Source organism: Triticum urartu, chromosome 3A, assembly GCF_056163025.1.
Source record: "Triticum urartu cultivar PI428250 chromosome 3A, HENAU_Tu73, whole genome shotgun sequence".
In the NCBI taxonomy this organism is placed as follows: Eukaryota; Viridiplantae; Streptophyta; class Magnoliopsida; order Poales; family Poaceae; genus Triticum; species Triticum urartu.
In genome coordinates, this window is record NC_141875.1 from 740,150,223 (window position 1) to 740,222,311 (window position 72,089).

The 72,089-nt window shown below is 45.4% G+C and overlaps 3 protein-coding genes across 3 annotated transcripts; 1 reads left to right on the top strand and 2 right to left on the bottom strand.

Moving 5' to 3' along the window:
• Positions 1-11,389: 11,389 nt before the first annotated feature.
• On the bottom strand, positions 11,390-11,878 carry LOC147982529 (uncharacterized). Its single transcript, XM_087545712.1, has 2 exons — positions 11,740-11,878; positions 11,390-11,647 (listed from the first exon to the last, which is right to left on the bottom strand). The coding sequence occupies exons 1-2, from the start codon at positions 11,807-11,809 to the stop codon at positions 11,484-11,486; spliced, it is 234 nt and encodes a 77-aa protein (XP_087401838.1). The 5' UTR covers positions 11,810-11,878; the 3' UTR covers positions 11,390-11,483.
• A 24,202-nt stretch (positions 11,879-36,080) lies between these two features.
• LOC147982530 (putative defensin-like protein 134) lies at positions 36,081-36,544 on the bottom strand. Its single transcript, XM_087545714.1, has 2 exons — positions 36,406-36,544; positions 36,081-36,344 (listed from the first exon to the last, which is right to left on the bottom strand). Exons 1-2 carry the CDS (start codon positions 36,473-36,475, stop codon positions 36,181-36,183), a joined length of 234 nt encoding a protein of 77 aa, XP_087401840.1. The 5' UTR covers positions 36,476-36,544; the 3' UTR covers positions 36,081-36,180.
• A 4,632-nt stretch (positions 36,545-41,176) lies between these two features.
• Positions 41,177-41,830, top strand: LOC147982531 (metallothionein-like protein 2C). Its single transcript, XM_087514446.1, has 2 exons — positions 41,177-41,431; positions 41,531-41,830. The coding sequence occupies exons 1-2, from the start codon at positions 41,295-41,297 to the stop codon at positions 41,628-41,630; spliced, it is 237 nt and encodes a 78-aa protein (XP_087370572.1). The 5' UTR covers positions 41,177-41,294; the 3' UTR covers positions 41,631-41,830.
• The last annotated feature ends 30,259 nt before the right edge of the window (positions 41,831-72,089 follow it).

A 72,089-nucleotide genomic window follows, 5' to 3' on the forward strand; every position in this document is an offset into this window, starting at 1 on the left:
TTGGTGGTCGACCCAGTTGTTGAAGGCACTCGACTGACCAAAGTCTTGATGGATGGTGGCAGTGGTTTGAACATACTGTATGCTAAGACGTTGAAAGGGATGTGCATTCCGATGTCCAGACTCAGTACCAGCAACATGAGTTTCCATGGAGTCATTCCTGGGAAGAAGGCTGAGTCACTCGGTCAAATTGCGCTTGATGTGGTTTTCGGTGATTCCAAGAATTACCGCAAAGAAAAGTTGACGTTCGAAGTTGTGGATTTCCAGAGTGCTTATCACGCTATTTTGGGCAGGCCAGCTTACGCACGCTTCATGGCTCGACCATGTTATGTGTATCTCAAATTGAAGATGCCTGGTCCCAAAGGTGTGATCACTGTTACGGGCAATCGGAAGAAAGCAGAAGGGTGTTTTCAGAAAGGCTCAAAGATCGCTGATGCTCAGATGGCAGTGGTGGGGCTGTAGGAGTACCAGAAGACTGCAGACCCGAGTGATTTGTTGCGAGCCAAGAAGCCCGCTACAGAATCAGCTTTTCAGTCGTCTGGTGAAATGAAGCCGGTTCACATTCACCCGACCGATCCCAGTGCTGCTCTGACTCATATCTCAACAACACTCGACTCCAAATAGGAAGAAGCGCTCATCCAGTTCCTCCATGAGAACTGGGACATCTTCGCATGGAAGCCTTCTGACATGACGGGTGTTCCCAGGGGGCTGGCTGAGCACCGCCTACGAGTCGACTCGAAAGTGAAACCCGTCAAAGAACATCTCCGATGGTCCGCCGTCCAGAAGAGAAAGGCTATTGGTGAGGAGGTGGCTCGGCTCATAGCAGCGGAGTTCATCCAAGAGATTTACCACTCCGAGTGGCTCGCCAACGTTGTTATGGTCCCCAAGAAGGACAAGTCACTTCGCATGTGCATTGACTTTAAACATATCAATCGGGCCTACCCGAAAGATCATTTTCCTCTCCCCCGCATCGACCAGATAGTCGACTCGACTGCGGGATGTGAGCGACTGTCTTTTTTAGACGCCTATTCCGAGTACCATCAGATCCGTCTGTATGGACCTGACGAGATCAAATCAGCTTTCATCACTCCATTCGGGTGCTTCTGTTACGTTACCATGCCATTCGGCCTCAAGAATGCCGGAGCCACATTCATGAGGATGATTCAGAAGTGTTTGCTCACTCAAATCAGTCGGAATGTGGAAGCATACATGGATGATATTGTGTTCAAGTCATGGAAGGGTTCCGACCTGCTGACTGACCTTGCTGAAACCTTTGCCAACCTCAGGAGGTATGATATCAAGCTTAATCCATCAAAGTACACATTCGGAGTTCCTGGCGGAGAGTTACTCTGTTTTCTTGTTTTCGAACGGGGAATCGACGCCAATCCAGAAAAAGTCGGTACTATACTCCGGATGAAATGTTCCGTGCGAGTGCACGACGTCCAGAAGCTTACTGGTTGCTTGGCCGCTTTAAGTCGATTCATCTCTCGTCTCGGTGAAAAGGCATTGCCTCTTTACCGATTGATGAAGAAGTCAGACAAGTTCGAGTGGACTCCTGAAGCTGATGCAGCGTTTGCAGAGCTCAAAGCTCTGCTCTCCACCTAGCCGGTGCTTGCTGCTCCAATCAGCAAAGAGGCTTTGCTGCTTTACATCACAGCCACAGGACAAGTCGTCAGTACGGTACTTACGGTCGAGCGGGAAGAAGAAGGAAAAGCCTTCAAAGTTCAGCGCCCAGTATATTATGTTTCTGAAGTTTTGACCCCGTCGAAGCAATGATATCCTCATTATCAGAAGCTTGTATATGGGATTTATATGACCACAAAGAAGGTTGCTCACTACTTCTCTGATCATTCCATTACGGTCGTCAGCGACGCTCCATTGTCAGAGATCCTGCACAATAGAGATGCAACTGGTCGAGTGGCAAAATGGGCGATTGAACTCCTTCCTCTAGATATCAAGTTTGAGGCAAAGAAAGCTATCAAGTTCCAAGCAATAGCAGATTTCGTCGCCGAGTGGATTGAACAACAACTGCCGACTCAGGTTAACTCGGAGCATTGGACCATGTTCTTCGACGGTTCCAAAATGCTGAATGGTTCCGGTGCCGGAGTAGTATTGGTCTCTCCCCGAGGAGATAAGCTCAGATATGTTCTTCAAATCCACTTTGATTCCTCCAATAACGAAGCAGAATACGAAGCACTTTTATATGGGTTGCGCATGGCCATTTCACTCGGCGTCCGTCGCCTCATGGTCTATGGCGACTCAGATTTGGTGTTTAATCAAGTGATGAAAGAGTGGGACGTCAGAAGTCCGGCCATGATTGGTTATTGCAATGCAGTGAGAAAGCTGGAGAAGAAATTCGAGGGGTTAGAACTTCATCACATACCCCGACTAAAAAATCAAGCAGCTGATGATTTGGCGAAAATTGGTTCCAAAAGAGAAGCCATTCCCAGCAATGTGTTTTTGGAACACATCCACACACCATCAGTTCAGGAGGATCCCTTCACTGAAGAAGCCCCGCAGCCAAAAACTGCCACGGATCCGATTGAAGTTGAAGTTCCAGCTGTGGTCGACCTGATCATGGAAGTTTTGGTCATCACTCCCGACTGGACGGTACTGTACATCGCGTACATCCTAAGGAAAGAACTCCCAGAGGACGAAGAAGAGGCTCGACAGATCGTCCGTCGATCCAAGGCCTTTACAGTCATAAAGGGACAGTTGTATAGAGAAAGCGCGACTGGAGTCAGTCAGAAGTGTATAACACCAGAAGAAGGTCAGATAATCCTTGATGATATCCACTCGGGGACCTGTGGTCATCATGCGTCCTCTCAGACCATTGTGGCTAAAGCATACCGAGCGGGATTCTACTGGCCAAGAGCGAATGAAATGGCGAAAGAGATAGTCGACAAATGTGAAGGATGTCAGCTTTACTCCAATATGTCGCACAAACCCGCGTCAGCCCTGAAAACCATTCCACTCGTCTGGCCCTTCGCTGTTTGGGGACCGGACATGGTTGGACCACTGAGAACGGGCAGGAGCGGCTTCAGTCATGTGCTAGTAGCAGTCAACAAGTTCACCAAATGGATTGAAGCTAAGCCTATCAAGAATCTTGATGCTTGCACTGCTATCAGTTTCATCAGAGAGTTGATATTCAGATATGGAGTTCTGCACGGCATCATCACTGACAATGGGTCAAACTTCGATTCCGACAAATTCAGAGCCTTTTGCGCCTCTCAAGGCACACGAGTCGACTATGCTTCAGTCGCTCACCCCCAGTCGAATGGAAAAGCGGAAAGAGCAATCGGCTTAATTCTCAAAGGACTGAAACCCCGACTGATGCGCTATCTCAAGCACGCCGCAGGTGCATGGGTCGACGAGCTTCCATTAGTTCTTTGGGGATTGAGGACAACCCCGAACCGATCGACTGGAAGAACCCCATTCTTTCTGGTCTACGGAGCCGAAGCAGTTTTGCCGAGTGACCTGCTTCACAACGCACCCCGAGTCGAGCTCTACTCTGAAGATGAAGCAGAACAAGCCCGGCAGGACGCAGTCGACCTCCTGGAAGAAGAAAGAGAAATGGCCATGATCCGATCGACCATCTATCAGCAAGACTTGCGTCGATTCCATGCCAGAAATGTGAAGAGTCGAGCCTTCCAAGAAGGAGACTTGGTCCTCCGAGTGGATCAACAGAAACCACACAAACTCGCTCCTACATGGGAAGGTCCCTTCATAGTCACCAGAGTCCTCCACAATGGAGCGTACCACCTTTATAATGTCGATCGCCAGATTGATGAGCCACGAGCCTGGAATGCGGAGCTGCTCCGCCCCTTTTATACTTGAATTCTCACTCGGATGAGATGTAATAAGAAAAACTTCTGAAGTTTATTTATCAAAGACAAGAGCGTTATAATTTTCCCAGTGATTGTTTTTGTTTGCATGAGAAATCCCCCACTGGGTGGCTTAGCTGCGAATCCGTTTCGCCTAAGTTTGTAAAAATAATTTCCTACCGAGTGGTGAGCCAGCCTCCCACTCGGGGGCTTAGCTGCGAACCCGTTTCGCCTAAGTGTTCGAAAATCCTACCGAGTGGTGAGCCAGCCTCCCACTCGAGGGCTTAGCTGTAGTCAAGTACTCACCTAAGTATTTGAAAATCCTACCGAGTGGTGAGTCAGCCTCCCACTCGGGGGCTTAGCTGCAGTCCAGTACTCGCCTAAGTATTTGAAAATCCTACCGAGTGGTGAGCCAGCCTCCCACTCTGGGGCTTAGCTGCAGTCCAGTACTCGCCTAAGTATTTGAAAATCCTACCGAGTGGTGAGCCAGCCTCCCACTCGGGGGCTTAGCTGCAGTCCAGTACTCGCCTAAGTATTTGAAAATCCTACCGAGTGGGGAGCCAGCCTCCCACTAGGGGGCTTAGCTGCAGTCCAGTACTCGCCTAAGCTTGAAAAATCCTACCGAGTGGAGAGCGACCCTCGCACTCGGGGGCTTAGCTGCAGTCCAGTACTCGCCTAAGTTTGAAAAATCCTACCGAGTGGAGAGCGACCCTCCCACTCGGGGGCTTAGCTGCAGTCCAGTACTCGCCTAAGTTTGAAAAATCCTACCGAGTGGAGAGCGACCCTCCCACTCGGGGGCTTAGCTGCAGTCCAGTACTCGCCTAAGTTTGAAAAATCCTACCGAGTGGAGAGTGACCCTCCCACTCGGGGGCTTAGCTGCAGTCCAGTACTCTCCTAAGTTTGAAAAATCCTACCGAGTGGAGAGCAACCCTCCCACTCGGGGGCTTAGCTGCAGTCCAGTACTCGCCTAAGTTTGAGAAATCCTACCGAGTGGAGAGCGACCCTCCCACTCGGGGGCTTAGCTGCAGTCCAGTACTCGCCTAAGTTTGAGAAATCCAACCGAGTGGAGAGCGACCCTCCCACTCGGGGGCTTAGCTACAGTCCAGTACTCGCCTATGTTTGAAAAATCCTACCGAGTGGAGAACGACCCTCCCACTCGGGGGCTTAGCTGCAGTCGAGTACTCGCCTAAGTTTGAGAAATCCTACCGAGTGGAGAGCGACCCTCCCACTCGGGGGCTTAGCTGCAGTCCAGTACTCGCCTAAGTTTGAAAAATCCTACCGAGTGGAGAGCGACCCTCCCACTCGGAGGCTTAGCTGCAGTCCAGTACTCGCCTAAGTACGAAACACTTCCCAATCCGCAAGGACGACGAGGTGCAGGTCGACTGTCACCTTCTCCTTCGGAGCTTCGCCACAAATACAACGTGCGCTCCATCCCAATCCGCAAGGACGATGAGGTGCAGGTCGACTGCCACCTTCTCCTTCAGAGCTTCGCCACAAAACAACGTGCGCTCCATCCCAATCCGCAAGGATGACGAGGTGCAGGTCGACTGCCACCTTCTTCGGAGCTTCGCCACAAACACAACGTGCGCTCCATCCCGACCTGCAAGGATGACGAGGTGCAGGTCGACTGCTACCTTCCCCTTCGGAGCTGCGCCACAAATACAAAAATTGTCTCGAGTGAAGAATGAGTTCCACTCGACGGAGAATTCGTGAAGATATTCAATGATAAACCAAGTTCAGATATATCCTAAAGGTTCCAGACCGCAGATCGAAGTGCTCGGGCATTCAGCCCGAAAGATTTTAACGGTTACAAAAACCACTCGGCATTCCGAGGTAAATTTAAGGTGGGGCATAAAAGTTTGTTCACTCCGCAGGAGGAGGACTGGCAGGCTCGACGAACTCGTCCAGGTCGACGCCGTCGGCGATCCGAGTGGCTGCAGCAATAAAAGTCTCCATAAAAGATCGGAAGTTATGCCTCTGGGTGTTGGCGACCTTGATTGCTGCCAGCTTATCTTGTCGCACCTCCTTGCAGTGGACACGAACCAAAGACAAAGCCACATCAGCACCACACCAGGCAGAAGATTTCTTCCATTCCTGCACTCGACCAGGGATCTCGTTAAGTCGAGTCATCAGAGACTCGCGATCATTCCGGAGCGTGGCCCCTGGCCAAAGTGCCGTGTCGATCCGTGACGTGGCGACCTTCAGTCGAGCCAAGTAGTCCACAACACCGTCGATGCGGGATTCCAGTCGGAGCAGATTCATGGCAGTTTCATCTTTCACGGGAGAGTTGATGGGGTCCAAACCTGGCTCAATCCGCCCAGTCTCCTCCTCAAAGTTCTGGCAAAACTCTGCATTCACGATCCAAGGATAAGTCAATTTTCGTATGCTGAGTCGACAAAAAGAACATCAGTCGGAACAAAATGTATACCTTCAAGCTTGATGAACAACTTCTTGGCAAGGCTCCTCAGATAACTCTCCAGATCGTCCCTCCTGCGAGCGATGCCTTCCATCTTCTCGTACAGGTTGACATTGTTTTTCTTCAAGCGCGTGCACTCCTTGTTGTCTTCGTTTAGGGCAGATTTCATCTTGGCGTTCTCTTCTTCCAATTGGCCGACTGAAGCCAGTTTCTGTTCAGCCAGAGCGGTTCTGTCGTCAGCTTTCTTTTGAGCAGCAGCCAAATCCTGATCCTTCTTCGCCAGAGCTTTGTTCAGTTTTTCTGCAAAGAAATGGTGCTTGATTCAGAAAGAGCAGAAGGGTACTCAATCCTAAGACAAACTAGTCGACAAGCTCGTCTTACCATTGGCGTCGTCCTTGGCATTTTGCAGCTTTGTCTTGGCCAATTCCAAGTCAATGTTTAGCTAGATCTGCTGTTTCTCCAAGTCAGCAAAGCGAGCTCCAAGATCGCAAGATTTCTGCAAACAGGGAGGGGAAGTTATTTTACAGCGAAAAACGACAAAGACAATCAATACTAAGACTACGGTCGACTGCCCGCAGTCCACCATAGTCTCAGGGACTACACCCAGTGGGTGCACTTTGCATGCCCCCACCGGTTCGGTTTACACTCGACACAGCCAGACCAGATCGAGCAAAACAATCAAAATACAAAGACTACAGTCGACTGCCAGCAGTCCACCGTAGTCCCGGGGACTACACCCAGTGGGGGCACTCAGCGTGCCCCCACTAGTCCAAAAATTCAATCGACGCACCCAGTGGGTGTACAGATGCAAAGATTTTCGGAAAGAGAGTCTCCAAATAGCATATCCTAAGAGAACAAGTGGTGACAAGCTAACCTGAACATTGCTTTGGAGAGCCGAGCTGGCGTCATAGGCGGCCAGACTGGCGTCCCGCACCATCTTCACCTTCTCCATCGTAATGCCTGCCTGGCGTATGGCTTCCTTGGCAGCATTCACTTCGTCCTCTGGGACATGATGGATCGCAAAAACTGAAGGTGGGTCGGCAGGAGCTTGAGCAGTCGACGAAGAAGGCAGGGCACTCGACAATGGTACGGCGAAGGTAACAGAACCCCGATTGGCATCACCAGCGTCCTGAACGACTGGTTCCGCCATCGGCGTCGACTGTGGCACCTTGCTTGGAGGAGCTTTCCTATTTTTCCTCGTCAAAGGCCTCTCAGGCTCCTCATCATTATCATCGGGGAGGTCAATAGTGTTAGGAGCTGTTCAAATATCAATCGCCAAAATCACATCACCCAATGGTACACATTGCAGTTGAGTCGACCAAATAAAGCCAGAATGACAGAAATCATACCCAGATTGGAAGTGACTGCATCCTCCATTACCTCATCCTCATCTCTGTAAGCTGAGGTCCCGGAAGTAGCAGCGCTGCCAGTTCCAAAGTTCGTCTGGTTAAATCAAGAAAAAATAAACAGCACGGAGCGTTGAGTGAATACAAAGGGGGACACTCACGCAGAAGCGACGGGGATGTCAATCTTAATCTTCGGCAACGCCTTCCGAGGCTTCTGCTCTGCAACTTTGAGATGCTTTGACACTTTTTCAGTTGGGGTTGGTGAAGATGTCCAAGGACGCTTTGAAGACTAACCAGTCTGAGCAATCGCCTTTTCACGGGCGCTCGGTCGTTCTTGGTCAAGCTTGGATCGCCTCTCCCTGCAAGGAGGCGACTCGACTTCTTCTTCGTCACTTGAGTCGTCGCTTTCTTCGTCCTCTTCTCCGTCAGAATGCCATTCGCCACTGTCGCCGCCGCTCGCCTCTCCTTCCAGATCTTGCTCTTGCTCTCCGTTGGGCACTGAGTACATTTTGATAAGGGCCTGAAAGAAAGCAGGAAGAATAAAGTCAGTCGACGCAGTATAGACAGCTGCGCAAGTGGATTCAGATTATAATCAAAGGCTTAGAATCGGACCTTTTCTGGTTCGTGGGACTGGTCGAATGGAGGAACTCTCCTGGCTCCCCTGGGGTTGTCCTTGTTTCTGGTGATGCCTGACAGCCACCCCTCCAGTGTGTCGTCATCAACCTCCTCCGGGTGAATCCGAGTGGTGTCGTCAAGACCCAAATACATCCACATCGGATGGTCTCGAGCTTGAAGAGGCTGGATGCACCGCTGAAGGAAAACCTCCAAGAGATCCATACCAGTGACCCCATCACGGATAAGCTGGACCACTCGTTCGACCAGCACCCTAACTTGCGCCTTCTCCTCTGGGAGCACCTTCAAAGAGGAGGGTTTCCTCACTCGGTCCATGGTAAAAGGAGGGAGGCCAGTCGACTGCCCTGGCGTCGGCTGGTCTTTGCAGTAAAACCAGGTCGACTGCCATCCGCGGACCGAGTCGGGAAGAATCATGGCCGGAAAGGAACTTTTCCCTCTCATCTGAACACCAAGACCCCCACACATCTGAATCACTTGTGTTCTCTCGTCACTCGGATTGGCCTTTTTCACCGTTTGAGAATGACAGGTGAAATGTGCTTGAAAAGACCCCAGTGAGGCCGACAACCCAAGAAATTCTCGCACAAAGACACGAAAGCAGCGAGATACACGATTGTGTTGGGAGTGAAGTGGTGGAGTTGTGCCCCAAAGAAATTCAGAAATCCCCGAAAGAAAGGGTGAGGAGGCAAGGAAAATCCACGGTCGACGTGGGTGGCAAGGAGAACGCGCTCACCCTCCCGAGGTTGCGGCTCGGATTCCTTCCCCGGAAGCCGCGCCGATCCATGGGGTATCAGTCCTCCGTCAGCTAGATCATCGAGGTCTTCTTGGCGGATCGCCGAGCGGATCCAGTCGCCCTGGATCCAGCCCTTCGGCAGGCCGGCTCGTGAGGAAGATCCACCCCGACTGGTCGCCTTCCCCTTCGCCTTTGTTTTCGCCTTCTTCGCCCGCTCCAGAGCCATCGTCTTCTCCTTCCCCATCGTCGCCGGCGAGATGCGTACGGAGCGGCGGCGCTGGGGCGAGAGCGAGTGCGACGAAGAAGCCTGAAGAGGAGAAGAGGAAATGAGAACGCACTGTTCAAGGAACCCCGGTCCGACGCCTTATATGAGGTCGCTTCCGAGTGGCTGACTGGTAGGCCCGGACGATCCTGTCAAATCCTGTAACAATCGCACGCGCGATACGTGGCGAAAAAGGTGGCGCGGGGATCGAGGCGGCTCCACCCTATCCCATCCGATTACTGCGGCCTCCCCCGTCCCACGCGCTTCCCAAAATTTGAATCCCATGAAACCTGTGAGCAGCAGAACAACTTGTCAGACGGAAGATCTCCTCCACACCGTCACTCGGAGCTTTTCGAGTAAAGAAACTCACTCGACAAAAAACTAAGAATGGATCAAGGCGACTGAAAAGGAAGTTGTTGTCATCACCCGGGTTCATTGATCCGAAACAAGATATGCTCATGGCATGAAAAATGAGTCAGAGAAGTTCTCAACTCCTTGCCCACTCAAACCTCGATCCATTCGGGGGCTAATGATGAAGCTATGTACCTAGGGTAGGGTCATGGACCTGTCCTAACGGCCCTACCCAAGGACATCTCTAGAAGAAATCACCTTTTAATCGACTTGGGGGTGTTCCACTCGATAGTCTCGAAGACACTCGACCAAGAAGCAATCACTCGACCAAGATCCAACCACTCGACGGCTAGGAGACCGAAAGTCACTCCGCACGCTAACGGTCGGTCATTAAGTAGCTTTTATGGTCATCATAGCACTTTATTAGGGGCGTTACCAGTAACGCCCGACCTTAATGTATTTGAAACCCTGCATAACTGAGGGCCGGATGGGTCTGGCGAACTCTATATAAGCCACCCCCCCTCCTCAGTGTAAAGGGTTCGCACCCCTGTAATTCATACACACATAATCGAGTCGACCGCCTCCGGGCTCCGAGACGTAGGGCTATTACTTCCTCCGAGAAGGGCCTGAACTCGTAAACCTTGTGTGCTTACAACTACTCCATAGCTAAGATCTTGCCTCTCCATACCTACCCCACTACATTATTGTCAGACTTCGAACCACGACAGTATGCGCTAGGATTCCCCCCTTAAAAAGCTTCACAACTTTTGAGCAGATCATGGTCTAGATTAAAACATGTCCTTTACTTAAGAAGGGGTAATATAGAAAATTCACATTCTAAAAACACTTGAAATAAAAAAGATAACGGGCGCTCTAGAAACCCATGGCGGCTAGTGCGAATTTTTTGGAGGTATTCGTATCCTTCCCAACCCTAATCCACTACCCCGGTCGTCCATGTATCTGTCAGAAGTGTTAGACTCCTCCACTTTATCTTACTCCTCACATTCCCATCATCCGACATAGTATGACGACATCTCATCCCCTTGTATTCACATCACGCGGTGTTCAAACCGCACGAGCCACGAGGCCTTTTTTAAGGGGAGTGGTGTACCCAAGCACCCCTACTGAAATTGGCATTCCCTTGATCCAAAGAAAGAAAGAGTAAAAAGAAACCAAACACCCCCCCCTCACACACACACCTCCAGCGTTCCTATGCACCGAATTGTACACAACCAATAGTTTCTACATTACTACATATGAATGATGCTTACAGTTGAAATAAAAGGCAACTCATTGTCGCTTACAACTAAATAGCAAAAGGCTACTAGGAGTAGAGTTTGACATGGGCCAAAGTAAGTGCATTATATATCCTTATTTCTAGTGCGTGATTGCCACCCAAGATTGCAATAGAACACCGGGTCAACTGACAATCCAATCCCTGGTGTTCTATTATATGTCAAGTTAAATACTAAAAAGAGCTACTATGAGTAGAGTATGAGATGAACCAGAGTAAGTGCATTATGTATATCCTCAATTATAGTGTGCGGTCACCACCCAAGATTGCAACAGAACACCAAGTTGGTTGATGAAACCAATCTAGTACAATCCCTTATTGAACTAAAAGTCGGTATATGTACTTAGGAGTTGCCTAACTAAAGCATGCGGTTCAACTTGATAGATCTAGTAAGATTCAACTCGATAATCATTTAATTCCTAATGGTTTTTAGAAAAAAAAATAGTTACAATAACTAACTCAAACGAAATATAAGTGAACAACCGAACATCCAACGGCTCCACATGGCTTCCAAATAAAACTAATTATCAGATCGAGTAATAAATTGTTTATTCCTTGCTCTCAATATGAGGTTATACATAACATATTTTGGTCTATCGTAACAAGTACTAGCTAGTATTTCAGTCTCTACTAGCAAATGTTGCAATAGCAAACAGCCTTGATTGCGTTCTTCTTCTCACAGTGGTAGTCCTTGAGGCTGCCCTTCCTATCACGTGCAAACACCTCACACGTGGCCTTGCACAGCGGCTTGGTGCAGAAAAACTCCCCGCCGTCGTCAACGACCGCGCAATTATCTGCACAACACCAAGAAAATAGAAACCATTATATTAGAATATTAGCGACAAACCCCCCATTAGATTAGATTATACGTGTTTGACAAACACACCTGCAGAAATAGGAGTACCCACAAGTGCTAGCACCACGAGGAAGCAAACAATAGCAGCCTGTGTGTCCATCCCAAGAGTTCTCTCCTTTTTTGAACTTGGAAGGAAAAATATGTGTTCTCTTCGTCTATTTTAATTTGGCTATGGGGCTAACGTTTATGTCTTGGAGTGCTTGGAGTGTTGTCTTATATAGACTTATTGAAAGGGACAAAAATAAAAGCATTTAAATGCTTGTTAAACTTAGAAAAAGAGGTAGAGGTGAGTCACACCCCCAAAATGGAAGCACTTAATGCTAGGTGAGAAATTAAATGAAAAAGGCAAAGAATATATGAGTGATGTTTATCCAATAATTAAGGCTTTAATTTTCAAATACAAAATAAGCATGACCATTCAAAAAATGGAGTCATCTTTTTGTGGCTGGTGACATTGATCAAACATGTTTTTGTTATAAAAAATGTCTAGCCACTTTAATTGCAAGCACCATTGTGCATTGAAATTCAATTGACTTCAACAAAACAATCAATATGAATTGCATCTTGATATGTAACCAGCTAAAACTAAAATTGTATGTAGTCTCGAGTTGACTAAATCACCATGTTTGGCTAGACAATGTTTAAAACTGTGTCAATTTGCACGGCACCTGGGACAATGCAATGTCAAATCTTGCACTATTTTAAACCACCACAAGATAAGCAACCTGAGTTGGGCCCATGCCTCTTGCCACCCGCTGGCGTCCACCTCGAAATCTATACCAATATAATTTTTGTGTCACATGAATCATATAGTATTGGTCTAAAATATCTTTTCTCTCGTTGCAAAATATAAAAGAAAAAACGGAACAACAATATTATATAGACCCATCGCAACAATAGCATGCTTCACAGTGGGTGGGTCCCATGTAAATACATTTGGAAATACCTCAAAAATGCATATGTGTATTATTTATTATTGTCCAAGAATTCCACATGCTCACTCACAACAAACTGTTGAAGAATTCCGTGCAACTTAGAAACTAACGTATGCAACAATGCAAGCACAACATTTGTGTTAGGACTTACAAAACTACATTACATTGTAGCATGTCACACATGTGTATGTAGTATAACACAAATGAGTTCACAGCAGACCAAAACAACGAATGGTAACTACAAAAAATTTCCATAAATCTAACATTTTACAACCAAAAAATTTGGTGGGCACTGACCTCACCTCATCAAACTTGCTCTAATATTCTAGTTAGTGTAAAGTTTTGGTTCAAGCTAAAGTTGCTCTAGTATTATACCACAACAAAAAGGAAAGAAATGGGGGAAAACAAAGAAGAGCGGAGCAGGGTGGCTTACATGGATCTAAGCCGACCAATATAAATCGCATTGCCCACCTAAATCCTGATTACTCAAGCCGGCCCAAAATTGAGGGGCCACTAAAATAGAAGTTGAGCCTACGGTGCAAGAACAGAAAACCCGACTAAGCCATTGGATTGGATATGGATGGCACATGATCTGGTGGAGCGATCTCAGGCCACTTAATGTATATTTTCTGAAAAAAACCCTATTAACAGTTAGGTATAAAACAAAACATTTGCAGTGACCACCTTAAGTATGTCATCTCCCAATCCAATAGTGGAGTTAACGACCATTTACAGATTTCAGGTTTTTTCTAGCGACCATTTATAGAATTTGCACATCCTCATATCCTATAAGTTTTATAAAATATATTTTCACATATCGAGCACAAATATATGGTTGTAAGAATGAAGAACTCATACTCATGCTTATTTTAATTCTAGTATTTACGCCCCTAAGGTTGTTAAGGTCCGGTTACAAAAACTCGAATTTAATTCTCTTATAAGAACTTGTTAGAGCCATGTCATAGTGCACATCCTCTCGTGGATTCGATAACTCAGGGTTGCTCCTTCGGGAAAAGGCAGGGACACCTTTGCTATCCAAACCGGATCTCAAAGAGCACCACCCATCTCTCACCCTACTCGATGATACAACATCGACGACAAGGTACGTGTGTAACCAACCGTCTGCTCCCTCGCTCTGCCACTGTGGTGCTATTCATCACATCAAGTCGGGAACCATTTCCTTCCTTTTGAGGTTAACAATTAAGGTTTCTAGTCTATATGAGGGCCTTCGGATTCAACTTATAGGAATGTTAGTTCGAATATAATGATGATTATTTCAAGTGGATGGTTATGTGAACTAGGTTGGTAGAGTGGTGGGCGACGACTGTTGCGGCGGACTTCAGGGATGTTTGATCTATCCACCTGGCTTGATCAATCAGCGTCGACATTCATGCATCATTGTTTTGTTGAATGTGTTGGTTCGATTTGCTTGTTGCAGGGGTGATAGCCTCTGGTCCGACGTTTGGTTACACGAGACAATAAGCTCCCGTTGCAAAGGTGTATGATGTGGGAATTATGTGTTGTACTCCTCAGGTGCAAACGCACGTATATGTGATGTACATGAGTAGGCCATGACCTCAACTATACAAGGCAACTAGGAGGTGGGCCCAATACACAAATATGCACAACACATATACTCAAACCCCCCCCCCCCCCCCGCGCAGTCGAAGCGGCACTGCGCTGACGCAAAGACTGGACCGGAACTCCTCAAATGATGCCGTAGGCAAGTCGTTGGTCATGATATCTGCAAATTGTTGGGAAATAGGGACATGTAAAACATGGATATGGCCGAGGGCCACCTTTTCCCGAACAAAATGAATATCCAACTCAATATGCTTGGTCCGTCGATGATGCACCGGGTTAGCAGAGAGGTAGACCGCCGAGACGTTGTCGTAATAGACCACCGTGGCACGGTCAACAGGGCAATAGAGCTCCTGAAGAAGCTGGCGAAGCCACGAACACTCGGCGATGGTGTTGGCCACCGCACGATACTCAACCTCAGCACTGGAACAAGAGACCGTAAGCTGTCACGTGGATGACCACGAGATAAGTGAGGGTCCAAGGTAGACACAATAGCGCGAGGTGGAGCGACGAGTGTCAGGGCAGCCCGCCCAGTCTGCATTGGAGTAGGCGGTGAGGGCAGTGTCGGCGGAGGCATGAACCGTGACACCAAGATCCATAGTGCCATAGACATAGCAGAGAATCCGTTTGACAACAGCCCAGTGAACATCTCGAGGAGCATGCATATGAAGACACACCTACTGCATGACATACTGGATCTCCGTTCGAGTTAAAGTGAGGTACTGAAGAGCACCAATAATAGACCGATAAAAAGCAGCATCCAAAGCAGGAGACCCATCCGTGCAGAAAGCTTGGCCTTCGTATCAACAGGCGTAGCAGCGGGCTTGCAGTTAAGCATGTTGGCCCGCTCCAGGAGCTCATGAGCATACTTCCGCTTATGAAGGAAGAATCCATCCGGACGACACAGCACCTCAACACCGAGGAAGTTGTGCAAAGGACCCAAGTCCTTGATGGCAAACTCAGTGCGAAGACGAGCCGTGAGCTGACTGAGGAGACCAGCCGTACATGCCGTCAGGATGATGTCGTCGACATAGAGAAAAAAGTAGGCCGTGTCAGAGCCCTAATGATAGACGAAGAGCGAGGCATCCGAGCGGGTGGAGCGGAACCCAAGTTGGTGGAGAAACGCTGCGATGTAGTGGTACCAAGCACGCAGAGCCTGCTTGAGTCCATACAAGGACCGCGAAAGCAGGCACACGTGGTCGGGAAGCGCCGGGTCAACAAATCCAGTGTGCTGCTGGTAGAAGACCTGCTACTCCAGGTGACCATGGAGGAAGGCGTTGGAGACGTCCATCTGGTGCACCGGCCAAGCACGGGAGACCGCAAGGTGGAGAACCGTGCGTATCGTGCTGGGCTTGACGACCGGAGCGAATGTGTCGATGAAGTCGATGCCAGCACGCTGTCGGAAGCCACGGACGACCTAGCGTGGTTTGTAGCGATCAAGGGTACCATCGGGACGGAGCTTGTGTTTGAAGACCCACTTCCCGGTAATCACGTTGGCGTGCTGGGGTTGGTTAACAAGCTGCCACGTTCAGTTGTGCATGTAACATCCCAAATTTTCAATTTGGAATGTTATACACTAGATCATCATTGCATATCATATTTATTGCATTTCTCAACTCAAGGACCATCGGAGAGAGTTGGGGATTTCGTTATTTTCATATTTGAGTTGTCTCTAATTTTGAAAATAGGGTCATTTGATTTTATTTATTTTATCTTCAATAAATTTCTATCATAAAAATATGAGAGAGGGAATAAAATGACTTTCCCAAAATAAAGAAATATTGAGGATTTAATAAAAAATCAAATAAGATTTTATTTGGTTTTATTTGCTATTTATTTGAATTAGGAAAAAATGCGTGTTTTTCAAAATTGTATTTAGGCCCCAAATAAATGTTCATCCTGTGCGGCTTGATTTTAGAAGCCGGGGAAAATTTATTTCGGGATTTTTGGAGTCCGTTTAGTATTTCTTTTATTTGTTTTTCTGCACGTTATTATTAAAAAAACGCGAACCGACTCCCAGCCGTACCCGAGCGGGACTCCGCTCGGGGCAGCACTTATAAGCCGCCGCCCGGGGCCCGAGTCAACCCACCCGGGCCGAAACCCTCGCCCCGATCCGCCGCCCGCGCCGCTGCCTCGCCCCGCCGCCGCCTCGCCGCTCGCCGGACCCGCCGCCCGAGGTAGCCGCCCTCGTCGGCGATTTTCTTTAGAAAACCGCCCGGTTTTTTAAAGCCGCGGTTTATTTTTTTAGATTCTTTTTTTATTAGAACGCTTTTTCAGTTTAGACTAATTAAAGAGCGTTCGCTCGTTCGTTTGTTTTACCGAACGTGTTCGCCGTTTAGATCCAGTTAACGAACGTTCGTTCATTAGACTGTTCGTCGTTTTCCTTTTTCTCGGATTAAATCCACAATTTTTCTGATCACGATTTCTGATCCGATTTTCGTTTTAGTATAACTTTTCGCTCCTTTATCCGAATCAAGCGATTCAAGCGCCTGGAGTTTCGTCTCGAAACCCTCTTTCCGTTTAACCAACTTAAACAAGTTTTTGCCACTGTAAAAATTTCCCTAGATCCAGAATAGTAAACGAAGTCTGTTTCTTTTGCCATTTGTCTTTCGTTGCTTCGTTCGATTTGATTATTTTTGCCAACCGGAGTTCTTAAGTTGAACTTTCTGGTTAGATCTCTTATTTGAGTTTTACCTGTGCATTAGTTGAGTACTTACTGTATGCTTGTTTGTTTGCGATAGAGTACCCGGAGTGCGCCGCTTGTTACTTCGAATCACTAAGTTTTGCGGATCATCAGCAAGGCAAGTAACACTTTGATCATACCCTCTACTACCCAGTTTTATTGCATTAGATCAACCCTTATACATTGCATGATTAGGATCTAATTAAATTGTGGGTTTGGGAAGTAGTTGAGTTAGTACCTATTACCAGTTTATTATCAAACCTTTGGGAGTTACTTCTACGTTTGCTTATTTTTGCTATGCTATGCTAGTAGATGTGGATTGGGTGAGTGATATCCATGACAGATGTGAGATTTTTAAATCAATGGTTTATCTAAGGTGGCAACTTAAATACACATCTGGGTGGATTGAGGTACCTGGGTATTCCAGGATTGCCTATTTTCTTTTGGACCGCCACCCAGGCTCAAAGGGATCATGAGATTTTTCATGCTAGAAACTTCCGTGTGCAGCCACAAGCTATTATGGGCTCTAGCATAGTTGACTAAGTCATGCGAACTCTTACAGTGGTAAACTAGCAGATGTAGGGGATGTAGGTGGTACGGTCTACCCATCGTAAGGTGCTAGCGCTTCTAAAAGACTATGCCTCGGTCATCCGTTTCTCAAACACCGTGTAGTGCGAGAATCCAAATGGAGGCGATCGAGTCTTGTGGGGAAAATTGCGCAAACCTCTGCAGAGTGTATAAACTAATCATGATTAGCCGTATCCCCAGTTATGGTGTTACTTAATTAGGATTGAGGATGCTGTCAACCATTCTCAATGTTCAATAACCACCATAATAGTTAAATAAAAATTTATTCCTTTGTAGTAGGGAAAAATTGGCTTTACGCAAAACTGTAACCATAGAGCTTTCCACCAGCCAAATATGCATATAGTATAGCTGTTTCATTCCATTACTCTCTACGTGTTACATTGCCAGCATATTTCATGTGCTGACCCATTTTCGGGCTGCAACGTTAATGTTGTAGACTTTTTCAGACGACGGTTAAGGAGTTTTAGGTCGTGGTTCTATACTCAGTGATGCCGTTGGAGTTGATGGACTCACGTATCTTCCAAGCCTTCCGCTGTTATCGTTATTAGATGGCCTTAAGCCATATTTATTGTAATAAGTTCTCTATTGAGACACTCGATGTAATAAGTTTGCGATTGCTACTCTGTTATTTTTCCCTTCAAGTACTGTGTGGTGTCAGCATACTGATCCAGGGATGACACCGGAGCACAGAGATTGGACCGTTTGAGGTCTGGTCGCTACAAGATGGTATCAGAGCACACGCTGACTGTAGGACACGACCACTAAGCTAAAGACCTAGATCGCTACTCACTCTTCTCTTTTGGCGTCTCCTCTTTTCTACTCTTTAGGATGGCGGATGCAAGGAACAAGTTCACACAACCAGACGAAGATACACCCTTTGGACGTCACTTGAAGGAAGTCACTAGATACCTGAACATAGGAGTACCAAGCTTCACCGAAACCTACAACGCCACTTTACCTGAAGAAGAGCGCTGGATGATTCAAGTTCAAGTTCCAGGAAGGACGTTCATGCCAGTCACCGAGCCCATAGAGTTTTCTTTTGATGCACCAACTTGGAGTCTAGCAAAGAGCATGGCAGCTCACATCGCCATGGGACGCATTGGAGAAGCCTACCGCAATGATCTCAAGGATACTATCTACCAGATTTGTGGGCGCCGAGATGAGCACTGTGAGATGATTAGCACCAGAAAGGATAGATCAATTGCAGCTTTTATCCAGGAGTTAAACCAGCACATTCGACATCATGAGAATCAGATGTGCGCCGACATGATAGACCTGAAGAAGGCAAGGACAAGAATCAAGGAACTGGAGGAAGAACTCAAGGCTACACGTGAAGATTATGAAGAGGAAATCGAAGTATTAGTGGGGAAGAATGACAATCTGATCAAGAAGATTGTAATATTTATGGGAGGCCCTACGCCAGTAGATGAAGACGAAGAACCCAAGGAGATTCGCCCGGAAGATTACATCATCATCGATGACACCGACTCGAATATAGATGATAGCGATGATGACTATGTTGATGAAGCTGGAGCAGATATCATGGAGTCTGCAACCGAAGAATATTTCTAGTAGACCACCTGATCAGTAGTAGTAGTCCACCATGTAAATATAGTAGTCCGAGCACTTTTGCGATAGTTAGATCGATTGTATGCCCTTGTTTGATTGAATGAAGTGAATTGTTTGCTTTTGCCTCATGTGCATATGGGTAGGGTTTTCTCTTTAGACCCCCTCTATTCTTAAATCTCATCTTTTCTAAACCCTCAGATGCCTCCGAGACGTGACCCCGGATTTACCTTTCCACCGGAGCTCACCCAGTTGATCCAGCAGCAGAACACATTAATGCAGTTGCTAGTCCAGAATCAGAATAAGGGGAACAACAACAACAACCCACCACCACCACCACCTGTTGATCACTTAGCCCGTTTTCTTAGGATGAATCCGCCGGTGTTTTCCAGTAGCACCGAGCCGATAGTAGTAGATGATTGGCTCCGCAAGACAGCTAGAGAGTTGACCACAGCAGGATGCACGGATGCGGAGAAGGTGAAGTTTGCCGCACATCAGCTTGAAGGACCCGCAGCATCATGGTGGGAGAATTTCACAGCCACTTTCCCTGTCGATACTGTCACATGGGACCAGTTTCAGTAGGCTTTTCGAACTGCCCACGTTTCAGCAGGAGCTATGGCCATGAAGAAGCGAGAGTTCCGCAACTTGCGCCAAGGAGGACGGACAGTTGGCCAGTATGTGGAGGACTTTAGTAAGCTAGCACGTTATGCCCCAGATGACGTTGCTACGGATGCCGCTAAGCAGGAGAAGTTTCTGGAAGGACTGAATGATGAGTTGAGCATGCAGTTGATGGTAGCAACGTTCAACAACTACCAGGAGTTGGTAGATCGCGCTCTTATGATTGAAGGGAAGCAACAGCAAATTGAAAATCGCAAGAGGAAGTATGCACAAGGAAAGTACAGTTTAGGAGCTCAGCAGAAGCCACGAATTACCCCTAGACCGGGAGGACATTTTCAGCACACCCATAGAGGAGGAAGCTCGCACAATCACAATGGCCCCAGGAATGGTAATGGGAATGGAGGAAGCAACGGCCAGAACCGCACCAACCCATCAAACCCAGCCAAGAAAGACCTGAGCCAAGTCACTTGCTTTAAATGCCAGAAGACCGGACATTATGCCAATGAATGTCCTGAATCATAGAATGGAAATGGCAATGGAAGCTCTGGGAAGAAGCTGAACCCTTTTAACAGGGGACAGGTGAACCACGTTAATGTGGAGGAGGTTGAAGAGCAGCCGGATGCAGTAATCGTTAAGTTTTTGGTTAAGTCATTTACTGCACTCGTTCTTTTCGATACTGGTGCATCGCATTCATACATATCAAGGGGATTTGTGGATAAGTATAAACTGCCAACCCAAGCCCTTAGGTCACCCATGTTAGTAACCTCGCCTGGAGCAGAATATATGGCTAGTCTATGGTGTGATCGGTTACCATTAAGGATTGGTAACTATGTTTTTCCCTCAGACCTAATATTATTGGAATCCCAAGGATTGGATGTGATATTAGGCATTGATTGGTTATCAAAGTATGAAGGGAATATTGAATGTGCTAGTAAGTCAATTTTGCTTACCACCGCAGAAGGGAGAAGGATCAAGTATGTATCTCGACATGTGCCAAAGAGGACTCAAGTAAATTGCTTAACAGGAGTTGTGCAGGAAGAAGTACCAGTAGTGAAGGATTTCCCCGAAGTATTTCCAGAAGAGTTGCCAGGCATGCCACCGGATAGAGATATTGAATTTTTGATTGAGCTATTGCCAGGCACAGGGCCAATATCAAAGAGACCATATAGGATGCCTGCAAAGGATTTGGTGGAAATTAAGAAGCAAATTAAGGAGTTACTAGATAAAGGTTATATTCGCCCAAGTTCTTCACCTTGGGGATCGCCAGTACTTCTAGTGGAGAAGAAGGATGGATCGTTAAGGATGGTTGTCGATTATCGAGGATTGAATGAAGTAACCATCAAGAACAAGTACCCACTACCGATGATCAATGATCTGTTTGATCAATTGCAAGGAGCTAAGGTATTCTCCAAGATCGATCTACGATCAGGATACCACCAGTTGAAGATTCGGGAACAGGATATACCCAAGACGGCTTTTACCACCAGTTATGGGCTGTACGAGTATACCATTATGTCATTTGGTCTGACTAACGCACCTGCATATTTTATGAACATGATGAACAATGTGTTTATGGAGTTCTTGGATAAGTTCGTCGTAGTGTTCATTGATGATATCCTGGTTTACTCAAAGAACGAAGAAGAGCATAAGGAACATTTGCGTTTGGTTCTTGGAAAGCTCAGGGAACATCAACTATATGCCAAGTTTAGCAAATGTGAATTTTGGTTGAAGGAAGTTGGATTTCTCGGACACGTTATATCCGGAGAAGGTATAGCAGTAGATCCCACTAAAGTTGAAACCGTGACCAAGTGGGAAGCACCAACCACCGTGGGAGAGATCCGGAGTTTTCTTGGACTCGCAGGATACTACCGGAGGTTTATTGAGAATTCCTCAAAGATTGCGAAGCCTATGACTGAGTTGTTGAAGAAGGATACCAAGTTCTTATGGACAGAGGAATGTGAGGCTAGTTTTCAGAGGTTGAAGAAACGTTTGGTTACTTCACCAGTGTTGATTTTGCCAGACCAGACCAAGGATTATGAGGTATATTGCGACGCTTCACGTCGAGGACTTGGAGCAGTGCTTACGCAGGAAGGGAGATTTGTTTCATATGCCTCACGACAGCTTAAGCCTCATGAGTTGAATTATGCTATGCATGATTTGGAGTTAGCAGCCGTAGTGCATGCACTGAAGACTTGGAGATATTTTCTGATTGGAAACCATTGCGAAGTGTACACGGATCATAAAGAGTCTGAAATATATTTTCACACAGAAGGAGCTGAACCTCAGACAAAGGAGATGGTTGGAGCTCATCAAGGATTATGATATGAAATTGCATTATCACCCCGGAAAGGCTAACGTAGTAGCTGACGCATTAAGGCGTAAGAGCCATGTCAACACCCTAATGACGGGAGAATTACCAAAGGATTTAGCCAAAAATCTTCGAGAGTTATGTTTAGAAATAGTCCCAAGAGGCTATGTAGCAGCATTGGAGACTCAGTCTACTTTGATGGATAAAATCAGATAAGCCTAAAGGACTGACAAGGAGATTGCTTCTATCAAAGAGAAAATCTGCAAAGGAAAAGCTAAGGGATTTCGTGAGGATGAGCATGATACCTTATGGTTTGAAGACCGTGTCTATGTACCAAATGATTCGGAGATCAGGAAACTAATTCTGCAAGAGGCCCATGACTCACCATACTCGATTCACCCAGGAAATACCAAGATGTATTTGGATTTGAAGGATATTTTCTAGTGGACCAGAATGAAGAAGGATATTGCGGAGTACGTAGCAGTTTGTGATGTATGTCAGAGAGTGAAGGCAGAGCATCAGAAGCCAGGAGGATTGCTACAACCATTGCCGATACCCGAATGGAAGTGGGATAAGCTAGGCATGGATTTTATTACAGGATTGCCCAGAACACGTTCAGGCTATGACTCGATATGGGTTGTAGTCGATCGTTTGACAAAGGTAGCTCATTTCATTCCAGTGAAGACTACCTATACCAGTGCGAAGTTGGCAAAGATATACATGACTAGGATCGTATGTCTGCATGGAGTTCCAAGGAGCATTGTATCAGATAGAGGAACCCAGTTTACTTCAAAGTTCTGGAATCAGTTGGGAACCAGACTAGAGTTTAGCACAGCTTTCCACCCGCAAACAGATGGACAGACTGAGAGAGTCAACCAGATCTTGGAGGATATGCTAAGAGCTTGTGCGCTAGATTACGGATCTAGTTGGGATGAGAATTTGCCATATGCAGAGTTCTGTTACAACAACAGCTATCAATCCAGTTTGAAGATGGCCCCTTTCGAAGCCCTTTACGGAAGGAGGTGCAGGACCCCATTGACCTGGGATGAAGTTGGAGATCGCCAGTTGTTTGGACCGGATCTGATAAAGGAATCTGAACAGAAAGTGAAATTAATTCACGACAGGCTAAAGGTAGCTCAATCCAGGCAGAAGAGTTATGCAGATTCTAAACGCAAGGAGACCGAGTTTATCTTCGAGTATCACCACTTCGAGGAGTTAAGCGCTTTGGAGCTAAGGGAAAGTTAGCGCCACGTTTTGTAGGCCCATACAAAGTATTGGAACGTATGGGAGAAGTAGCCTACAAGTTGGAATTGCCCGAAGGATTGTCAGGAGTTCACGACGTATTTCATGTATCCCAGTTGAAGAAGTGCCACGCGGAGATGGCTGACATACCACTGAGAGATACGGTACCACTGGAAGCAATTCAGTTGGACAGTGATTTGACTTATGATGAGGAACCAGTTAAGATTCTAGAGTATGCCAGTCGAGTCACCCGCAGCAAGGTTATCAAGTTTTGCAAGGATCAGTGGAGCCACCACACGGAGGATGAAGCCACCTGGGAACGAGAGGAAGATTTGCTGAAGGACCACCCTCACCTATTTTCTAGCCAACCCGAATATCGAGGGCGAGATTCATCTTAAGGGGGCAGGTTTGTAACATCCCAAATTTTCAATTTGGAATGTTATAAACTAGATCATCATTGCATATCATATTTATTGCATTTTGGTCGATCCTAGAAATTTTTCTCAACTCAAGGACCATCGGAGAGAGTTGGGGATTTCGTTATTTTCATATTTGAGTTGTCTCAAATTTTGAAAATAGGGTCATTTGATTTTATTTATTTTATCTTCAATAAATTTCTATCACAAAACTATGAGAGAGGGAATAAAATGACTTTCCCAAAATAAAGAAATATTGAGGATTTAATTAAAAATCAAATAAGATTTTATTTGCTATTTTATTTGAATTAGGAAAAAAATATGCGTTTTTCAAAATTGCATTTGGGCCCCAAATAAATGTTCATCCTGTGCGGCTCGATTTTAGAAGCCGGGGAAAATTTATTTTGGGACTTTTGGAGTCCGTTTAGTATTTCTTTTATTTGTTTTTCTGCGCGTTATTATTAAAAAAACGCGAACCGACTCCGGGCCGTACCCGAGCGGGACTCCGCCCGGGGCAGCCCTTATAAGCCGCCGCCCGGGGCCCGAGTCAGCCCACCCGGGCCGAAACCCTAGCCCCGATGCCGCCCGCGCCGCCGCCCGCTGCCTCGCCGCTCGCCGGACCCGTCGCCCGAGGTAGCCGCCGTCGCCGGCGGTTTTCTTTAAAGCCGTGGTTTATTTTTTTAGATTCGTTTTTTTATTAGAATGGTTTTTTTCGGTTTAGACAAATTAGCGAGCGTTCGCTCGTTCGTTTGTTTTAACGAACGTGTTCGTCGTTTAGATCCAGTTAACGAACGTTCGTTCGTTAGACTATTCGTCGTTTTTCTTTTTCTCGGATTAAATCCGCGATTTTTCTGATCGCGATTTCTGATTCGATTTTCGTTTTAGTATAACTTTTCGCTCGTTTATCGGAATCAGGCGATTCAAGCGCCTGGAGTTTCGTCTCGAAACCCCCTTTCCGTTTAACCAACTTAAACAAGTTTTTGCCACTGTAAAAATTGCCCTAGATCCAGAATAGTAAACGAAGTCTATTTCTTTAGTCGTTTGTCTTTCGTTGCTTCGTTCGATTTGATTCTTTTTGCCAACCGGAGTTCTTAAGTTGAACTTTCTGGTTAGATCTCTTATTTGAGTTTTACCTGTGCATTAGTTGAGTACTTATTGTATGCTTGTTTGTTTGCGATAGAGTACCCGGAGTGCGCCGCTTGTTACTTCGAATCACTAAGTTTTGCGGATCATCAGCAAGGCAAGTAACACTTTGATCATACCCTCTACTACCCAGTTTTATTGCATTAGATCAACCCTTATACATTGCATGATTAGGATCTAATTAAATTGTGGGTTTGGGAAGTAGTTGTGGTAGTACCTATTACCTATTTATTATCAAACCTTTGGGAGTTACTTCTACGTTTGCTTATTTTTGCTATGCTATGCTAGTAGACGTGGATTGGGTGAGTGATATCCATGACAGATGTGAGATTTTTAAATCAATGGTTTATCTAAGGTGGAAACTTAAATACACATCTGGGTGGATTGAGGTACCTGGGTATTCCAGTATTGCCTATTTTCTTTTGGACCGCCACCCAGGCTCAAAGGGATCATGAGATTTTTCATGCTAGAAACTTCCGTGTGCAGCCACAAGCTATTATGGGCTCTAGCATAGTTGACTAAGTCGTGCGAACTCTTACAGTGGTAGACTAGCAGATGTAGGGGATGTAGGTGGTACGGTCTACCCATCGTAAGGTGCTAGAGCTTCTGAAAGACTATGTCTCGGTCATCCGTTTCTCAAACACCGTGTAGTATGAGAATCCAAACGGAGGCGATCGAGTCTTGTGGGGAAAAGTGCGCAAATTTCTGCAGAGTGTATAAACTAATCATGATTAGCCGTGTCCCCAGTTATGGACATCTTGAGTATCTAGTACCTGGATTATCATGTGAATCTCAACATGTTACATTAAAATTTAATTTGATGGGTTTGTTTAATGATGTTACTTAATTGGGATTGAGGATGCTGTCAACAATTCTCAATGTTCAACAATCACCATAATAATTAAATAAAAATTTATTCTTTTGTAGTAGGGAAAAATTGGCTTTACGCAAAACTGTAACCATAGAGCTTTCCACCAGCCAAATATGCATATAGTATAGCTGTTTCATTCCATTACGCTCTACGTGTTACATTGCCAGCATATTCCATGTGCTGACCCATTTTCGGGCTGCAACGTTAATGTTGTAGACTTTTTCAGACGACGATTAAGGAGTTTTAGGTCGTGGTTCTATACTCAGTGATGCCGTTGGAGTTGATGAACTCACGTATCTTCCAAGCCTTCCGCTGTTATCGTTATTAGATGGCCTTAAGCCATATTTATTGTAATAATTTCTCTATTGAGACACTCGATGTAATAAGTGTGCGGTTGCTACTCTGTTATAAACCCTTCAAGTACTGTGTGGTGTCAGCATTACTGATCCAGGGATGACATCGGAGCATAGAGATTGGACCATTTGAGGTCTGGTCGCTATAGTGCAACAGGGCGTGAAACTCCTCTTGCATCGCAGCCATCCAGAGCGGGTCACGAAGAGAGGCTCGAACGGAGGACGGCAACAGCAACGGCTCAGAGGTGGACGCCGCATGGACATAGTCATCCGAGGCGTAGCGCGAGCTCAGGCGAAAAATGCCCGTACAGCCGCGGGTGGCCGGACCGGCCACATGCGCCGAAGGGGCCGCGGGCATCGGGGGCACCGGGGTCGCCGGGGGCGCCAGCATGGCGGCTGTAGGAGGCGCCACATGCAGGGGGCGCACCTCAAAGCCAGGGGCTGAAGGAAATATGCCCTAGAGGCAATAATAAAGTTATTATTTATTTCCTTATTTCATGATAAATGTTTACTATTCATGCTAGAATTATATTAACCGGAAACATGATACATGTGTGAATACATAGACAACCACAGTTTCACTAGTATGCCACTACTTGACTAGCTCGTTGATCAAAGATGGTTATGCTTCCTAACCATAGACATGAGTTTTCATTTGATTAAACGGGATCACATCATTAGGAGAATGATGTGATTGACTTGACCCATTTTTTTAGCTTAGCACTTGATCGTTTAGTTTGTTGCTATTGCTTTCTTCATGACTTATACATGTTCCTATGACTATGAGATTATGCAACTCCCGTTTACCGGAGGAACATTTTGTGTGCTACCAAATGTCACAACATAACTTGGTGATTATAAAGGTGCTCTACAGGTGTCTCCGAAGGTACTTGTTGAGTTGGCGTGTTTCGAGATTAGGATTTGTCACTCCGATTGTCAGAGAGGTATCTCTGGGCCCACTCTGTAATGCACATCACTATAAGACTTACAAGCATTTGTAACTAATGAGTTAGTTGCAGGATGATGTATAGCGGAACGAGTAAACTGACTTGCCGGTAACGAGATTGAACTAGGTATTGAGATACCGACGATCGAATCTCGGGCAAGTAACATACCGATGACAAAGGGAACAATGTATGTTGTTATGCGGTTCGACCGATAAAGATCTTCGTAGAATATGCAGGAGCCAATATGGGCATCCAGGTTCCGCTATTGGTTATTGACCAGAGAAATGTCTCGGTCATGTCTACATAGTTCTCGAACCCATAGGGTCCGCATGGTTAACGTTCGTCGATGATATAGTATTTATGAGTTATGTATGTTGGTAACCGAATGTTGTTCGGAGTTCCGGATAAGATCACAGACATGACGAGGAACTCCGGTATGGTCCGGAGATAAAGTTTGATATATGGGATAATAGTGTTTGGTCTCCGGAAGGGTTCCGGAATTCACCGGAAGGGGTTCCGGATGTTTCTCGAAATGTTTGGGTACGAGAACACTTTATTTGGGCCAAAGGGGAAAGCCCACAAGGTTTTTGGAAAGCGCAAAAGGAAGTTTTGCGATGTCCAGGGGCCAGACGCTAGGGTCCCTGGCGTCTGGGTCCAGACGCCGGGAACCCTGGCGTCTGGGTCCAGACGCCGGGAACCCTGGCGTCTGGCCCTGGAGTCCAAGAAGGACTCTTGCCTTTCGGGTGAAACCGACTTTGTGGAGGCTTTTACTCCAAGTTTCGACCCCAAGGCTCAACATATAAATAGAGGGGTAGGGCTAGCACCCAAGACACATCAAGAAACACCAAGCCGTGTGCCGGCTACCCCGTCCCATCTAGTTAATCCTCCGTCATAGTTTTCGTAGTGCTTAGGCGAAGCCCTGTGGAGATTGTTCTTCACCAACACCGTCACCACGCCGTCATGCTGCCGGAACTCATCTACTACTTCGCCCCTCTTGCTGGATCGAGAAGGCGAGGACGTCATCGAGCTGAACGTGTGCTGAACACGGAGGTGTCGTACATTCGGTACTTGATCGGGACGGATCGTGAAGGTGTACGACCACATCAACCGCGTTGATAAACGATTCTGCTTACGGTCTACGAGGGTACGTAGACAACACTCTCCCCTCTCGTTGCTATGCATCACCATGATCCTGTGTGTGCATAGGAATTTTTTTGAAATTACTACGTTCCCCAACAGTGGCATCCGAGCCTGGTTTATGCATAGATGTTATATGCACGAGTAGAACACAAGCGATTTGTGGGCGATACAAGTCATACTGCTTACCAGCATGTCATACTTTGGTTCGGCAGTATTGTTGGATGAAGTGGCCCGGACTGACAATACGTGTACGCTTACGCGAGACTAGTTCTACCGACGTGCTTTGCACATAGGTGGCTGGCGGGTGTCAGTTTCTCCAACTTTTGTTGAACCGAGTGTGGCTACGCCCGGTCCTTGAGAAGGTTAAAACATCACTAACTTGACGAACTATCGTTGTGGTTTTGATGCGTAGGTAAGAATGGTTCGTGCTCAGCCCGTAGCAGCCACGTAAAACTTGCAACAACAAAGTAGAGGACGTCTAACTTGTTTTTGCAGGGCATGTTGTGATGTGATATGGTCAAGACATGATGCTATATTTATTGTATGAGATGATCATATTTTGTAACGGAGTTATCGGCAACTGGCAGGAGCCATATGGTTGTCGCTTTATTGTATGCAATGCAATCGCCCTGTAATTGCTTTACTTTATCACTAAGCGGTAGCGATAGTCGTAGAAGCAATAGTTGGCGAGACGACAATGATGCAACGATGGAGATCAAGGTGTCGCACTGGTGACGATGGTGATCATGACGGTGCTTCAGAGATGGAGATCACAAGCACAAGATGATGATGGCCATATCATATCACTTATATTGATTGCATGTGATGTTTATCCTTTATGCATCTTATTTTTCTTTGTTTGAATAGCATTATAAGATGATCTCTCACTAAATTTCAAGATAAAAGTGTTCTCCCTGAGTATGCACCGTTGCCAAAGTTCGTCGTGCCGAGACACCACGTGATGATCGGGTATGATAAGCTCTACGTCCATCTACAACGGGTGCAAGCCAGTTTTGCACATGCAGAATACTCGGGTTAAACTTGACGAGCCTAGCATATGCAGATATGACCTCGGAACACTGAGACCGAAAGGTCGAGCGTGAATCATATAGTAGATATGATCAACATAATGATGTTCACCATTGAAAACTACTCCATTTCACGTGATGATCGGTTATGGTTTAGTTGATATGGATCACGTGATCACTTAGATGATTAGAGGGATGTCTATCTAAGTGGGAGTTCTTAAGTAATATGATTAATTGAACTTAAATTTATCATGAACTTAGTACCTGATAGTATTTTGCTTATCTATGTTGTTGTAGATAGATGGCCCGTGTTGTTGTTCTGTTGAATTTTAATGTGTTCCTTGAGAAAGCAAAGTTGAAATATGATGGTAGAAATTACACAGACTGGGTCCGTAACTTGAGGATTATCCTCATTGCTGCATAGAAGAATTACGTCCTGGAAGCATCGCTAAGTGCCAAACCGGCTGCAGGAGCAACACTAGATGTTATGAACGTCTGGAAGAGCAAAGCTAATGACTACTCGATAGTTCAGTGTGCCATGCTTTATGGCTTAGAACCAGGACTTCAACGACGTTTTGAACGTCATGGAGCATATGAGATGTTCCAGGAGTTGAAGTTAATATTTCAAGCAAATGCCCGGATTGAGAGATATAAAGTCTCCAATAAGTTCTATAGCTGCAAGATGGAGGAGAATAGTTCTATCAGTGAGCATATACTCAAAATGTCTAGGTATCATAATCACTTGACTCAACTGGGAGTTAATCTTCTTGTTGATTGTGTCATTGACAGAGTTCTTCAATCACTGCCACCAAGCTACAAAAGCTTCGTGATGAACTATAATATGCAAGGGATGAATAAGACAATTCCTGAGCTCTTCGCGATGCTAAAGGCTGCGGAGGTAGAAATCAAAAAGGAGCATCAAGTGTTGATGGTTAACAAAACCACCAATTTTAAGAAAAAAGGGTAAAGGGAAGAAGAAGGGGAACTTCCAGAAGAACGACAAACAAGTTTCTGCTCAGGAGAAGAAACCCAAGTTTCGACCTAAGCCCGAGACTGAGTGCTTCTACTGCAAACGGACTGGTCACTAGAAGCGGAACTGCCCCAAGTATTTGGCGGATAAGAAGGATGGCAAGGTGAACAAAGGTATATGTGATATACATGTTATTGATGTGTACCTTACCAGAGCTCGCAGTAGCACCTGGGTATTTGATATTGGTTCTGTTGCTAATATTTGCAACTCGAAACAGGGACTACGGATTAAGCGAGGACTGGCTAAGGACAAGGTGACGATGCGCGGGGGAAATGGTTCCAAAGTCGATGTGATCGCCGTCGGCATGCTACCTCTACATCTACCTTCGGGATTAGTTTTAGACCTAAATAATTTTTATTTGGTGACAGCGTTAAGCATGAACATTATATCTGGATCTTGTTTGATGTGAGATGGTTATTCATTTAAATATGAGAATAATGGTTGTTCTATTTATATGAGTAATATCTTTTATGGTCATGCACCCTTGAAGAGTGGTCTATTTTTGTTAAATCTCGATAGTAGTGATACACATATTCATAATGTTGAAGCCAAAATATGCAGAGTTGATAATGATAGTGCAACTTATTTGTGGCACTACCGTTTGGGTCATATTGGTATAAAGCGCATGAAGAAACTCCATACTGATGGACTTTTGGAATTACTTGATTATGAATCACTTGATACTTGCGAACCGTGCCTTATGGGCAAGATCACTAAAATGCCGTTCTCCGGAACTATGGAGCGAGCAATAGATTTGTTGGAAATCATACATACTGATGTATGTGGTCCGATGAATATTGAGGCTCGCGGCGGGTATCGTTATTTTCTCACCTTCACAGATGATTTGAGCAGATATGGGTATATCTACTTAATGAAACAGAAGTCTGAAACATTCGAAAAGTTCAAAGAATTTCAGAGTAAAGTAGAAAATCATCGTAACAAGAAAATAAAGTTTCTACGATCTGATCGTGGAGGAGAATATTTGAGTTACGAGTTTGGCCTACATTTGAAACAATGCGGAATAGTTTCGCAACTCACGCCACCTAGAACACCACAGCGTAATGGTGTGTCCGAACGTCATAATCGTACTTTACTAGATATGGTGCGATCTATGATGTCTCTTACTGATTTACCGCTATCGTTTTGGGGTTATTCTTTAGAGACGGCTGCATTCACGTTAAATAGGGCACCATCAAAATCTGTTGAGACGACGCCTTATGAACTATGGTTTGGCAAGAAACCAAAGTTGTCATTTCTTAAAGTTTGGGGCTGTGATGCTTATGTGAAAAAGCTTCAACCTGATAAGCTCGAACCCAAATCGGAGAAATGTGTCTTCATAGGATACCCAAAGGAAACTGTTGGGTACACCTTCTATCACAGATCCGAAGGCAAGACATTCATTGCTAAGAATGGATCATTTCTAGAGAAGGAGTTTCTCTCGGAAGAAGTGAGTGGGAGGAAAGTAGAACTTGATGAGGTAACTGTAACTGCTCCCTTATTGGAAAGTAGTTCATCACAGAAACCGGTTCCTGTGACATCTACACCAATTAGTGTGGAAGCTAATGATGATGATCATGAAACTTCAGATCAAGTTACTACCGAACCTCGTAGGTCAACCAGAGTAAGATCTGCACCAGAGTGGTACAGTAATCCTGTTCTGGAGGTCATGTTACTTGACCATGATGAACCTACGAACTATGAGGAAGCGATGATGAGACCAGATTCCACAAAATGGCTTGAGGCCATGATATCTGAGATGGGATCCATGTATGAGAACAAAGTGTGGACTTTGGTTGACTTGCCCGATGATCGGCAAGCCATTGAGAATAAATGGATCTTCAAGAAGAAGACTGACGCTGGCGGTAATGTTACTGTCTATAAAGCTCGAATTGTTGCGAAAGGTTTTCGATAAGTTCTAGGAGTTGACTACAATGAGACCTTCTCACCTGTAGTAATGCTTAAGTCCGTCCGAATCATGTTAGCTATTTCCGCATTTTATGATTATGAAATTTGGCAAATGGATGTAAAGACTGCATTCCTGAATGGATTTCTGGAAGAAGAGTTGTATATGATGCAACCTGAAGGTTTTATCGATCCAAAGGGTACTAACAAAGTGTGCAAGCTCCAGCGATCCATTTATGGACTGGTGCAAGCATCTCCGAGTTGGAATAAACGTTTTGATAGTGTGATCAAAGCATATGGTTTTATACAGACTTTTGGAGAAGCCTGTGTTTACAAAAAAGTGAGTGGGAGCTCTGCAGCATTTCTAATATTATATGTGGATGACATATTATTGATTGGAAATGATATAGAATTTCCGGATAGCATAAAAGGATACTTGAATAAGAGGTTTTCAATGAAAGACCTCGGTGAAGCTGCTTACATATTACGCATCAAGATCTATAGAGATAGATCAAGACGCTTAATTGGACTTTCACAAAGCACATACCTTGACAAAGTTTTGAAGAAGTTCAAAATGGATCAGACAAAGAAAGGGTTCTTGCATGTGTTACAAGGTGTGAAGTTGAGTAAGACTCAATGCCCGACCACTGCAGGAGATAGAGAGAAAATGAAAGATGTTCCCTATGCTTCAGTCATAGGATCTATCATGTATGCAATGATGTGTACCAGACCTGATGTGTGCCTTGCTATTAGTCTAGCAGGGAGGTACCAAAGTAATCCAGGAGTGGATCACTGGACAGCGGTCAAGAACATCCTGAAATACCTGAAAAGGACTAAGGATATGTTTCTCGTTTATGGAGGTGACAAAGAGCTCATCGTAAATGGTTACGTTGATGCAAGCTTTGACACTGATCCGGACGATTCTAAATCGCAAACCGGATACGTGTTTTTATTGAACGGTGGAGCTGTCAGTTGGAGCAGTTCTAAATAGAGCGTCATGGCGGGATCTACATGTGAAGCGGAGTACATTGCTGCTTCGGAAGCAGCGAATGAAGGACTCTGGATGAAGGAGTTCATATCCGATCTAGGTGTCATACCTAGTGCATCGGGTCCAATGAAAATCTTTTGTGACAATACTGGTGCAATTGCCTTGGCAAAGGAATCCAGATTTCACAAGAGAACCAAGCACATCAAGAGACGCTTCAACTCCATCCGGGATCAAGTTCAGGTGGGAGACATAGAAATTTGCAAGATACATACAGATCTGAATGTTGCAGACCCGTTGACTAAGCCTCTTCCACGAGCAAAACATGATCAGCACCAAGGCTCCATGGGTGTTAGAATCATTCTTGTGTAATCTAGATTATTGACTCCAGTGCAAGTGGGAGACTGAAGGAAATATGCCCTAGAGGCAATAATAAAGTTATTATTTAGTTCCTTATTTCATGATAAATGTTTATTATTCATGCTAGAATTGTATTAACCAGAAACATGATACATGTGTGAATACATAGACAAACATAGTGTCACTAGTATGCCTCTACTTGACTAGCTCGTTGATCAAAGATGGTTATGTTTCCTAACCATAGACATGAGTTGTCATTTGATTAAACATGATCACATCATTAGGAGAATGATGTGATTGACTTGACCCATTCCGTTAGCTTAGCACTTGATCGTTTAGTTTGTTGCTATTGCTTTCTTCATGACTTATACATGTTCCTATGACTATGAGATTATGCAACTCCCGTTTACCGGAGGAACACTTTGTGTGCTACCAAATCTCCCAACGTAACTGGGTGATTATAAAGGTGCTCTACAGGTGTCTCCGAAGGTACTTGTTGGGTTGGTGTATTTCGAGATTAGGATTTGTCACTCCGATTGTCGGAGAGGTATCTCTGGCCCACTCGGTAATACACATCACTTAAGCCTTGCAAGCATTGCAACTAATGAGTTAGTTGCAGGATGATGTGTTACGGAACGAGTAAAGAGACTTGCCGGTAACGAGATTGAACTAGGTATTGAGATACCGACGATCGAATCTCGGGCAAGTAACATACCGATGGCAAAGGAAACAACGTATGTTGTTATGCGGTTTGACTGATAAAGATCTTCGTAGAATATGTAGGAGCCAATATGAGCATCCAGGTTCCGCTATTGGTTATTGAACGGAGACGTGTCTCAGTCATGTCTACATAGTTCTCGAACCCGTAGGGTCCGCACGCTTAAAGTTCGATGACGGTTATATTATGAGTTTATGGTTTTTTATGTACCGAAGGTAATTCGGAGTCCCGGATGTGATCACGGACAAGACGAGGAGTCTTGAAATGTTTGATACGTAAAGATCAATATATTGGACGACTATATTTGGATACCGGAATGGTTCCGGGTGAGATCGGGATAATACCCGAGCACCGGGAGGTTATCGGACCCCCCCCCCGGGAGGTATATGTGCCTTAATGGGCTTTAGTGGAAAGGAGGGAAAAGGAGCAAGGGAGGGGGCGCCCCCCCCAAGCCCAATCCGAATTGGGAAGGGGGCCGGCCCCCCCTTTCCTTCCTCCCTCCTTCCTCTTCCTTCCCTCTCCCTCTCCAAATAGGAAAAGGAGGAGTCCTACTCCCGGTGGGAGTAGGGCTCCCCCCTTAGGCGCACCTCCTCCCCTTGGCCGGCCCTCTCCTCCCCTCCTTTATATACGGAGGAGAGGGGCACCCCACAGACACAACAATTGATCTCTTGGATCTTTTTGTTGTGTGCGGTGCCCCTCTCCACCATAGTCCACCTCGATAATATCGTAGTGGTGCTTAGGCGGAGCCCTGTGACGGTAGAACATCAACATCGTCACCACGCCGTCGTGCTGACGGAACTCTCCCTCAAAGCTCGGCTGGATCGGAGTTTGAGGGACGTCATCGAGTTGAACGTGTGCAGAACTCATAGGTGTCGTGCGTTTGGTACTTGATCGGTCGGATCGTGAAGACATACGACTACATCAACCGCATTGTGCTAACGCTTCCGCTTGCGGTCTACAAGGGTACGTGGACACACTCTCCCCTCTCGTTGTTATGCATCACCATGATCTTGCGTGTGCATAGGAATTTTTTTGAAATTACTATGTTACCCAACATTAGACTCCTCCACTTTATCTTACTCCTCACATTCCCATCATCCGACATAGTATGACGACATCTCAGCCCCTTGTATTCACATCACATGGTGTTCAAACCGCACGAGCCACGAGGCCTTGTTTTTTAAACGGAAGTGGTGCACCCAAGCATCCCTAATGAAATTGGCGTTCCCTTGATCCAAAGAAAAAAAGAGTAACAAGAAACCAAACACTCCCCCCCCTCCCCCCCCCCCACACCTCCAGCGTTCCTATGCACCGAATTGTACACAACCAATAGTTTCTACATTGCTACACATGAATGATGCTTACAGTTGAAATAAAAGGCAACTCATTGTCGCTTACAACTAAATAGCAAAAGGATACTAGGAGTAGAGTTTGACATAGGCCAGAGTAAGTGCATTATATATCCTTATTTCTATTTCGCAAAAAAATTCCTTATTTCTAGTGTGTGATTGCCACCCAAGATTCCAATAGAACACCAGGTCAACTGACAATCCAATCCCTGGTGTTCTATTATATGTCGAGTTAAATACTAAAAAGAGCTACTAGGAGTAGAGTATGAGATGAACCAGAGTAAGTGCATTATGTATATCCTCAATTATAGTGTGCGGTCACCACCCAAGATTGCAACAGAACACCAAGTTGGCTGACGAAAGCAATCTAGTCCAATCCCTTATTGAACTAAAAGTCGGTATATGTACTTAGGAGTTGCCTAACTAAAGCATGCGGTTCAACTTGATAGATCTAGTAAGATTCAACTCGATAATCGTTTAATTCCTTATGGTTTCTATAAAAAATAGTTACAATAACTAACTCAAACGAAATATAAGCAAACAATCAAACATCGACCGGCTCCACATGGCTTCCAAATAAAACTAATTAACAGATCGAGTAATAAATTGTTTATTCCTTGCTCTTAATATGAGGTTATACATAACATATTTTGGTCCATCCTGAAGTAAGTATTACGTAACAAGTACTAGCTAGTATTTCAGTCTCTACTAGCAAATGTTGCAATAGCAAACAGCCTTGATGGCGTTCTTCTTCTCACAGTGGTAGTCCTTGAGGCTGCCCTTCCTATCACGTGCAAACACCTCACACGTGGCCTTGCACAGCGGCTTGGTGCAGAAAAACTCCCCGCCGTCGTCAACGACCGCGCAATTCTCTGCACAACACCAAGAAAACACAAACCATTATACGTATTTGACAAACACAATTAAACACACCTGCAGAAATAGGAGTACCCACAAGTGTTAGCACCACGAGGAAGCAAACAATAGCAGCCCGTGTGTCCATCCCAAGAGTTCTCTCCTTTTTTGAACTAGGAAGGAAAAATATGTGTTCTCTTCGTCTATTTTAATTTGGCTATGGGACTAATGTTTATGTCTTGGAGTGCTTGGAGTGTTGTCTTATATAGACTTATTGAAAGGGACAAAAATAAAAGCATTTAAATGATTGTTAAACTTAGCAAAAGAGATAGAGGTGAGTCACACCCCAAAAATGGAAGCACTTAATGCTTGGTGAGAAATTAAATGACAAAGGCAAAGAATATATGAGTGATGTTTATCCAATAAACAAGGCTTTAATTTTCGACTACAAAATAAGCAAGACCATTCAAAAAATGGAGTCATCTTTTTGCCGTTGGTGACATTGATCAAACATGTTTTTTTATAAAAAAATGTATAGCCACTTTAATTGAAAACACCATTGTGCATTGAAATTCAATTGACTTCAACAAAACAATCAATATGAATTACATGCTTGATATGTAACCAACTAAAACTAAAATTGTATGTTGTCTCGAGTTGACTAAATCACCATGTTTGGCTAGACAATGTTTAAAACTGTGTCAACTGTGTCAATTTGCACGGAGCCTGGGACAATGCAATGTCAAATCTTGCACTATTTTAAACCACCACAAGATAAGCAAGCTGAGTTGGCCCGGGCCTCTTGCCAACCGCTGGCGTCCACCTCGAAATCTATATCAATATAATTTTTGTGTCACATGAATCATATAGTATTGGTCGAAAATATATTTTCTCTTGTTGCAAAATATAAAAGAAAAATCGGCACAACAATATTATATAGACCCATCGCAACAATAGCATGCTTCACAATGGGTGGGTCCCATGTAAATACATTTGGAAATACCTCAAAAATGCATATGTGTATTATTTATTATTGTCCAAGAATTTCACATGCTCACTCATAACAAACTGTTGAAGAATTCCGTGCAACTTAGAAACTAACGTATGCAACAATGCGAGCACAACATTTGTCTTAGGACTAACAAAATTACATTACATTGTAGCATGTCACACATGTGTATGTATTATGACGCAAATGAATTCACAGCATACCAAAACAACGAATGGTAACTACAAAAAATTCCCATAAATCTAACATTTTACAACCAAAAAAATTGGTGGGCACTGACCTCACCTCATCAAACTTGCTCTAATATTCTAGTTAGTGTAGAGTTTTGGATTAAGCTAAAGTTGCTCTAGTATTATACCACAAAAAAAAGGAAAGAAATGGGGGAAAACAAAGAAGAGCGGAGCAGGGTGGCTTACTCGGATCTAAGTCGGCCAATATCAATCGCATTTCCCTCCTAAATCCTGATTACTCAAGCCGGCCCAAAATTGAGGGGCCACTAAAATAGAAGTTGAGCCTACGGTGCAAGAACAGAAAACCCGCCTAAGCCATTGGATTGGATATGGATAGCACATGATCTGGTGGAGCGATCTCAGGCCACTTAATGTATATTTTATGAAAAAACCCTATTAACAGTTAGGTATAAAACAAAACATTTGCAGTGACCACCTTAAGTATCTCATCTCCCAATCCAATAGTGGAGTTAATGACCATTTACAGATTTCAGGTTTTTTCCAGCGACCATTTATGGAATTTGCACATCCTCATATCCTATCAGTTTTATAAAATATATTTTCACATACCGAGCACAAATATATGGTTGTAAGAATGAAGAACTCATACTCATGCTTGTTTTAATTCTAGTATTTACACCCCTAAGGTTGTTAAGGTCTGGTTACAAAAACTCGAATTTAATTCTCTTATAAGAACTCGTTAGAGCCCTGTCATAGTGCACATCCTCTCGTGGATTCGATAACTCAGGGTTGCTCCTTCGGGAAAAGGGAGGGAAACCTTTGTTGTCCAAACCGGATCTCAAAGAGCACCACCCATCTCTCACCCTACTCGATGATACAACATCGACGACAATGTACGTGTGTAACCAACCGTCTGCTCCCTCGCTCTGTCACTGTGGTGCTATTCATTACATCAACTCGGGACCCATTTCCTTCCTTTTGAGGTTAACAATTAAGGTTTCTAGTCTATATGAGGGCCTTCGGATTCAACTTATAAGAATGTTAGTTCAAATTTAATGATGATTATTTCAAGTGGATGGTTATGTGAACTAGGTTGGTAGAGTGGTCGCCGACCACTGTTGCGGCGGACTTCAAGGATGTTTGATCTATCCACCTGGCTTGATCAAGCAGCGTCGACATTCGTGCATCATTGTTTTGTTGAATGTGTTGGTTCGATTTGCTTGTTGCAGGGGTGATAGCCTCTGGTCCAACGTTTGGTTACACGAGACAATAAGCTCCCCTTGCAAAAGTGTATGATGTGGGAATTACGTGTTGTACTCCTCAGGTGCAAACGCACGTATATATGATGTACAGGAGTAGGCCACGACCTCAACTATACAAGGCAACTAGGAGGTGGGCCCAATACACAAATATGCACAACAAAGACTGGACCGGAACTCCTCAAAATGACGCCGTAGGCAAGTCCTTGGTCATGATATATGCAAATTGTTGGGAAGTAGGGACGTGTAAAACACGAATATGGCCAAGGGCCACCTGTTCCCGAACAAAATGAATATCCAAATCAATATGCTTGGTCCGTCGATGATGCACCGGGTTAGCGGAGAGGTAGACTGTCGAGACGTTGTCGCAATAGACCACCGTGGCACGGTCAACAGGGAAAGAGAGCTCCTGAAGCAGCTGGCGAAGTCACGAACACTCGGCGACGGTGTTGGCCACCGCAGGATACTCAGCCTCAGCATTGGAACGAGAGACCGTAGGCTGCCGCGTGGATGACCACGAGATAAGTGAGGATCTAAGGTAGACACAATAGCCCGAGGTGGAGCGACGAGTGTCAGGGCAGCCCGCCCAGTCTGCATTGGAGTAGGCGGCGAGGAGTCGCAGGGCTTTCCAGCGACTATGATGATGCGGGTTGATCTGGGGAGGCTGGGAGAGCTGCCTCCTAGGGGCGCTGGTTCGGGTTGACGTGTGCGTCATGTGCACTGCTACAAAATTGCTGGATATGTGTATCTATATGTGTGCGGCTGCGAAATTGTTGGATGTCTGTGTATGTGTGCGTGTGCTGCTGCTAACTTGCTGCCTACAGTTCGCTTCTGAGAGAATTACTTTGAGATATTACACACAAAGCGTATGATCACAAGAGGAGAAATACGTAAAACTGTGATTGTTCTTGCTCAATAATTATAAGAACACACCGTCTCCAAGAACAAACAAACAACTGCCCCAGGAATTCAGCCATTTAAAAAAAAAACTCAGCCAAGAAAGAAAGAGGAGAAAAGGAAAAAAAAGGTAAGTAAAATATACTGAGAAGAAGCGAGAAAATATGGAATGGTGTTATATCCATTTGAAAGTCGTAGCAATGCACAGGCTTATAATTAAATAATTATATATCTTTACTTGTTCAGTAGCAACACATGCTAGCAAGCAGCAGAGACAGTATACTATGTTGGCGAGCATTTGGCGAGCGAGCAGTTGAATTGCTGCTGGCATGCATTGTGCGGGGGCATGTTCGCTTGGGTCTTGGGACGAAATCAACTGAGTCAATAAATAATTTTTTAGAAGGATATTAGACCCTCGGCCTCTGCATCATTCATTATGATGCACACAAATATTTTTAGCAAACTTAGCCATGGGTCAAACCATTAGATATCAAATAGACATCTACAACTAAGTCGACTTCTGCTGCAACATCTCTTCAAGAAGGGATAAACTTTCTCGCCATCGACCGAAACAATCCGCAAGAAGAAGAAAATGATCACACATGTGAAACATAATTGTCAATACAAATACATGACACACGGTGGTATGAACACACATCGCAATGGAAGAATACCAGCAACTTAAAAGCAAGCCTACATCAAATCTATATTTCATTAGTATTTAGTCCATATTTTTATTTCTATCTACCTAAACTCCAATTACGTTAAAATTTTGGTTTGAACTACAGATATGAGATTTCAAATTTAAAGATTGAACGTATATTTAAAGTTCGCATAGTATGTGTCTATTTTTTGGGGTGTCTTTTTACTCGATAGGAATCCAATTCAATGCTCAAAATCAAATAACAAGATGATTGCTACATATTTTGATAAAGCTAAATTTTACTTGAATTTTGGATGTAATTTAGACAAATAATTCTCACTAAATCTTACTATGGGCCAATTTTTCTCTACCGTTGCAACACACGGGATCGAGAGTTTCCAAAAAAACATTGTCAGTCAGATGCATTTACTCCAGATCATAACCCATGTCCTAAGCTTCACGTCGTGATCCTCAAATCATGCATCTTTTTATTTTCTCATCGTCAACCGTTGTGACATGACACAGTTCCTGGCCAACCATGGTTCATAGGAACTGGTATATTTCTCCCACTGTAACGCACGGGCATTTGTGCTAGTATTTTGAAACGGGAGTTAGTAGGTACATCAATAATTCGATATACCCACAAAATGCTGGCTCTAGTTCCTTTCATGCCTCCTTTGATGTAAGAAAGATGCTAGTAGTGACTAGAGACAAAGGGAATCAAATTATGGGAGGAGGCGGCCCTATCTATATTCCTCTTCTCCAAGCGGTAGCTCCCGTCCATCCTTTGCCAAAAGTGGAGCATCTCTCATTTCCTTCTTCATCTTCTCCTCCTCCTCCTTTCTTGATGCTCACTCGCCTATAAATAGCTCTCGCTGCCTGCCATTGTTACTCAAGCTAGCAAGCAAGAAGCACAAAAGAAGCCAACACCAATCAAGGCCTCCATCCAATCCCAAGCAACCTCGAAGATGTCTTGCTGCGGAGGAAGCTGCGGCTGCGGCAGCGCCTGCAAGTGCGGCAACGGCTGCGGCGGCTGCAACATGTACCCCGAGGTCGAGGCCGCCGGCGCCACCCTCCTCGTCGCCGCCACCGCCACCCACAAGGCGTACGTCCCTTCTCTTTCCTCATACATCATGCGCCTCGCTGTAATATGACTATATATGTTGATCTTGCTATGGGACTAAGGATGGATGGATGGGTGCAGGAGCTCCGGCGGGATGGAGATGGCGGCGGAGAACGGCGGCTGCGGCTGCACCCAGTGCAAGTGCGGCACCAGCTGCGGCTGCTCCTGCTGCAGCTGCTAGATCATTGATCATCGATCATGCATGCACCGCGCGCATGCATCATATCTATGATCGATCCATCCATCCATCTAGTACCATGTAACGCTACCTGATCGAGGGTCTTTGTATGTATGTAAGCACCTGCCAGCATGAGCAGAGCAGGTGCACTCCCATGCATGTAAACCGACCCCTAAATAAAATCTCCCGTGGTTTAACCTATACATGTGTTTGTGTTATAGACCAGCTTCTGGCCCATGTTTACTATCAACTTGCGAGGTGCCTGGGTTGCTAATAGACCAGCTGAATGCTCTCTTAAAGCAACGTATGCACCGCTTGGAATCGGTGTATCTTTCTTTATACACATGTATTTATTTTACAGGTGTATATCATCGGCCACACCTGGGAAAAACGATGGATGGAGAAGTGTAAATTTACAGGGGTATTGCTCTGTGAAACGAGGGTCGAATCAGGGCCGTAAGGGTGTTTGATACGTGTGAATATTACTGGCCGAAGTTGAGTATGAGATACATACAATACAAACTTGACACTTTTGAAAGTCGTACTATCAATCATGAGACACATAGTTTAGCCAAATTCTCGCTTAATCTTTGTCAAAGGGTGTCACGTACTCATGTCTGGTTTGGCCAACCCCATGATCCGATATGTATCCCACTCTTTGTGGTTTTCGATGAATAAAATTTGGTTAAACCCTAAAAAAAACTTATTTTGCGCGCCTTAGTTTTTTTTCAAGAAATTTTTTAATCTATTCATCAATCATGGCAGTACAAAAATTATAACCAGGTCCATGAACCACCTAGCGACGACTACACTCACTGGAGCGAGCCGAACGTGCGTCACCGTTATCGTCCCTCCCTTACCGGAGTCAGGCAGACCTTATTGTAGTAGACAGTCGGTAAGTCATCGTGCTAAGACCCTAAAGGACCATCGCACTAGTGTAGCAACCATCGCCGATGAAAAGAGTTGTAGATTGGAAAGATCAAACCTATAACCACACAAACGAAGACGAACAAAAATGGATCCAATAGATCCACCAAAGTCCAGCACGACAGAATCATGTGAGATCCGGCAGGGACGCACCTCCACATGTCCTCCTCCGATGTTATTCGCATCACCGGGACGAGGATCGGATGTGGGAGACATTATTCCTACCCAGGGACATCGCTACCGTCACACAGCCCCAACCAAGACGTTAAACCTAACAAAAACGAGAACGGGTCCCTCCCATTGCCGGGGGGCCAAGATCCTCCGCACTCCGGGGAATCGGCGCCGGCGGCAGCGGGATGAGAAAGGAAACTTTTCTTGAGAAGGAGGAAAGACAGACACGTGCTGTTGTGTCTAAATTACCGTGTCTTAGTTTGATGTACTATTTGCACCAGCTACTTCATAACTAGATTGCCATGGTTGACGATGGGTGTGTTCCCCTCTACTAATAGTGCAGCAGTGCCCTAGCGGCGACAACTATATCATGAACAATTAAAACTTGATGAAATTGGTGGCCTGGTGACTTATGCCGTGGTGCCTATATCGCACGCTCTTTTGTGATGTCAAAGAAACAAATTATCATTTTCGGAGGTTAAATGGAAACGGATGGAGTGAACCTCATGTATGTTGTACCAGTAAAACAATATTTAAAAGGATTCGTTGATGATTTCCTTGATATAAAATTTGAGGTGTGCTCTACAACACCCCACCCTACCCCCGGAGCTCCTATTTGGCACGCTAAGCGCTAGCGGTCAAGCCAGTGTGCATCCCCTTCCCTTGCACACCCATTTGAGTCGGCCCATGCGCGGGGCGGGACACGCCTTTTTTATTTATTTATTTTTATTTTTCGTTTATTTCTTTTTTAATAATTCAGGATTTCAAAAAATTTCAAATTTCAAAAAACGTCAATTTTGAAAGAAATAAACAAAGAAATCATAAAATGTTCATGTATTCAAAAAAGATCTTGATTTCCAAAGACATGTTCGCATATTCCAAAAATGTTCAAGAATTTGAACAAAATGTTCACAAATTGAAACAACTGTTCAAAAAACTAAATAAATGATTCTCAATTACCAAAATATTCATAAATCAAAAAATGTTTGTTGATTCAAAAAATGTTAATTAATTTCGAAAAATATTTGTCAAAAAAATAGTATTCATGAATGTCAAAAATTGTTCCCAGATTTCAAAAATTATTTATATTCAAAAATTATTCAGCGATTGAAATGTCCATGAGTTTCAAAAGAGTGTTTACAATTTTAAAAAATTGTTCTCAGATATAAAAAAATATTTGTGAATTCAAAAAATATTCAAGATTAAATTAAATTCATGAACTTTTAAACATGTTCGTGAATTTGAAAGATAATCACAATAAAACAATGTTCATGAAATTGGAAAATGCTCAGAATTTCAAATAATGTTAAAAAATCCTTAAAAAGTTCATAAATTTGAAAAGAAGTTCAAAAAAAGAAAGAGTGAAAAAAGAAAATAAAAATGACATGAAAATAGGAAAAATATAAATAAGGTAAAAACAAAAAAGAAAAATAGAAATGAAATAATCAAAATGAAAAAACAAAAATAACCCGAAAGGAAAAAAACTGGTCTGGAAAGGTTCTAGAACGTTCCCAAAACTGAAAATGAGGTACTTGGGCCGGCCCAAAATGTGTGCCTAGTGGGAGGGGGTATGTGATGAAGCTATCACTAGTAGAAAACGGGCCATTAGTACCGGTTTGTAAGGGCCTTTAGTGCCGGTTATGGAACTGGCACTAACGTTTCGGCACTAAAGCCCCCCCCCCCCCTTTAGTACCGGTTCAGCACGAACCGGTGCTAAAGGGGAACCACGTGGCCCGAGCCAGCTCCGGGGGCCGGGAGCCCTTTAGTACCGGTTGGTAACACCAACCGGTACTAAATGGTTGTGGGCTTTTGTTTTATTTTGTATTTTTCAATTAAATTTGTGTTATCAATTTAATTTATGATTGTTTTACGTTATAATGAGTTGTAGTCGTCATCATCATCATCATCATCGCATATTAATAAATAAATAAACTCTAGCTAGCTAAAAATCATCGTAGTCGTCTAATTACCACTATTTAATCATCATTGTCATTACCGCGCTAGCTATCTAATCATCATCAACGCTGGCTAGCTTAAAGAGGAAACATTCACTTTGTAACAGAAGCAAAGATATCATCAAGTTCAACATAATCGTCACCAAGATCGAAGTTCAGGACACGGACATGAGACAAGTACTAATTAAGAGCATGAACTAGTAGCTACTGATCCTGCTGCTCCCTCTCAGGTAGAATAGCATAGAACATGTATAGCTCTCCTGATTCATCATACTGGAGCATGCAGATGAATCTGTCTCCTAATCTTGGGTTGCGCTTCTCCTTACTTCCCCCTAGTACTTCTCTGCGATCGTTAACAAGTTTGCTCCAATCTTTCACTATTAAGCATTCTTCGCTTTCAGAAATCCTGAATGCACTCATGTGCAATGTAGGAAATCTTGGTCGTAAGCTAACCATTGACATGCGACCTTTTGTCTCGATCCACTGAGGCACAACTGTCATCGGAAGTCCCTGTTGAACAACATCGTATAGTAATTAATACACTAAGCAATGAAAGTTTAGCTTCAAAAATAATGTATGCAAAAGATGCACTAATTAAGGACAAATATTTAAAATCTTACCATCTTTTGATTATAGATGTGATCGTAGTTCAATACGATCACCATTGGTCGCACGTTTTGAGTACTAACATTTCTAAGTTTAGGAAAAAAATTTGTCTTGACAGTATTAAGATCCTCAAGCCATGAAACATAATGACTTATCTCCTCGCAGTTTAGTTGAGCCCCGGGGCAGTAGTAGGTCCTGTCTACCAAGCGCCGGACATGTTTGCTTGAACCGAAATAAGCTGACAATACAAATTAGTTGTCAACTATTTTTGAATAAACTGTATGAAAGACATAAACATATGCATGCATGGTTGAGAAAAACTCACCAAATGGTAGAACTGGAGGCATTTGCACATCGACCCAGATGTCTATATTACCTTCAATATCATCTTCCGAACGAATATCAAAGGTGATAACCATATCAGGCTCAAATGCATAAGCCTTGCATAGTGCTTGCCAAGTTTTGCATTCAAAATGGGTGTATGTGTCTCCATTATATAATTTGACGTTGAAAGTATACCCATGCTCCGTCTTCAAGTAAACTCTCTTTACCTCCATATCATCTATAGCTCTAAAACCTATCTTATCCAAGACAAAAATTCTTGCATGGCAGGGGATGCGCTAGTAGAATAGTGAAAATTTAAAATTATAAGTTGAAGCAAATGAAGCATAAGTTTTGCATTCAAATAATAATTGACAAAGTGACTTACTGTATCAACTTCGAATGTCTCATCCAGCTTGATGCTGAAGCGCCTACCATCAACAAGGAAATTTTGGTCGCACAGGCCGCGCTGGTCTTCACAGTGTTCGCACATAATAAAATCTTTTTCGTCGTCAGATGACATTTCCTATGTTCATATAGGTGAAACATTAAACACCTATATCTAGCCAAATATATATTCATCTAACATTTGACATTAATATATCTAACTATATATTCAATTGACATTACTATATATTTAACTTTTCTATCTAATTCATCTAACATTCGACATTAATCTAACATTTATATAAACTCAAAATATATAAAAAATTAAATAAACAGAAAAACTCATTAACAAATAATATTTTAATTAGATCATCAAATCTCAGATACCTAAATTTTTCTTACTAAAAATAAACTAGTTATATTAATTATTGAACTAGTTCAAATCTCATATACCTAAATTTTCTTACTAAAAATAAACTAGTTATATTAATTATTGAACTAGTTCAAATCTCATATACCTAAATTTTCTTACTAAAAATAAACTAGTTATATTAATTATTGAACTAGTTCAAATCTCATATACCTAAATTTTCTTACTAAAAATAAACTAGTTATATTAATTATTGAACTAGTTCAAATCTCATATACCTAAATTTTCTTACTAAAAATAAACTAGTTATATTAATTATTGAACTAGTTCAAATCTCATATACCTAAATTTTCTTACTAAAAATAAACTAGTTATATTAATTATTGAACTAGTTCAAATCTCATATACCTAAATTTTCTTACTAAAAATAAACTAGTTATATTAATTATTGAACTAGTTCAAATCTCATATACCTAAATTTTCTTACTAAAAATAAACTAGTTATATTCATCTAACATTCAACATTAATCTAACATTCAACATTAATCTAACATTCGATCATCTAATTAACTTTTCTAAAAAACAGAAAATAAGTAAAAAAATGTGTGTGTGTATACGTATATGTGTGTACGTATGGGTGTATGTGTGTGTGTATGCGTGTGTGGTATGTGTGTGTGTGTGCGGCCCCGTACGCCGCCGCCCCGTACGTACGAGCGGGGGCGGCGGCGTACGGGGCGGGGGCGCCGGCGTTCGGGGCGGCGGCGGGGACAGACGGCGACGCACGGCGTTCGGGGCGGACGGCGCGCGGCGCGGCGGCCGGGTACGCGCGAGGAGAGAGCGAGATACGTACGGACGACGGCGCGGGACGACGATGGGACCACGGCGCAGGACGACGACGGACGGCGGCGCGCGGCGTTCGGGGCGGCGGCGGGGACGACGACGACGACGACGGGCGACGGGCGGCGACGACGGGAGCGGCGCGCGAGAGGTTGACGAAAGAAGTGGGGAGATGTAACTGAAATTTCGTAAGTGCTGTATATATAGGGTGAGCCTTTAGTATCGGTTGGAGCCACCAACCGGTACGAAAGGCCTACTTTGGCCAGGCAAAGAGGCGGGAAGAGCAGGCCTTTAGTACCGGTTGGTGGTTCCAACCGGTACTAAAGGGTGGTCTTTAGTACCGGTTGGAGCCACCAACCGGTACTAAAGGCCTTGCGCTGCCACCCCAAAGTTTAGTCCCACCTCGCCCGGCGAAGGGCAGCCGCACTGGTTTATAAACCCGACCGCGGCTACCTCTTCGAACTCCTCTATATAGCAGGCTTCTGGGCCTAATTAATTAAGGCGCGCTGCCCTATGAGTCTGCTGGCCCTCCTGGGCCTCCATTTGCACACCCTAGGTCTGGTAGACCCACAGGGCAGTGCGCCAACAAATTTGTTATATAGTTTTTTCTTTTCTGCATTACTTATTTTCTTTTATTTATTTTGAGTAGTTTTTATATAGTTTTTTATTTTCTGCATTATTTATTTTTCTTCTATTTATTTTTGAGTAATTTTTTTGTATAGTTTTTTTATTTTCTGCATTATTTATTTTTGTATAGTCCGAAACCCTGATACTCGGAAAGAGTTTGTCCAATTTGTACACGAAGTGCGTCCAGTTTTTGCCGTGACCCTCTCTACTCTTTCGCGCATGCTATGCGGGTGATATGATGATACCATGCCAAGTTTCAACATTTTCAGGATTCATTTTGTAGTGATTTTCAATTTCACGGTCATTTAGCTCTCTAAACAATTAGGTAAATGACCGAAAAACAACAAATAATGTCAGAACATGTTGGAAATTGATGACGCCGCTTTAAATGCTGCATACTGAACACAAAAGAAGTCCGGAGTTTAAATAAGTTATTAAAAATAAAAAAGAGGTGCAATGCTGGTTAATTTGCTTCAAGCCATTCGGAATAGTGTAGACTGCACTGCACATAGCTCAGTGCAATCTATGCTATTCCGCAAGGCTTGAAGCTAATCAACATGTAGGTGAGCATTGCAACTCTTCGTCATTGTCTGTGCACTCATGGCTTATAAACCGCTCATACTGCCTCTCTCTTGGCGAAGATCACAAGATAGTTTGGTTAAATTGCATTACTTGTAAGTCCAGTTAACATGGATGCTTATGATGCAAGAGGAACAGCAAAAGTGAAAATTTGGCACAAATAGGTAGTTGTGTAACTAAAATAGGTAGGAGGAGAGATAGCTCTTATGTCACAAAAAAGAAGTTGTATCAAACCTTTTATGTCGGATCTAGAACAAACCAATCGGTATCGCCATCATACAGCCCAACCGTGGCTCGTGATGCATATATATGCATATCAAATGCACAGTTGGACGTATGATGGCGAATCCGAATGATTTGTATTCAGTCGATGAACTGGTAGATGTATGCAATCGATGAACTGGTAGATGTATGTAGTCGATGAGCTGAAAGACTTATGCAGGGAAGGCGAGAGGTGGGCTAGCTATATATAGGGTCGTCTGGCTCACAATGTGATTGTGGTAGTTTCGATCCAACGACTCACATGAGCTAGGAAGAAACACACCCTTGATCCAACGACTCGCAAGAGCTAGAAAGAAACACACGATCCGTGTGATTCTTCCTGATTGGTGGGATGCACATTAGTACCCACTCCGGACTCTGAAACCCTGATACTCGGAAAGAGTTTGTCCAGTTTGTACACAAAATGCATCCAGTTTTTTCCGTGACCCTCTCTACTCTTTCGCGCATGCTATGCGGGTGATATGATGATACCATGCCAAGTTTCAACATTTTCAGGATTCATTTTGTAGTGATTTTCAATTTCACGGTCATTTAGCTCTCTAAACAATTAGGTAAATGACCGAAAAACAACAAATGATGTCAGAACATGTTGGAAATTGATGACGTCGTTTTAAATGCTGCATACTGAACACAAAAGAAGTCCGGAGTTTAAATAAGTTATTAAAAATAAAAAAGAGGTGCAATGCTGGTTAATTTGCTTCAAGCCATTCGGAATAGTGTAGACTGCACTGCACATAGCTCAGTGCAATCTATGCTATTCCGCAAGGCTTGAAGCTAATCAACATGTAGGTGAGCATTGCAACTCTTCGTCATTGTCTGTGCACTCACGGCTTATAAACCGCTCATACTGCCTCTCTCTTGGCGAAGATCACAAGATAGTTTGGTTAAATTGCATTACTTGTAAGTCCAGTTAACATGGATGCTTATGATGTAAGAGCAACAGCAAAAGTGAAAATTTGGCACAAATAGGTAGTTGTGTAACTAAAATAGGTAGGAGGAGAGATAGCTCTTATGTCACAAAAAAGAAGTTGTATCAAACCTTTTATGTCGGATCTAGAACAAACCAATCGGTATCGCCATCATACAGCCCAACCGTGGCTCGTGATGCATATATATGCATATCAAATGCACGGTTGGACGTATGATGGCGAATCCGAATGATTTGTATTCAGTCGATGAACTGGTAGATGTATGCAGTCGATGAACTGGTAGATGTATGTAGTCGATGAACTGAAAGACTTATGCAGGGAAGGCGAGAGGTGGGCTAGCTATATATAGGGTCTTCTGGCTCACAAAGTGATTGTGGTAGTTTCGATCCAACGACTCACATGAGCTAGGAAGAAACACATCCTTGATCCAACGACTCGCAAGAGCTAGAAAGAAACACACGATCCGTGTGATTCTTCCTGATTGGTGGGATGCACATTAGTACCCACTCCGGACTCCGAAACCCTGATACTCGGAAAGAGTTTGTCCAGTTTGTACACGAAGTGCGTCCAGTTTTTGCCGTGACCCTCTCTACTCTTTCGCGCATGCTATGCGGGTGATATGATGATACCATGCCAAGTTTCAACATTTTCAGGATTCATTTTGTAGTGATTTTCAATTTCACGGTCATTTAGCTCTCTAAACAATTAGGTAAATGACCGAAAAACAACAAATGATGTCAGAACATGTTGGAAATTGATGACGTTGCTTTAAATGCTGCATACTGAACACAAAAGAAGTCCGGAGTTTAAATAAGTTATTAAAAATAAAAAAGAGGTGCAATGCTGGTTAATTTGCTTCAAGCCATTCGGAATAGTGTAGACTGCACTGCACATAGCTCAGTGCAATCTATGCTATTCCGCAAGGCTTGAAGCTAATCAACATGTAGGTGAGCATTGCAACTCTTCGTCATTGTCTGTGCACTCACGGCTTATAAACCTCTCATACTGCCTCTCTCTTGGCGAGGTGGGACTAAAAACAGCTTGCCATAACCTCATTAGTACCGGTTCGTGGTAAGAACCGGCACTAAATGGTGATGGTGGGGCCATAGCCTGACCGCAGGCTGATGCAGCCTCTTTAGTACCAGTTCGTGGCATGAACCGGTACTAAAAGTTCGCCACGAACCGGTACTATTGATCGCCGCCACGAACCGGCACTAATGTACACATTAGTGCCGGCTCTAATTCAAATCGGCACTAATGTGCTTCACGTTTGACCCTTTTTCTACTAGTGTATGTACCTAGGGTAGGGTCATGGACCTGTCCTAACTGCACTACCCAAGGACATCTCTAGAAGAAGTCACCTTTCAATCGACTTGGAGGTGTTCCACTCGACAGACTCGAAGACACTCGACCAAGAAGCAATCACTCGACCAAGATCCAACCACTCGACGGCCAGGAGACCTAAAGTCACTCCGCACGCTAACGGTCGGTCATTAAGTAGCTTTTATGGTCATCATAGCACTTTATTAGGGGCGTTACCAGTAACGCCCGACCTTAATGTATTTGAAACCCTGCATAACTGAGGGCCGGAGGGGTCTGGCGAACTCTATATAAGCCACCCCCCTCCTCGGTGTAAAGGGTTCGCACCCCTGTAATTCATACACACATAATCCAGTCGACCTCCTCCGGGCTCCGAGACGTAGGGCTATTACTTCCTCTGAGAAGGGCCTGAACTCGTAAACCTCGTGTGCTTACAACTACTCCATAGCTAAGATCTTGCCTCTCCATACCTACCCCCCTACATTACTGTCAAACTTAGAACCACGACGGTTGGCGCCCACCTTGGGGCAGGTGTCTTGGCGATTTGTTGGAGGAGTTGCGATCTTTTCTGATCCAAATCATCATGGTTTCTGGCGGAGTTTTGGTGGAGGGCCGCGAGATCCGTCTCGGCGCGCTCACGTTCCTCGCCGACGACTCCGCTTGGCTTCAGGAGGCTCCGCTCGACGTCGACGCACTCCCTGTCCTCTTGCGGCAACCGTCGACCCGTTATCGGTCGGCCCCTGTGTTGTCCTCCCTCCCTGTTTCCCGCCGGCGCAAGCACTCCGGTCGGTCGAGACTTCAGCGGTGGGTGAGACACGCGGTGGCACGCCAGTCGACCACCCCTCAAGTCGCGGCGATCGAGCCCGACGAATCCCTCTACGGCCTGCTCGACCCGTCGACTGGCTCCGCAGAGACCGCATCCGAGTGCGACAGCAGTGATCTGGCGGCGGAGGTTCTGATGGTCGATGGACCGCGCAGTCCTCCCGGTTTTCCCCGTACCGACGGAGGCGCAGGTGGAGGCGACACGTCGCATCCCCATGAGGAATATCTTCCCGAGCCTTTCACGTCGCTGCAGAGAGAAGAACTTCGTCGCCGGAACATGGATGCACTGCACACTCCTATCGTTGGAGAAACATCCGAGGCTCGTGCCTTGGAGGACGCGCACCTGGCAAACTTGGCTGAGCGCACTCGACTGGAGAACCTCCAGCGAGCACTCGACGAGCGTGCATGACAACAGGTTCCAGAATCCAGTCGACGTCAGCTCTTTCCGCCCTCGCAGGTATATCGAACTCCGATTCAGAATTTAGCAGCTGCAGCCCGTATAGCAGAGTCGATCCAGCCTTCCCAATCAGAGGCTGGCAGAGGCTTGCTGCAGATCAGAGCGTTACTCCGGGCAGCAGGAGACCAGAATTCCGCTATTTCTCAGTCGCGGAACAGGATTCATAGCAGATCCATTGCTGCAGACACAGTCCAGTCGGCTCATAGTCCAAGATCGCCCCCGAGGCGTGAGGGACGTGGGGACCGGCGTGATCAGTACGGAAACCGTGAGCAGTATGATCACCGATTCGATCGTGACAATCGACGTCGAGTGCCCACCCCTCCCCCGAGGAGTGGATCGTATGTGCCTCGACCGTAGGATGACAGGCGCCCTCATAGTATTGGGCGAAGGATTCCAGTCGACCCCAGGGAACCAGGCTTTGATGCGAGATCCATTCTCGTTCAAGGTTTGGTCGATAGGAACAGAGCTCGCCGAGAAGGTCACGACAGAGATGCACCTACCAGCAGCAGAGTACATGTTTCAGGGCCAGAGTGCTTTAGTAGAGCCATCAGAGCCGCTGTGATTCCTCCCAACTTCAGGTTGGCGACTGGAGTCGGTAACTTCACTGGTGAGTCCAAGCCCGATACTTGGCTTGAAGACTACCGAGTGGCTGTCCAGATTGGCGGTGGCAATGATGAAGTGGCCATGAAGCACCTGCCTCTCATGTTGGAGGGCTCGGCCAGAGCGTGGCTGAATCAGTTAGCACCCAGCAGCATTTACACTTGGGAAGATCTCGCCCGAGTGTTTGTTACTACATTTGAAGGAACATGCAAGCGACCGGCAGGACTAACGGAACTGCGGTCTTGCGTGCAGAAGCCGAATGAAACCTTGAGGGATTACATCCAGAGATGGATCACGTTACATCACATTGTAGAGAATGTGCCTGATCACCAAGCAGTCTGTGCCTTCAAAGAAGGCGTCAAGTAGAGAGAACTGAATCTGAAATTCGGTCTAACCGGAGACATGTCTCTGAATCGGATGATGGAGATTGCCACCAAGTACGCTAATGGTGAAGATGAGGATCAACTCCGGAGTGGCAAGCACAAGTCAGTCGCCCAAGAAACCGAAGGAGGAAATTCCAATCGGAAACAGAAGCGGAAAGCCGAGCCAGCTACTCCTGGGGAAGCCTTGGCTGTAACTCAAGGAAAGTTTAAGGGGAAACCCAAAAAGCCTTGGAACCCCAAGAAAGTTAAAGATCAAGACGGAAATGATGTGCTGGATTTGCCATGTCACATCCACACCAAGAAAGATGAAGAGGGTAAGCTCATTTACCCGAAACATACCACTCAACAGTGTCGGCTCTTGATCCAGCAGTTCCAGGGCAAACAGCCCAAAGATAAGGAAAAGGAGTCGGACAAAGTTGAGGACAAGGAAGACAGTGATGATGGATACCCGCAGGTCAATTCCACCTTGATGATTTTTGCTGATGTTGAAAGCAAAAGTTGACTGAAAGTTATCAACCGTGAGGTGAATATGGTTGCTCCGGCGACACCCAGTTATCTGAAGTGGTCTCAGACTGCCATCACATTCGACCAGTCCGATCACCCAACGCACATTGCCACCCCTGGGAGGCAAGCTTTGGTGGTCGACCCAGTTGTTGAAGGCACTCGACTGACCAAAGTCTTGATGGATGGTGGCAGTGGGTTGAACATACTGTATGCTGAGACGTTGAAAGGGATGTGCATTCGGATGTCCAGACTCACTACCAGCAACATGAGTTCCCATGGAGTCATTCCTGGGAAGAAGGCTGAGTCACTCGGCCAAATTGCTCTTGATGTGGTTTTCGGTGATTCCAAGAATTGCCGCAAAGAAAAGTTGACATTCGAAGTTGTGGATTTCCAGAGTGCTTATCATGCTATTTTGGGCAGGCCAGCTTACGCACGCTTCATGGCTCGACCATGTTATGTGTATCTCAAATTGAAGATGCCTGGTCCCAAAGGTGTGATCACTGTTATGGGCAATCGGAAGAAAGCAGAAGAGTGTTTTCAGAAAGGCTCAAAGATTACTGATGCTCAGATGGCAGTGGTGGGGCTGCAGGAGTACCAGAAGACTACAGACCCGAGTGATTTGTTGCGAGCCAAGAAGCCCGCCACAGAATCAGTTTTTTAGTCGTCTGGTGAAACGAAGCCGGTTCACATTCACCCGACCGATCCCAGTGCTGCTCCGACTCATATCTCAACAACACTCGACTCCAAATAGGAAGAAGCGCTCATCTAGTTCCTCCGTGAGAACTAGGACATCTTCGCATGGAAGCCTTCTGACATGCCGGGTGTTCCCAGGGGGCTGGCTGAGCATCGCCTACGAGTCGACTCAAAAGTGAAACCCGTCAAAGAACATCTCCGACGGTCCGCCATCCAGAAGAGAAAGGCTATTGGTGAGGAGGTCGCTCGGCTCTTAGCAGCGGAGTTCATCCGAGAGATTTACCACTCCGAGTGGCTCGCCAACATTTTCATGGTCCCCAAGAAGGACAAGTCACTTCGCATGTGCATTGACTTTAAACATATCAATCGGGCCTGCCCGAAAGATCATTTTCCTCTCCCTCGCATCGACCAAATAGTCGACTCGACTGCGGGATGTGAGCGACTGTCTTTTTTAGACGCCTATTCCGAGTACCATCAGATCCGTCTGTATGGACCTGACGAGATCAAATCCGCTTTCATCACTCCATTCGGGTGCTTCTGTTACGTTACCATGCCATTCAGCCTCAAGAATGCCGGAGCCACATTCATGAGGATGATTCAGAAGTGTTTGCTCACTCAAATCAGTCGGAATGTGGAAGCATACATGGATGATATTGTGGTTAAGTCACGGAAGGGTTCCGACCTGCTGACTGACCTTGCTGAAACCTTTGCCAACCTCAGGAGGTATGATATCAAGCTTAATCCATCAAAGTACACATTCGGAGTTCCTGGCGGAAAGTTACTCGGTTTTCTCATTTCCGAATGAGGAATCAACGCCAATCCAGAAAAAGTCGGTACTATACTCCGGATGAAACGTCCCGTGCGAGTGCACGACGTCCAGAAGCTTACTGGTTGCTTGGCCGCTTTAAGTCGATTCATCTCTCGTCTCGGTGAAAAGGCATTGCCTCTTTACCGATTGATGAAGAAGTCAGACAAGTTCGAGTGGACTCCTGAAGCTGATGCAGCATTTGCAGAGCTCAAAGCTCTGCTCTCCACCCAGCCGGTGCTTGCTGCTCCAATCAGCAAAGAGCCTTTGCTGCTTTACATCACAGCCACGGGACAAGTCGTCAGTACGGTACTTACGGTCAAGCGGGAAGAAGAAGGAAAAGCCTTCAAAGTTCAGCGCCCAGTATATTATGCTTCTGAAGTTTTGACCCCGTCAAAGCAAAGATATCCTCATTATCAGAAGCTTGTATATGGGATTTATATGACCACAAAGAAGGTTGCTCACTACTTCTCTGATCATTCCATTACAGTCGTCAGTGACGCTCCATTGTTAGAGATCCTGCACAACAGAGATGCAACTGGTCGAGTGGAAAAATGGGCAATTGAACTCCTTCCTCTAGATATCAAGTTTGAGGCAAAGAAAGCTATCAAGTCCCAAGCAATAGCAGATTTCGTCGCCGAGTGGATTGAACAACAACTGCCGACTCAGGTTCACTCGGAGCATTGGACCATGTTCTTCGACGGTTCCAAAATGCTGAATGGTTCCGGTGCCGGAGTAGTATTGGTCTCCCCCCGAGGAGATAAGCTCAGATATGTTCTTCAAATCCACTTTGATTCCTCCAATAAGGAAGCAGAATATGAAGCACTTTTATATGGGTTGCGCATGGCCATTTCACTCGGCGTCGGTCGCCTCATGGTCTATGGCGACTCAGATTTGGTGGTTAATCAAGTGATGAAAGAGTGGGACGTCAGAAGTCCGGCCATGACTGGTTATTGCAATGCAGTGAGAAAGCTGGAGAAGAAATTCAAGGGGTTAGAACTTCATCACATACCCCGACTAAAAAATCAAGCAGCTGATGATTTGGCGAAAATTGGTTCCAAAAGAGAAGCCATTCCCAGCAACGTGTTTTTGGAACACATCCACACACCATCAGTTCAGGAGGATCCCTTCACTGAAGAAGCCCCGCAGCCAAAAAGTGCCACGGATCCGATTGAAGTTGAAGTTCCAGCTGTGGTCGACCTGATCATGGAAGTTTTGGTCATCACTCCCGACTGGACGGTACCGTACATCGCGTACATCCTAAGGAAAGAACTCCCAGAGGACGAAGAAGAGGCTCGACAGATCGTCCGTCGATCCAAGGCCTTTACAGTCATAAAGGGACAGTTGTATAGAGAAAGCGCGACTAGAGTCAGTCAGAAGTGTATAACACCAGAAGAAGGTCAGATAATCCTTGATGATATCCACTCGGGGACCTGTGGTCATCATGCGTCCTCTCGGACCATTGTGGCTAAAGCATACCGAGCGGGATTCTACTGGCCAAAAGCGAATGAAATGGCGAAAGAGATAGTCGACAAATGTGAAGGATGTCAGTTTTACTCCAATATGTCGCACAAACCCGCGTCAGCCCTGAAAACCATTACACTCGTTTGGCCCTTCGCTGTTTGGGGACTGGAGATGGTTGGACCACCGAGAACGGGCAGGAGCGGCTTCACTCATGTGCTAGTAGCAGTCGACAAGTTCACCAAATGGATTGAAGCTAAGCCTATCAAGAATCTTGATGCTTGCACTGCTATTAGTTTCATCAGAGAGTTGATATCCAGATATGGAGTTCCGCACAACATCATCACTGACAATGGGTCAAACTTCAATTCCGACAAATTCAGAGCCTTTTGCGCCTCTCAAGGCACACGAGTCGACTACGCTTCAGTCGCTCACCCCCAGTCGAATGGACAAGCAAAAAGAGCAAACGGCTTAATTCTCAAAGGACTAAAACCCTGACTGATGCGCGATCTCAAGCACGCAGCAGGTGCATGGTTCGACGAGCTTCCATCAATTCTTTGGGGATTGAGGACAACCCCGAACCGATCGACTGGAAGAACCCCATTCTTTTTGGTCTACGGAGCCGAAGCAGTTTTGCCGAGTGACCTGCTTCACAACGCACCACGAGTCGAGCTCTACTCTGAAGATGGAGCAGAACAAGCCCAGCAGGACGCAGTCAACCTCCTAGAAGAAGAAAGAGAAATGGCCATGATCCGATCGACCATCTATCAGCAAGACTTGCATCGATTCCATGCCAGAAATGTGAAGAGTCGAGCCTTCCAAGAAGGAGACTTGGTCCTCCGAGTGGATCAACAGAAACAACACAAACTCGCTCCTACTTGGGAAGGTCCCTTCATAGTCACCAGAGTCCTCCACAATGGAGCGTACCACCTTTATAATGTCGATCGCCAGATTGATGAGCCACGAGCCTGGAATGTGGAGCTGCTCCGCCCCTTTTATACTTGAATTCTTACTCGGATGAGATGTAATAAGAAAAACTTCTGAAGTTTATTTATCAAAGACAAGAGCGTTATAATTTTCCCAGTGATTGTTATTGTTTTTGTTTGCATGAGAAATCCCCCAGTGGGTGGCTTAGCTGCGAATCCGTTTCTCCTAAGTTTGTAAAATAATTTCCTACCGAGTGGTGAGCCAGCCTCTCACTCGGGGGCTTAGCTGCGAACCCGTTTCGCCTAAGTGTTTGAAAATCCTACCGAGTGGTGAGCCAGCCTCCCACTCGGGGGCTTAGCTGTAGTCAAGTACTCGCCTAAGTATTTGAAAATCCTACCGAGTGGTGAGCTAGCCTCCCACTCGGGGGCTTAGCTGCAGTCCAGTACTCGCCTAAGTATTTGAAAATCCTACCGAGTGGTGAGCCAGCCTCCCACTCGGGGGCTTAGCTGCAGTCCAGTACTCGCCTAAGTATTTGAAAATCCTACCGAGTGGTGAGCCAGCCTCCCACTCGGGGGCTTACCTGCAGTCCAGTACTCGCCTAAGTGTTTGAAAATCCTACCTAGTGGGGAGCCAGCCTCGCACTCGGGGGCTTAGCTGCAGTCCAGTACTCGCCTAAGTTTGAAAAATCCTACCGAGTGGAGAGTGACCCTCCCACTCGGGGGCTTAGCTGCAGTCCAGTACTCGCCTAAGTTTGAAAAATCCTACCGAGTGGAGAGCGACCCTCCCACTCGGGGGCTTAGCTGCAATCCAGTACTCGCCTAAGTTTGAAAAATCCTACCGAGTGGAGAGCGACCCTCCCACTCGGGGGCTTAGCTGCAGTCCAGTACTCGCCTAAGTTTGAAAAATCCTACCGAGTGGAGAGCGACCCTCCCACTCGGGGGCTTAGCTGCAGTCCAGTACTCGCCTAAGTTTGAAAAATCCTACCGAGTGGAGAGCGATCCTCCCACTCGGGGGCTGAGCTGCAGTCCAGTACTCGCCTAAGTTTGAGAAATCCTACCGAGTGGAGAGCGACCCTCCCACTCGGGGCTTAGGTGCAGTCCAGTACTCGCCTAAGTTTGAGAAATCCTACCGAGTGGAGAGCGACCCTCCCACTCGGGGGCTTAGCTGCAGTCCAGTACTCGCCTAAGTTTGAGAAATCCTACCGAGTGGAGAGCGACCCTCCCACTCGGGGGCTTAGCTGCAGTCCAGTACTCGCCTAAGTTTGAAAAATCCTACTGAGTGGAGAGCGACCCTCCCACTCGGAGGCTTAGCTGCAGTCCAGTACTCGCCTAAGTACGAAACACATCCCAATCCGCAAGGATGACAAGGTGCAGGTCGACTGTCACCTTCTCCTTCGGAGCTTCACCACAAATACAACGTGCGCTCCATCCCAATCCGCAAGGACGACGAGGTGCAGGTCGACTGCCACCTTCTCCTTCGGAGCTTCGCCACAAATACAATGTGCGCTCCATCCCAATCCGCAAGGACGACGAGGTGCAGGTCGACTGCCACGTTCTCCTTCGGAGCTTCGCCACAAACACAACGTGCGCTCCATCCCGACCCGCAAGGACGACGAGGTGCAGTTCGACTACTACCTTCTCCTTTGGAGCTGCGCCACAAATACAAAAATTGTCTCGAGTGAAGAACGAGTTCCACTCGACGGAGAATTCATGAAGATATTCAACGATAAACCAAGTTCAGATAAATCCTAAAGGTTCCAGACCACAGATCGAAGTGCTCAGGCATTCAGCCCGAAAGATTTTAATGGTTACAAAAACCACTCGGCATTCCGAGGCAAATTTATGGTAGGGCATAAAAGTTAGTTCACTCCGCAGGAGGAGGACTGGCAGGCTCGACGAACTCGTCCAGGTCGACGCCGTCGGCGATCCGAGTGGCTGCAGCAATAAAAGTCTCCATAAAAGATCAGAAGTCATGCCTCTGGGTGTTGGCGACCTTGATTGCTGCTAGCTTATCTTGTCGCACCTCCTTGCAGTGGACACGAACCAAAGACAGAGCCACATCAGCACCACACCGGGCAGAAGATTTCTTCCACTCCTGCACTCGACCAGGGATCTCGTTAAGTCGAGTCATCAGAGACTTGAGATCATTCTGGAGCGTGGCCCCTGGCCAAAGTGCCGTGTCGATCCGTGACGTGGCGACCTTCAGTCGAGCCAAGTAGTCCACAACACCGTCGATGTGGGATTCCAGTCGGAGCTGATTCATGGCAGTTTCATCTTTCACGGGAGAGTTGATGGGGTCCAAACCTGGCTCAATCCGCCCAGTCTCCTCCTTGAAGTTCTGGCAAAACTCTGCATTCATGATCCAAGGATAAGTCAATTTTCGTATGCTGAGTCGACAAAAAAACATCAGTCGGAACAAAATGTATGCCTTCAAGCTTGATGAACAACTTCTTGGCAAGGCTCCTCAGATAACTCTCCAGATCGTCCCTCCTGCAAGCGATGCCTTCCATCTTCTCGTACAGGTTGACATTGTTTTTCATCAAGCGCGTGCACTCCTTGTTGGCTTCGTTCAGGGCAGATTTCATCTTGGCGTTCTCTTCTTCCAATTGGCCGGCTGAAGCCAGTTTCTGTTCAGCCAGAGCGGTTCTGTCGTCAGCTTTCTTTTGAGCAGCAGCCAAATCCTGATCCTTCTTCGCCAGAGCTTCGTTCAGTTTTTCTGCAAAGAAATGGTGCTTGATTCAGAAAGAGCAGAAGGGTACTCAAGCCTAAGACAAACCAGTCGACAAGCTCGTCTTACCATTGGCGTCGTCCTTGGCCTTTTGCAGCCCTGTCTTGGCCAATTCCAAGTCAAGGTTTAGCTGGATCTGCTGTTTCTCCAAGTCAGCAAAGCGAGCTCCAAGATCGCAAGATTTCTGCAAACAGGGAGGGGAAGTTATTTTACAGCGAAAAACGACAAAGACAATCAATACTAAGACTACGGTTGACTGCCCGCAGTCCACCATAGTCTCGGGGACTACACCCAGTGGGTGCACTTTGCGTGCCCCCACCGGTTCGGTTTACACTCGACACGGCTAGACCAGATCGAGCAAAAGGATCAAAATACAAAGACTACAGTCAACTGCCAACAGTCCACCGTAGTCTCGGGGACTACACCCAGTGGGTGCACTCAGCGTGCCCCCACTAGTCCAAAAATTCAATCGACGCACCCAGTGGGTGTACAGATGCAAAGATTTTCGGAAAGAGAGTCTCCAGATAGCATATCCTAACAAAAAAAGCGGTGACCAGCTAACCTGAACATTGCTTTGGAGAGCCGAGCTGGCATCATAGGCGGCCTGACTGGCGTCCCGCACCATCTTCACCTTCTCCATCATAATGCCCGCCTGGCGTATGGCTTCCTTGGCAGCATTCACTTCGTCCTCTGGGACATGATGGATCGCAAAAACTGAAGGTGGGTCGGCAGGAGCTTGAGCAGTCGACGAAGAAGGCAGGGCACTCGACAATGGTACGACGAAGGTAACAGAACCCCGATTGGCATCACCAGCGTCCTGAACGACTGGTTCCGCCATCAGCGTCGACTGTGGCACCGTGCTTGCAGGAGCTTTCCTATTTTTCCTCGTCAAAGGCCTCTCAGGCTCTTCATCATCATCATCGGGGAGGTCAATAATGTTAGGAGCTGTTCAAAGATCAATCGCCAAAATCACATCACCCAATGGTACACATTGAAGTTGAGTCGACCAAATAAAGACAGAATGACAGAAATCATACCCAGATTGGAAGTGACTGCATCCTCCATTACCTCATCCTCATCTCTGTAAGCTGAGGTCCCAAAAGTAGCAGCGCTGCCAGTTCCAAAGTTCGTCTGGTTAAATCAAGAAAAAATAAACAACATGGAGCGTCGAGTGAATACAAAGGGAGACACTCACGCAGAAGCGACGGGGATGTCAATCTTAATCTTCGGCAACGCCTTCCGAGGCTTCTGCTTTGCAACTTTGAGATGCTTTGACACTTTTTCAGTTGGGGTTGGTGAAGATGTCCGAGGACGCTTTGAAGACTGACCAGTCTGAGCAATCTCCTTTTCACGGGCACTCGGTCGTTCTTGGTCAAGCTTGGATCGCCTCTCCCTGCAAGGAGGCGACTCGACTTCTTCTTCATCACTTGAGTCGTAGCTTTCTTCGTCCTCTTCTCCATCAGAATGCCATTCGCCATTGTCGCCGCCGCTCGCCTCTCCTTCCAGATCTTGCTCTTGATCTCCGTTGGGCACTGAGTACATTTCGATAAGGGCCTGAAAGGAAGCAGGAAGAATAAAGTCAGTCGACGCAGTATAGACAGCTGCGCGAGTGGATTCAGATCATAATCAAAGGCTCAGAATCGGACCTTTTCTGGTTCGTGGGACTGGTCGAATGGAGGAACTCTCCTGGCTCCCCTGGGGTTGTCCTTGTTTCCGGTGATGCCCGACAGCCACCCCTCCAGTGTGTCGTCATCAACCTCCTCCGGGTGAATCCGAGTGGTGTCGTCAAGACCCGAATACATCCACATCGGATGGTCTCGAGCTTGAAGAGGCTGGATGCACCGCCGAAGGAAAACCTCCAAGAGATCCATACCAGTGACCACGTCACGGATAAGCTGGACCACTCGTTCGACCAGCATCCTAACTTGCGCCTTCTCCTCCGGGAGCACCTTCAAAGAGGAGGGTTTCCTCACTCGGTCCATGGTAAAAGGAGGGAGGCCAGTCGACTGCCCTGGCGTCGGCTGGTCTTTGCAGTAAAACCAGGTCGACTGCCATCCGCGGACCAAGTCGGGAAGAATCATGGCCGGAAAGGAACTTTTCCCTCTCATCTGAACACCAAGACCCCCACACATCTGAATCACTTGTGTTCTCTCGTCACTCGGATTGGCCTTTTTCACCGTCTGAGAACGACAGGTGAAAATGTGCTTGAAAAGACCCTAGTGAGACTGACAACCCAAGAAATTCTCGCACAAAGACACGAAAGCAGCGAGATACACGATTGTGTTGGGAGTGAAGTGGTGGAGTTGTGCCCCAAAGAAATTCAGAAATCCCCGAAAGAAAGGGTGAGGAGGCAAGGAAAATCCACGGTTGACGTGGGTGGCAAGGAGAACGCGCTCACCCTCCCGAGGTTGCGGCTCGGATTCCTTCCCCGGAAGCCGTGTCGATCCATGGGGGATCAGTCCTCCATCGGCTAGATCATCGAGGTCTTCTTGGCGGATCGCCGAGCGGATCCAGTCGCCCTGGATCCAGCCCTTCGGCAGGCCGGCTCGTGAGGAAGATCCACCCCGACTGGTCGCCTTCCCCTTCGCCTTTGCCGTCGCCTTCTTAGCCCGCCTCAGAGCCGCCGTCTTCTCCTTCCCCATCGTCGCCGGCGAGATGCGTACGGAGCGGCGGCGCTGGGGCGAGAGCGAGCACGACGAAGAAGCCTGAAGAGGAGAAGAGGAAATGAGAACGCACTATTCAAGAAACCCCGGTCCGACGCCTTATATGAGGTCTCTTCCGAGTGGCTGGCTGGTAGGCCCGGACGACCCTGTCAAATCCCGTAACAATCGCGCGCGTGATACGTGGTGAAAAAGGTGGCGCGGGGATCGAGGCGGCTCCGCCCTATCCCATCCGATTACTGCGGCCTCCCCCGTCCCGCGCGCTTCCCAAAATTCGAATCCCATGAAACCTGCGAGCAGCAGAACAACTTGTCAGACGGAAGATCTCCTCCACACCGTCACTCGGAGCTTTTCGAGTAAAGAAACTCACTCGACAAAAAACTAAGAATCGATCAAGGCGACTGAAAAGGAAGTTGCTGTCATCACTCAGGGTCATTGATCCGAAACAAGATATGCTCATGGCATGAAAAATGAGTCGGAGAAGTTCTCAACTCCTTCCCCACTCAAACCTCGATCCATTCTCAGGGGCTAATGATGAAGCTATGTACCTAGGGTAGGGTCATGGACCTGTCCTAACTGCCCTACCCAAGGACATCTCTAAAAGAAATCACCTTTCAATCGACTTGGAGGTGTTCCACTCGACAGACTCGAAGACACTCGACCAAGAAGCAATCACTCGACCAAGATCCAACCACTCGACGGCCGGGAGACCTAAAGTCACTCCGCACGCTAACGGTCGGTCATTAAGTAGCTTTTATGGTCATCATAGCACTTTATTAGGGGCGTTACCAGTAACGCCCGACCTTAATGTATTTGAAACCCTGCATAACTGAGGGCCGGAGGGGTCTGGCGAACTCTATATAAGCCACCCCCCTCAGTGTAAAGGGTTCGCACCCCTGTAATTCATACACACATAATCCAGTCGACCGCCTCCGGGCTCTGAGATGTAGGGCTATTAATTCCTCCGAGAAGGGCCTGAACTCGTAAACCTCGTGTGCTTACAACTACTCCATAGCTAAGATCTTACCTCTCCATACCTACCCCCCTACATTACTGTCAGACTTAGAACCACGACAGTATGCGCTAGGATTCCCCCCCTAAAAAGCTTCACAACTTTTGAGCAGATCATGGTCTAGATTAAAACATGTCCTTTACTTAAGAAGGGGTAATATAGAAAATTCACATTATAAAAACACTTGAAATAAAAAAGATAACGGGCACTCTAGAAACCCATGGCGGCTAGTGCGACTTGTTTGGAGGTATTCGTATCCTTCCCAACCCTAATCTACTACCCCGGTCGTCCATGTATCTGTCAGAAGTGTTAGACTCCTCCACTTTATCTTACTCCTCACATTCCCATCATCCGACATAGTATGACGACATCTTAGCCCCTTGTATTCACATCACGCGGTGTTCAAACCGCACGAGCCACGAGGCCTTTTTTAACGGGAGTGGTGTACCCAAGCACCCCTACTGAAATTGGCATTCCCTTGATCCAAAGAAAGAAAGAGTAAAAAAAACCAAACACTCCCCCCCCCCTCACACACACACCTCCAGCGTTCCTATGCACCGAATTGTACACAACCAATAGTATCTACATTACTACATATGAATGATGCTTACAGTTGAAATAAAAGGCAACTCATTATCACTTACAACTAAATAGCAAAAGGCTACTAGGAGTAGAGTTTGACATGGGCCAAAGTAAGTGCATTATATATCCTTATTTCTAGTGCGTGATTGCCACCCAAGATTACAATAGAACACCGGGTCAACTGACAATCCAATCCCTGGTGTTCTATTATATCTCAAGTTAAATACTAAAAAGAGCTACTATGAGTAGAGTATGAGATGAACCAGAGTAAGTGCAATATGTATATCCTCAATTATAGTGTGCGGTCACCACCCAAGATTGCAACAGAACACCAAGTTGGTTGATGAAACCAATCTAGTCCAATCCCTTATTGAACTAAAAGTCGGTATATGTACTTAGGAGTTGCCTAACTAAAGCATGCAGTTCAACTTGATAGATCTAGTAAGATTCAACTCGATAATCGTTTAATTCCTAATGGTTTTTTGAAAAAAAAATAGGTATAATAACTAACACAAACGAAATATAAGTGAACAATCAAACATCGAACGGCTCCACATGGCTTCCAAATAAAACTAATTATCAGATCGAGTAATAAATTGTTTATTCCTTGCTCTCAATATGAGGTTATACATAACATATTTTGGTCTATCGTAACAAGTACTAGCTAGTATTTCAGTCTCTACTAGCAAATGTTGCAATAGCAAACAGCCTTGATGGTGTTCTTCTTCTCACAGTGGTAGTCCTTGAGGCTGCCCTTCCTATCACGTGCAAACACCTCACACGTGGCCTTGCACAGCGGCTTGGTGCAGAAAAACTCCCCGCCGTCGTCAACGACCGCGTAATTCTTTGCACAACACCAAGAAAACACAAACCATTATATTAGAATATTAGCGACAAACCCCCCATTAGATTAGATTATACGTGTTTGACAAACACAATTAAACACACCTGCAGAAATAGGAGTACCCACAAGTGCTAGCACCACGAGGAAGCAAACAATAGCAGCCCGTGTGTCCATCCCAAGAGTTCTCTCCTTTTTTTGAACTAGGAAGGAAAAATATGTGTTCTCTTCGTCTATTTTAATTTGGCTACGGGGCTAATGTTTATGTCTTGGAGTGCTTGTAGTGTTGTCTTATATAGAGTTATTGAAAGGGACAAAAATAAAAGCATTTAAATGCTTGTTAAACTTAGAAAAAGAGATAGAGGTGAGTCACACCCCAAAAATGGAAGCACTTAATGCTGGGTGAGAAATTAAATGAAAAAGGCAAAGCATATATGAGTGATGTTTATCCAATAATTAAGGCTTTAATTTTCGACTACAAAATAAGCATGACCATTCAAAAAAATGGAGTCATCTTTTTGTGGCTGGTGACATTGATCAAACATGTTTTTGTTATAAAAAATGTCTAGCCACTATAATTGCAAGCACCATTGTGCATTGAAATTCAATTGACTTCAACAAAACAATCAATATGAATTGCATCTTGATATGTAACCAGCTAAAACTAAAATTGTATGTTGTCTCGAGTTGACTAAATTACCATGTTTGGCTAGACAATGTTTAAAACTGTGTCAATTTGCACGGCACCTGGGACAATGCAATGTCAAATCTTGCACTATTTTAAACCACCACAAGATAAGCAACCCGAGTTGGGCCCATGCCTCTTGCCACCCGCTGGCGTCCACCTCGAAATCTATACCAATATAATTTTTGTGTCACATGAATCATATAGTATTGGTCTAAAATATCTTTTCTCTCGTTGCAAAATATAAAAGAAAAATCGGCACAACAATATTATATAGACCCATCACAACAATAGCATGCTTCACAGTGGGTGGGTCCCATGTAAATACATTTGGAAATACCTCAAAAATGCATATGTGTATTATTTATTATTGTCCAAGAATTCCACATGCTCACTCACAACAAACTGTTGAAGAATTCCGTGCAACTTAGAAACTAACGTATGCAACAATGCGATCACAACATTTGTGTTAGGACTTACAAAACTACATTACATTGTAGCATGTCACACATGTGTATGTAGTATAACGCAAATGAGTTCACAGCAGACCAAAACAACGAATGGTAACTACAAAAAAATTCCATAAATCTAACATTTTACAACCAAAAATTTGGTGGGCACTGACCTCACCTCATCAAACTTGCTCTAATATTCTAGTTAGTGTAAAGTTTTGGTTTAAGCTAAAGTTGCTCTAGTATTATACGACAACAAAAAGGAAAGAAATGGGGGAAAACAAAGAAGAGCGGAGCAGGGTGGGTTACTTGGATCTAAGCCGACCAATATAAATCGCATTGCCCTCCTAAATCCTGATTACTAAAATAGAAGTTGAGCCTATGGTGCAAGAACAGAAAACCCGCCTAAGCCATTGGATTGGATATGGATGGCACATGATCTGGTGGAGCGATCTCAGGCCACTTAATGTATATTTTATGAAAAAAACCCTATTAACAGTTAGGTATAAAACAAAACATTTGCGGTGACCACCTTAAGTATCTCATCTCCCAATCCAATAGTGGAGTTAACGACCATTTACAGATTTCAGGTTTTTTCCAGCGACCATTTATAGAATTTGCACATCCTCATATCCTATAAGTTTTATAAAATATATTTTCACATATCGAGCACAAATATATGGTTGTAAGAATGAAGAACTCATACTCATGCTTGTTTTAATTCTAGTATTTACACCCCTAAGGTTGTTAAGGTCCGGTTACAAAAACTCGAATTTAATTCTCTTATAAGAACTTGTTAGAGCCCTGTCATAGTGCACATCCTCTCGTGGATTCGATAACTCAGGTTTGCTCCTTCAGGAAAAGGCAGGGAAACCTTTGCTATCCAAACCGGATCTCAAAGAGCACCACCCATCTCTCACCCTACTCGATGATACAACATCGACGACAAGGTACGTGTGTAACAAACCGTCTGCTCCCTCGCTCTGTCACAGTGGTGCTATTCATCACATCAAGTCGGGACCCATTTCCTTCCTTTTGAGGTTAACAATTAAGGTTTCTAGTCTGTATGAGGGCCTTCGGATTCAACTTATAAGAATGTTAGTTCAAATATAATGATGATTATTTCAAGTGGATGGTTATGTGAACTAGGTTGGTAGAGTGGTGGGCGACGACTGTTGCGGCGGACTTCAGGGATGTTTGATCTATCCACCTGGCTTGATCAAGCAGTTTCGACATTCGTGCATCATTGTTTTGTTGAATGTGTTGGTTCGATTTGCTTGTTGCAGGGGTGATAGCCTCTGGTCCGACGTTTTGTTACACGAGACAATAAGCTCCCCTTGCAAAGGTGTATGATGTGGGAATTATGTGTTGTACTCCTCAGGTGCAAACGCACGTATATGTGATGTACAGGAGTAGGCCACTACCTCAACTATACAAGGAAACTAGGAGGTGGGCCCAATACACAAATATGCACAACACATATACTCAACACCCCCCCCCCCCGCGCGCAGTCGAAGCGGCACTACGCTGACGCAAAGACTGGACCGGAACTCCTCAAATGACGCCGTAGGCAAGTTGTTGGTCATGATATCTGCAAATTGTTGGGAAGTAGGGACGTGTAAAACACGAATATGGTCGAGGGCCACCTGTTCCCAAACAAAATGAATATCCAACTCAATATGCTTGGTCCGTCGATGATGCACCGGGTTAGCGGAGAGGTAGACCGCTGAGACGTTGTCGCAATAGACCACCGTGGCACGGTCAACAGGGCAAGAGAGCTCCTGAAGCTGCTAGTGAAGCCACGAACACTCAGCAACGGTGTTGGCCACCGCATGATACTCAACCTCAGCACTGGAACGAGAGACCGTAAGCTGTCGCATGGATGACCACGAGATAAGTGAGGGTCCAAGGTAGACACAATAGCCCGAGGTGGAGCGACGAGTGTCAGGGCAGCCCGCCCAGTCTGCATTGGAGTAGGCGGTGAGGGCAGTGTCGGCAGAGGCATGAAGCGTGACACCAAGATCCATAGTGCCACAGACATAGCGGAGAATCCGTTTGACAACAGCCCAGTGAACATCTCGAGGAGCATGCATATGAAGACACACCTACTGCACGACATACTGGATCTCCGGTCGAGTTAAAGTGAGGTACTGAAGAGGACCAACAATAGACCGATAAAAAGCAGCATCCGAAGCAGGAGAACCATCCGTGAAGAAAGCTTGGCCTTCGTATCAACAGGCGTAGCAGCGGGCATGCAGTTAAGCATGTTGGCCCGCTCCAGGAGCTCACGAGCATACTTCCGCTTATGAAGTAAGAATCCATCCGGACGGCACAGCACCTCAACACCGAGGAAGTTGTGCAAAGGACCCAAGTCCTTGATGGCAAACTCAGCGCGAAGACGAGCCGTGAGCTGACTGAGGAGACCAGTCGTACATGCCGTCAGGATGATGTCGTCGACATAGAGCAAAAAGTAGGCCATGTCAGAGCCCTAATGATAGACGAAGAGCGAGGCATCCGAGCGGGTGGAGCGGAACCCAAGCTGGTGGAGAAACGCTGCAATGTGGTGGTACCAAGCACGCAGAGCCTGCTTGAGTCCATACAAGGACCGTGAAAGCAGGCACACATGGTCGGGAAGCGTCGGGTCAACAAACCCAGTGTGCTGCTGGCAGAAGACCTGCTACTCTAGGTGACCATGGAGGAAGGCGTTGGAGACGTCCGTCTGGTGCACCGGCCAAGCACGGGAGACCGCAAGGTGGAGAACCGTGCGTATCGTGCTGGGCTTGACGACCGGAGCGAATGTGTCGATGAAGTCGATGCCAGCATGCTGTCGGAACCCACGGACGACCTAGCGCGGTTTGTAGCGATCAAGGGTACCATCGGGACGGAGCTTGTGTTTGAAGACCCACTTCCCGGTAATCACGTTGGCGTGCTGGGGATGGTTAACAAGCTGCCACGTTCAGTTGTGCATGTAACATCCCAAATTTTCAATTTGGAATGTTATACACTAGATCATCATTGCATATCATATTTATTGCATTTTGGTTGATCCTAGAAATTTTTCTCAACTCAAGGACCATCGGAGAGAGTTGGGGATTTCGTTATTTTCATATTTGAGTTGTCTCTAATTTTGAAAATAGGATCATTTGATTTTATTTATTTTATCTTCAATAAATTTCTATCACAAAAATATGAGAGAGGGAATAAAATGGCTTTCCAAAATAAAGAAATATTGAGGATTTAATAAAAAATCAAATAAGATTTTATTTGGTTTTATTTGCTATTTATTTGAATTAGGAAAAAAATGTGCGTTTTTCAAAATTGTATTTAGGCCCCAAATAAATGTTCATCCTGTGCAGCTTGATTTTAGAAGCCAGGGAAAATTTATTTCGGAATTTTTGGAGTCCGTTTAGTATTTCTTTTATTTGTTTTTCTGCGTGTTATTATTAAAAAACGCGAACCGACTCCGGGACGTACCCGAGCGGGACTCCGCCCGGGGCAGCCCTTATAAGCCGCCGCCCGGGGCCCGAGTCAGCCCACCCGGGCCGAAACCCTAGCCCCGATGCCGCCCGCGCCGCCGCCCGCCGCCGCCTCGCCGCTCGTCGGACCCGCCGCCCAGTTTTTTTTAAATCCGCGGTTTATTTTTTTAGATTCGTTTTTTTTTATTAGAACGGTTTTTTCGGTTTAGACTACTTAGCGAGCGTTCGCTCATTCCTTCGTTTTAACGAACATGTTCGTCGTTTAGATCCAGTTAACGAACGTTCGTTCGTTAGACTGTTCGTCGTTTTTCTTTTTCTCGGATTAAATCCGCGATTTTTCTGATCACGATTTCTGATCCGATTTTCATTTTAGTATAACTTTTCGCTCATTTATCGGAATCAGGCGATTCAAGCACCTGGAGTTTCGTCTCGAAACCCTCTTTCCGTTTAACCAACTTAAACAAGTTTTTGCCACTGTAAAAATTGCCCTAGATCCAGAATAGTAAACAAAGTCTGTTTCTTTTGCCATTTGTCTTTCGTTGCTTCGTTCGATTTGATTCTTTTTGCCAGCCGGAGTTCTTACGTTGAAATTTCTGGTTAGATCTCTTATTTGAGTTTTACCTGTGCATTAGTTGAGTACTTATTGTATGCTTGTCATTTTGTGATAGAGTACCCGGAGTGCGCCGCTTGTTACTTCGAATCACTAAGTTTCGTGGATCATCAGCAAGGCAAGTAACACTTTGATCATACCCTCTACTACCCAGTTTTATTGCATTAGATCAACCCTTATACATTGCATTATTAGGATCTAATTAAATTGTGGGTTTGGGAAGTAGTTGAGGTAGTACCTATTACCTGTTTATTATCAAACCTTTGGGAGTTACTTCTACGTTTGCTTATTTTTGCTATGCTATGCTAGTAGACGTGGATTGGGTGAGTGATATCCATGACAGATGTGAGATTTTTAAATCAATGGTTTATCTAAGGTGGCAACTTAAATACACATCTGGGTGGATTGAGGTACCTGGGTATTCCAGGATTGCCTGTTTTCTTTTGGACCGCCACCCAGGCTCAAAGGGATCATGAGATTTTTCATGCTAGAAACTTCCGTGTGCAGCCACAAGCTATTATGGGCTCTAGTCATGCGAACTCTTACAGTGGTAGACTAGCAGATGTAGGGGATGTAGGTGGTACGGTCTACCCATCGTAAGGTGCTAGCGCTTCTGAAAGACTATGTCTCGGTCATCCGTTTCTCAAACACCGTGTAGTGCGAGAATCCAAACGGAGGCGATCGAGTCTTGTGGGGAAAATTGCACAAACCTCTGCAGAGTGTATAAACTAATCATGATTAGCCGTGTCCCCGGTTATGGATATCTTGAGTATCTAGTACCTGGATTGTCATGTGAATCTCAACATGTTACTATAAAATTTAATTTGATGGGTTTGTTTAATGATGTTACTTAATTGGGATTGAGGATGCTGTCAACCATTCTCAATGTTGAACAACCACCATAATAGTTAAATAAACATTTATTCCTTTGCAGTAGGGAAAAATTGGCTTTACGCAAAACTGTAACCATAGAGCTTTCCACCAGCCAAATATGCATATAATATAGCTGTTTCATTCCATTACTCTCTACGTGTTACATTGCCAGCATATTCCATGTGCTGACCCGTTTTCGGGCTGCAACGTTAATGTTGCAGACTTTTCAGACGACGATTAAGGAGTTTTAGGTCGTGGTTCTATACTCAGTGATGCCGTTGGAGTTGATGGACTCACGTATCTTCCAAGCCTTCCGCTGTTATCGTTATTAGATGGCCTTAAGCCATATTTATTGTAATAAGTTCTCTATTGAGAAACTCGATGTAATAAGTGTGTGATTGCTACTCTGTTATAAACCCTTCAAGTACTGTGTGGTGTCAGCATTACTGATCCAGGGATGACAGCGGAGCACAGAGATTGGACCGTTTGAGGTCTGGTCGCTACTAGATGGTAACAGAGCACACGCTGACTGTAGGACACGACCACTAAGCTAAAGACCTAGATCACTACTCACTCTTCTC

What these genes read in the sequence shown, in the direction of transcription:
- LOC147982529 (XM_087545712.1), bottom strand. Translation starts at nt 11,809, where the DNA reads ATGGACACACAGGCTGCTATTGTTTGCTTCCTCGTGGTGCTAGCACTT. An exon ending in GGGTACTCCTATTTCTGCAG is followed by an intron (nt 11,648 to 11,739) that starts GTGTGTTTGTCA and finishes GGTGTTGTGCAG; the next exon opens with ATAATTGCGCGGTCGTTGAC.
- LOC147982530 (XM_087545714.1), bottom strand. Translation starts at nt 36,475, where the DNA reads ATGGACACACGGGCTGCTATTGTTTGCTTCCTCGTGGTGCTAACACTT. An exon ending in GGGTACTCCTATTTCTGCAG is followed by an intron (nt 36,345 to 36,405) that starts GTGTGTTTAATT and finishes GGTGTTGTGCAG; the next exon opens with AGAATTGCGCGGTCGTTGAC.
- LOC147982531 (XM_087514446.1), top strand. Translation starts at nt 41,295, where the DNA reads ATGTCTTGCTGCGGAGGAAGCTGCGGCTGCGGCAGCGCCTGCAAGTGC. An exon ending in GCCACCGCCACCCACAAGGC is followed by an intron (nt 41,432 to 41,530) that starts GTACGTCCCTTC and finishes GGATGGGTGCAG; the next exon opens with GAGCTCCGGCGGGATGGAGA.